This window comes from Leiobunum rupestre, chromosome 2, assembly GCF_980474605.1.
Source record: "Leiobunum rupestre chromosome 2, qqLeiRupe1.1.hap1, whole genome shotgun sequence".
Lineage (NCBI taxonomy): Eukaryota > Metazoa > Arthropoda > Arachnida > Opiliones > Sclerosomatidae > Leiobunum > Leiobunum rupestre.
Window position 1 is genome coordinate 87894947 of NC_143385.1, and position 72089 is coordinate 87967035.

Below are 72089 nucleotides of genomic sequence, written 5' to 3' on the forward strand. Positions count from 1 at the left end.
CAATTCAGAGTTATTTACTAAAAACGTAATCCCGGTTCAATCCCACCCGGTATAAAACTTTTAATTAAAATAATTGAGACGAAACAACCGAGTTTAATATATTCAGAATAATATAAATTAAGTAGTTACAACAGCGAGTTAGACGTTCTAAAACAATGCACAATTGAATTTAACCCTATTTACAGAACACGTTTATAAGTTAAATATAATACGAAGCAAATTTTAATGAAAGAAATATCTACAGAGGGTATTTGTATTTTTCTCGCTTACGAAATACTTGCCGCATCTTTAAAGCTCATTTTATTTCAACACTCGCCCTTGATGAAGATACCGTAGAATAGCTATATTTGACATCTGGTAGTGGACGACTCGTAGACTTCCTGTTGATGTTGTGACACATACCGCATGAAAAAGACCAATACCGTCCAATTTCCAATATCATATAATGACTCGTGCACCCAGGAAATCAATGACTGCATTAGGAATAGTAGATATCCACACCAATAAAAAATGTATTAACAAGAAGCGAAAAACTTATCATTCACAAAGCACAGAAAGCCACTTGACTAAACGACAGCTCATATATCAATAAATGACCGTAGACGGAATACTTAGGGCTGTGTATAAATAAAAACAAACGAACCCAATTGATGAACTGCATTAAACATCTTAATCAGTCGAGAAAACGTTTAAAATAAATAACGAAGTAATGATGACCCAGTTAAAAACCAGACCAACATAAGTATAAGAGCACGATGTATACAACTCTATATTTTCTTCATAAAGGAACTATTGCGCTTGAAAACTAATGCGCTAAACACACAATAGATAAAAATATACGACTGAAAAAACAAAATAAATTCCAAAAAAACTAACGGGTTCTACCCTTTAACCATCTTATCTGCTGACTGCGCTAAAACAAGATTTGACCTGTAAATTTTCATACGTAAAAAATTGACGTTAATAACTTTAAAACTGCTTAAAACACTTTCGCCAAAGCGGTTTTAGAAAAACACCCTAGCTTAACAGGCGTCGGTGGCTCAGTGGATAGAGTAAATCTCTTGCACGCAGCAGACCTGTGTTCGATTCCCGGCCGGCGCCAATAAATCGCAAATAGACACTAAAACGAATACCGTGAACAATTGATGGAAACCCTGCAATTGGAAGTTGAGAGGTTGCCATAACACTCAGCAATCGGTACGTCACAAAACTCAATATGAAGAAATTGAAGAGAAGCCGCCCGTACACACACAAACTCAACACCCACAACCGTCATAACACAGCAAAAACACAACACCTACAAACACAAACAGAACACACACAACACCCGCAACCGTCGTAACACAAACTAACATTACTATAACGAAATATCCAATCAAACGGATTTAAAACTGTAGCGACGGTGAGCGTTAACGAAAAAAAACCATCCAACCCAAAAGCAAATTAATCCGTTAACGCTCACCGGCGCGCGGTGGTTTTGCCAACCCTTCGACAGTCCTAGCAACTGTGAACGCAGAGATTTCAAGAAACTGCGTACGCAATGATTAACCTTTGCACGGAAAATGCAAACGCGTTCGCAGGACAGACAGACACACAGACACGGTGATTGTATAACCCCTCCTAGGCGACTTTTAAATTATTTTAAAACTTAAACCAAAAATATTTGGGCTGCGAACGTGTACGCAGTTTTTGGAAATCACTGCGTTCACAGTTACTTGGAAATAGGGAAAAGGTTTTTCCAAAAGAGCCCTCTTTTTGTTATTGGGTGTAGTACAATTTCCTTTGTGATTGTACGTGACGAATCTTTGACGTTTGGGACGGACCGAGTGCTTAGGGTTACGGTAAACGTCTCAACGTCCAAATGGCAAGGTTTCCACCAAATATTCACGGTACACGTCTTAGTATCATTTTGCGATCGCATCGGGCGGGTTTCGAACTCGAGCCCTCCTGCATGACTGGCGAATGTTCTACCACAGAACTACCGATACATGTTATGCTTCACTGAAAATTAGAAACTCAACTTAAGCGGAAGAGTATATTAATAGTTTTTAAAGTCTTACATTTTTTACGTATGAAATTATAAAGGTCAAATCTTGTTTTAGCCTAGTCAGCAGAGATAAGGGGGTTAAAGGGTAGGACCCGTGGGTGGTCCACTTAGCTAGTTCTTTGGTCTATCAGTACTTTTGAACCGTTAAGGGTCACTTATGAATACAATTTCAAGTGGTATACAACGCCGGGAGTAGTGGCGCCCAGGTGGCGTACTCCTGTAATGCCAAGCGTCTGGGAGGCAGAGTTTGTGGATGGCCGTGTGAGGACGACCACCAATACTTCCGCCATGGGTGTCCCCACGTATCCCCCCGTTGACATTTTCTGGATTTCTAAGTATTTGAATTACCTTGTTGTTTGATTGGGTTATTATTATATATTTTTATTGCATATTTCTGTTAATACAATGTTTATTACTGTGGGTATTTAGATTGACTTTTCTTGATTCCTAAGTATTTTAATTAACTTGGTACTTTTTGGGTTATTATTATATATTTTTCTATTAGATATCTTTCTTGTTTTATTTCGTCTGTCGAAAGTGTTGATAATGTGGGCAGTGGCGGCGGAAGGTTCATATTTTTTTGGGGGGGGGACAAACACGCGAGTATATATTTCCAAATGGATTAAAGCTGGTTGTATACTTTGAGGATTGTCTAATAAAAGTTTAAGCGTGATATGCATTTAATCTAATAATAATCCAATAGGCTAAAGTTCATTTGTAAAACCTATTACTTATAAATAAAAAAGCCTTATTGGGGGGGGCAGGGCCGTTTTAACCTTTCCTTAGGCCTTAGGCAAAATCTCTCATTTACCGACTTTTCGAACCTACGTAAGCCCTATTATATGGAATCGTAGGCCCTAATGTCTCCTAAATTTTAGCCTGGTCCACACCCGATTTTTTGGGAGGGGACCAAGTACCCCGGTCCCCCCCCCCCCCCGTTTCACCGCCACTGAATGTGGGGGGGAATTCATATCTACGATTTTTTATTTGCAAAGATTTTTATTGGCTTTGTTGGGTTGTCGTCATGAAGCCACGCAGTTTTTAGTTCCACCTCGAGATATATATATCGAAGTGGGACTTTTGCTATGGACGGAATGTCGTTAAGGGTTGTAGTTTTTGTGTATGTTTGTTTGTTTGTCCTGGAAAGCGACGACGCGGAAGATGGAGCTGCGAAAAATAATTTATATATTTTATATTATTGGCGGCTTCGGGATTCGAACCTAGATTTCTGGCCGCGTAGTTTCCAAAACCAACGCCTTTACCAAACCACGCCGTCCTCATCAAGTTTCATGCTTGAACTTTTAGCCTGGAACACTTTTATAGTTTGTATAGTTGGTCCAGAAATTTTCTGCCCCTTCACGCGTGCCGTTAATTTCCGCCCCCTACGACCAACCCCCTTAAAGGGAGAGTGACTTAAAAAACAAGTTGGTCTCATTCGATAGAACTCTTTGACGCGCATGCAGTGCCGATAATTTCCGCCCCCTCCGACCATCCCCCTTAAAGGGAGAGTGACCGAAAAACACAAGTTGATCTCATTCGATAGCACTCTTTGACGCTCACGCAGTGCCGTTAATTTCCGCCCCCTCCGTCCAACCCCCTTAAAGGGATAGTGACCGTAACAAAACAAGTTGGTCTCATTCGATAGAACAATAAAAGTAAAAGATTGGAATCGTCTACGTGAAAGAGTGAGACCAAAAAATCCAAAGCAGTTGAACTTAGGGCCTGTTGCAAAAGTCTGCTTTGCTAGAATCGCACATTTTAAATTCCATGGGCTAGCACTTTGGCTAGGGCTTTTGCAACAGGCCCTTAAGCTGCAAAGTATGCGACCATGGGGACAGAATCTCCGTCTTGCCATATTCTTAGTACATAAATACATTCTTGCAATAATATGATTTATGCAGATGTTAATAATCCATATTAAATATCTGCTCTAAGAAAATACCAATTTAATCACCAAGATATTTAAAATTCGAGAATGATATATTCTATTAATTTCTGTTCTGCAAAATTACATTAATGGGTATTTTTTTTATGAATTTGCGAATTTACATGACTTTTGGTGCCTAAACTACCCAAATGTTTGATATAAATTTCCTAAAATAATCACATTTGAATCCCAGTTTAAGAATTTCTATAAATAAAATTTCCACCGAGGGGTAAGACGGTCTCAGATAACCTGTGCACCCGAGTTCTTGCATTTAGCACTATTAAAGGTACATATTTTCTAGAGTTCGCGAGTTCCATTTAAAACTGTCAAAGGTACGGCAGTGTACACCGAGTTCGCAGAGTGTCTTACCCCACGATTTCCTCTAATTTCAATAATTTAAAAGAATTAGGTTCGTCGTGTTTTGCTTCCCTATTTCACCTTTGATACTTTCCGTCTATCAAACGACAGTGGCGTCGCTAGGGGGGCGGGGGGCGGTCCGTCCCAGGTGCCACCCGTTTGGGCGTGATTTAGGGGTGACACCCGACCGTGAAAACACAAACTATAGAGACTAGTAAGTAGCCCACCATGATATCCGCCCAGGGTGTCACCCATGCTAGCTACGCCACTGTCAAACGATAGGAAATCACCTGGCCTCAACAGCTTTTGTATTGGTTTGCCCACCCGCGTATCCTGAGGGTGGGCGGCATCCACTCTTTAACTTAGGATGGCAATTTATATATCAAACGACAGGAAATCACATGGTCTCAACAGCTTTTGTATTAGTTTACCTACCTGTGTCTACTAAGGGTGTATGGGTTGCCCACACGAATACACCGATGTGGAACTATTATTTCGGCCTGGGCCGACTTGTTATTAGTGCTTTCACTTATTTGTTTTCGCTTTAACTTTTGTTTTCCATATAAATTTGATTGTTTAAGACCTATAATACAATGGGTTGGTTTTGTCTATAAAATAGTTTCTCGCACGTATATTTTACGTTCTAATAATTTTAAATTTTGTATATTCTATTTCTCATTTTGTTGCTTTGTTAATTTAATAACGTTTTGGGTCTAAAGTTGGTTTCGTTGTTCTATTGATATTGAAAATTTGTTTAAGGCAATAACATTTGTAATATTTATTATAATTATAATAAAAAATATTCTACTGGTTGGGATAGCACCGGGATTATGTTTTTTTTTATTATGTCGAAATATCGTTGAGTGCCGTGTCCAGTAGTTAATACGCCCAAGGGCAAATTCTTCCGAGGAGAGGTATATTTTGGAAAGCTTGCCAACTTGTTTGTTATACATTTTCTTTACTAATTCCTATACTTGTATTTTATTTTCTATTAAAATAATAATCTACGAGTAAACCAAATTTCACCAATACCACAGCACCATTACACGCGGGGAAAGTGAGTAAGGGACTTCCGAGGGTGAGACCTCATTTCCAGTAACCTTTTCTCTCAAAAAGTAGAGATCACGCGCGCGCGAGGAACGTGTATATGGGCACCGATGAATTATTGCGAAAATATGGGTGTTGATTATGAAAAATGATTCGGTAAAATTCCCTCCTCGGAAATTATCAGAAGAGAATGGTTTAACGTACGAGGTCTCCCACCGTCTCCCCGTTGCTTCAATCACCATTTCATTGCCTTCTGAAATTCCATAGTTTCATTTCCAAATTAAACCTATTGGCGAGATATTAAACTAGTACAATATAACGCGCACGGAGAGTTTCACTTTCGGTTTCACTATTATGTCAATTTTTAACAGCTAATTCAAGAGCTAATTAAAAGAGCTTCGAACAACGTTGAGCGGATTATGTATGAAGTTCACAAAACCGCCGCAAACGAACTGGGCGCTGTGGGTAACTTCCAAAATATGACGGAGAGGAATCTCCTTCACCAGCTGATTTTCGTTTGAGCCCAGGGCTATTTCAGAAGTAAAAATAGCGCTTAAGTGGGCGAAATAATAAAAAAATATTGAATCGGAACGTAAAATTAACTAATATAAGCACTCGCTTTATTTCTTAAGGTAACTAGGGTGAGTGAGGGTAAGAATGGACACTTTTTGTAAAATTCCATTTAAAAACCCAAATTTAGAGTAGACCATTTTAAAAAGATTTGAAATACAAATAATGAATGTTCATTTTTAATTTACTCTGGTTTTTGGCATTTAAATTTGTGAATTTTTAAAACAATAATTATTTTAAGATATGAAGTGAGTAAGTCAAAACATTGGACAAAATAGTTTTGAATTGGACTAGGGGGGTGCTAACTAAAGACAATAAGGTTTAAAATTAGACACCAATTCGCTAACTTTGGACACTATAAGGAAACCTATGGACAAGAAGGTATATTTTTGGAAAATTTCGTCTATCGTTGGACATTTTAAAAAAACAAATAACTTCGTGGAAAATTTTGAAAAAAGATTTTTTTAAGATGAAGCCTAATTATACGATAAATTTGTTTTAAGAAGTAATTTAAGGCAAATAAATAATATGGAAACAAATATTTTAATAGGGTAGATATTGTAATATTACAATATTAATATATAAAGATATTAATATATTACATATTATACTTCTGGTGTGCAGTTATCACAGAAATAGTTTACAGTATCTTTGGAAATTTCTCCTTCGGGGATTTTTGTAAATTTGTAAATTTTGAAGATTTGTTAAATTTCCCGTAGAAATTTATTAATTTTCTCAAGATTTGCTAAAATTTCAATTCAAATTTACAAATTTTTGCAAGATTTCATAAAAATTTGCGGAAAATCATCAAATTTCATAAGATTTATTAAATTTGAGAAATTCGTCGGAATTGATAAAAAATTTAAAATTTGCCAAAACATTTGAGAAATTTGAAAAGATTTTCTAAAATTTAATAAGTAATTTGAAATTTGGAAATTTTCAAATTACTGGCGTGTACGAAATTTGAAAGAGTGTCGGACCCCTCGACTCTCCTTCACTAACAATGTAAGCGAGGCAGCCTCATAGAGGGAACTAGCTACGTGTTTCGTTGAGCTCCAAACTCACAGCCGTACGCAGTCAGCCGTCTGCTTTCCCGGGAAATTTGAATATGAAAACTTGTTTTCAAAGATTCCTTTCAAGCAAAGACCTTAAACTAAATCCTACCTCGTTTAAAATTGAATACAATCGACATGTTATTGATTACAAAGTAGGCTGTCCAATCTTAAACTTTGCACTAGTTAATTTAAATGCTTATAAAAAAGGCAAAACCTTCATTAAATTATAAATTTCGTGTACTAGAAAAACGCGAAATTGCTTAAAATGATACTTAAACAATTTATTTTTATCTCACCATTTCATGTTTGCATGCTATATCTTATTTCCTAAGCCACAAAACCAAATTTCCAATGAAATGTCAAGACATTTTTTTCGATAATTTTAGTTGTTTTATTTCAAGACTTGCTGTATAAATTGTCGCGGTGTAAATATTTAGTAATAAATTGCATGTTTTAGGGTATGTTTAAGGCTTCAAAATGAGACCAATTTTGCGCTTTGGCATCAAAGAATAAATTTTCCAATAAATATTTTTCAAAAGTGTCCAAACTTCGCCATGTCCATTCTTACCCTCACTCACCATATATGTTGAAATTTTCACCCTTTGGTTGTTATCTATCGCCATCAACGTTACCTGTAGTTGTTCTCCCGAGAGTCCCATAAAAAAGAAATAAATTTATTAGTTTCCCAGTAAACACATCATCCCCTGGATATCTTATTTTGATCCAAATGTCCCTGGTTGGTAACATCCAAATATCCAAATTAAGAATCGTCTCATGTATATCCAATATTCATCCAAATATCCTGTTGTCTTATATCTAAATATCCAAGAAATATAACGTTCCCACAACATCCAGAATAATTTTAAAGATTAATGTAAAAAATGTGTTTAACTTTCTCTTAGTGTTTGTGTATCATTTACGAAAATATTTTAATAATTAAGTTAAATTACTTCAATTTTATTTTTTTTTTTTCAGTTTTTAAAATGTTAATAATTTTGACTTTTTTGAAGTATACATGATAAATATTTTTACTCCTAAACTAAACTACTGCCGATTAGAGAGAAATGAAATGAAATTAATTAATTAATTAATATATTTATAACAACTAAAAAGAATGACTGGAAACGTTTTTACTAAAGATGAGCTGATAGAGGGCAGAGTGGCCAACTAGAACCGAAGCAACAAAACGAGAAGTCCAAGCGATTTTTGGTTGATCAAAACATTTGATAATTTTACATTTTACGAAATAATAATAATCAGTTAGGCTTATACCCAAGGCTAAGTCATCAAGCGACTTTTAAAACCATTAATTCAGATGGCCGGGTTACAATGCGTAGGAGGGTGGTGGCAAGCCCTGCATGCCACACGAGCCAAAAGCTCCCTACACTAACTATTACCGTTAACCTCTACAAGTTTTTATGGAAGAGGAAACCGAAGAGCTCGGGAGGGAAAACCCCTTAAAGAAGTAGGGAGAGAACTTGCAATTTTTAACATTAATTCATTTAATTTTTTTTAATTAGTTATTTAACGTTTTGTTTACGAAAATATACTTCTTATCCTCCCTTGCTTATTGTTTAAAGATTATTTCATCTTTTATATTATAATCTTAAATAAAGAAATCAATTTATATATGCATACAATAACAAAATGATTTTATAATATTTTCAAAAATATTCAAATCAAGAAAGAGCTTGCAGTATTCAAAATTGGTTTCAACCGCATAAAATACTTCTCATTCATTAGCTAGAAATATCCAAACCTGCGACATTTAAATGTCCCAACGATATCTAATAAACATCAACAATATCCAATATTACTTTGAACAGGCGCAAATAAGTAAGTTATCCAAAACGTAATATTTCTATTATTAAGTTGTTTTGAACACCATCTTGTGAATACTTAATGTTATTAAACTATACTTCTTTTGTGGCAATATATAATAAAAATCCTAGTTTGTTTTAGATTATTCCGTCAATTCATAGGTATAATGAGGTTTTCTCTTAAACTATATTGATATTTCATCTTAACTAATTATAAACTAACCACTATGGATAACTTATTATTTATCATATAAAAGTAGTTCCCGTGGACAGTCGGTACCTACAGTGAAGATCTACAATATCCCTATCTAATCATTGATCATAAAAATAAATTAATAGATACATCAGATATTTAATTTTGAATGAAAAGATTTGGTGATTATAATTCGTACTTAAGTCAAAGAAAATATTACAAATATAGAAAATAAACCTATTAATTAACAACGGTTTCCGAAAAAAAATCTGAATAATAATTAAATTTCACATTTAAAGTGAATTTTTTCCGAGGACGTTTCTTTAAGACGTTTCTTTAACGTCCAAATGTCATAATTTTGATATCGTGCAGACGAAATGGGGAAATAGAAATCGATGACATTTAGATATCTAGAATACGTGGAGATTTTGGGTTATCTCAGAGATAGATAAAAATATTAAAATATAATATCCCACAGATCTGTATTTGTGTTTGCTTAATCGTTCTCTCTAGCTGAACCTACAAAATTTTAAAGGCCACTTAAGGTTATTGGAAATAAATAGGACATTAAAAAACAAATATCCAGAAATTTGGTATCTCTACGCGTTCTTCATAAACCATATATTTTTTAGTAATATTTTAAATATACTAACCTTGAAAATCGTATAACAGACACAGCCCAAACCGAAGGCGATGTATGTGAAAAATACAAATAAAGTTTCCATGAAAATTAAAAATCTAAAAATGTATAGCAATGAAATCCGTCGGGTCATTAGATTTTCCCGAACGTTCCAGAATAGCCGTAGTGCTAAATATAAATCTATCGAGAACGTAATTATTGGTTTTGAAACGAGGTATTTCCTTTCGGATGTAGCGCGCAATAAAACTAACAATATCCATGGATTTACAACAGTAGAGCATTTTATGAATGAATATGGGTTTGATGCCCATAGAAATATAAAATAAAATAATGAAGGAACGCGACAATGACCCTAAAGGGGGGGAATCACTAAGGTATAAGGATTCCTAAAAAATACGTCAGAAACCAATAGCAAGGAAATTTAGAAAATTTAAGTTCACGAAACCTTTCAAATGACATAATTATGGTTATTTTAGATAAATATAACGTTAATGATGTTAAACGTACGAGCAACAAACACAGCACCCCACACAAGGAGAATGCAACCCATCAAAAGTCGTGCATTTTCTTGTGTACATTTTTCATTGGTTAGACGCTTTAGCGCCTGCTGCCGTCGGAAGGGGAAAATTCGGAAATTGTCTTCCCCCCTGCCCGTAAAACGTTCAGCGTAAAGTTTCGTCCAATGAAATTTGTACACAACACTGCTTTAGCTTGCTTAAAGGCTAGCAGCGTTCTCCTTGTGTTTGGTGCTCCTAGGTTAAACTAACCACCCTACCCAGTGCACTCTCGGAACTAACTGTAAATTTCACAGCGGCAGGGCTGTTTATGAAACAGTACCTAGTTGTTTTTTGCGTATGACAGCACCGTGCTTTTTCAATTACAAGTTGTTACTGTTATTAAGAAATATTTTTCATTGATGTTTTGTAAACAGGAAGTTATGGCTAGGTAAACAGTATTTACACGTTTTCTTTGGAAAACAATATTAATGTTATTAAAACGGTAAAAAAATATAAAATCGGCGGCAATCCTACTGTTTTAAACACAGTAATTTGAGGTTTTCCGAATACAACATCACCATGCCGTTAAATATAATATACTTTGCGTTGACGTCGTTTATGCATTACAAAAATGTAAATTCGAAAGCACCCTTACTGTTTAAAAATCATTAATATAAGCGTTCCCGATAAAAACATCACCATACCGTATAAGTTAAAGTACTTTAGGTTGCTGAAGGAAATTAAGTTACGATTACTTAAACAGCAGTGTTTAACAGAATTAGTCAAAAGATGCAAATAAGGATTATTTCTTATAATGGTTCTATCGCAAACGTTTTAAGTTTCATTTACCGGAAAAGTTACAGAACAGTGGTGTAGTGGGAGTGGGGCAAAGGGCACATGCCCCCACCCGAAATGTTTGGTTTTATGAACAAAATATATATTAGTTTTAGTCAAATATAAATGTCAATTCATTCGCTAAAAGTGTGAAAAGTGGAAGGAAATGGAACGTTAAAGAGGGGTAAGAAGGGAAGGTTGATCGCCTTACCCCCGTCGCATGCGGAGGGCTAGACAAAACGTTTGATTCCATCACGTTGAGTGACGTAAATATTACCGAGCCAATGCAATACCGGGAATTTTCGATATATTTTAATCGGCGGAGCGTACTGGGGGGACCAACGGGTGGATTGAGAGAAACGCTAAAAAAAAGTATCGACATAGACATTCTTCCTAGATATAAATCAATACATTCTTGGTTTGGGATACCAAAATCCACTCTCAACCACTTTTAAAAAGTGGCATATCATGAAATAGCCCTATTTTCACAACCACTTGATATTGTCTGCTAACAATTCAGATTTGTTGATGATTTTGTTACTAGTTTACATGTTTGAAATTTCATTAGAATCGGCCGAACCATGGTTGCATGATTCGATTTCACGTGGAATGACCCCATTAATTATGTGACGAATAGAGATCGGATGTATACCAAGAGCATGCAATCGGGATACTTAAGTATTTTCTGGTAATTCATTGTATATTCCATCGAAGATTGTTTTGGGGTTTATATTTTCTCAAAGGTTACCATGGGCGCCCGGAGGGAGAGGGCAAACGGAAAAGTATCCCTCCACCTTTCATGAGCTATGTCCTGAAGGAAATATTTCCGAGCGAGCGAAGCGGGCGAGTTTACCATAGCAACCATACAAATTTATAACATCCCCCCCCCTCCCGTTGATAAATGTGAGCGAGCGCCACTGTAGATTACAATTCTCATTTATACGGTAATTTAAAAAAATACTAATTTTCGAAATTTGACCTTTAGTAGCATCGACGGCGGAATAGAGGGTGGGTTCAGGGGTACAATGTATTCCCCCTCACACATACACTGATCGTGTTTTCAAGTCTAAACGAACGATTGTGATGTTTTTTCCACGATAGTTTGTAGCCCCTTGGAAGAGCGAACCTTACGCCATCACTGTTTAGTAGGTTTTTTGGTCAAGACAGCGGACCGGAAACTAGATAGTTTTAAAGAAAGTTTATATTTTTCTTTAATAAGTTTGTCTCTTAGGGAAATATTTTACTATAAGCCATTCAAAGATTGACGTCATCATGATTTAAGCACGTAAAGACAAATACTTTATGAGGCGCACTATCGGAAACCAAGCTCTTTTTCCACTAGCTCTCAGTAAACGTTTTGAATGTGAAGAATAAGAAGTGATACACTTTTGTATATATTATAAACTAACGAAAAGCTCGGTTTTCCATTGTAGTAGAGTCCGGTGGAGGCGGCGGCGGCGGCGGCGGCGGCGGCGTTACCCAGATTTGGAGTAGTCGGCGGGGGCGCTAGTGTTTTTCAAGTGGCGGCGGCGGCGTTTATCGGCGTTACCTAAAATTATATTACACCCCAACAGCTATTTTTTAAATATATTCAACAATTCAAAATATTCCCAATTAAAATACGAATAATTATAATAATAATTATAACTTTAGTATAAATTTTTATACTAAAATTATAATTATAACCCTCGGTCACACTTACACCTCGAAACCGCTTTAAAGCGCGTTCACATTGGCCAGAAACTGCTTCAAAGCGATTCGAAGCGCGTTTACGATAAATTTCAGGCTTTTCGCTTTTGCTTTTTTAACGCGCTTTTATTTCAAATCCATTTAGATATCAGCTTCTCGTGACAAAAAATCCGATAGAGAAACTTCTTGCGGTTGGTTTTGATGCAAAAGCGTGATTTTTGTTCGGAAAAATCATGATTGAAAATGGGGCTTTACGCAGAGCGAGCAGAGAGAACGCCGCGTATACGCGTTTATAGGGTTACCCACTATTCACCAGATCTCAGTCTTTATTTACTCTGCTTTGCTACTGTAGCGCCGCCGTTACGAGAACAGTACATTGATAAAATATATAATTGTTGAAACATTATTATTGTATTTTGTAAGTCATCAAGTTCAATAGAAATTTTAAAAGCAGTCACTTGAGTTTCTTGGGAAGTTGGTATTGGAGTAAAATCGGAAAATGAACGGCGACGCATCAAAAAACTTCGGCGGCGGCGGCGGCGCGGTGCACCGACAAAGAGTCATTTCGGCGGCGGCGCGTCGTAAAATAGTAAAAAAACCGGCACGGCGGCGTGTATAACGGCAGCGTCGGACTCTACATTGTAGTCAGTGATGCCAGATTGAGGGAAATTTTCCATCATCTAGGGAAAATTTTAAACCTTTAAACGGTAAAAAGGGAAAAGAGAAATCTGATCAAGAACTATCTAAATCTAGGGATGTTATTATATTCAAAGGTTACATGAAAAATGGCACACCTTCTTTAAATTGACGTATTATGAGAGATAAACTGTGATTTTTGTTAAAATAGAAAATATATTTGTGTATATTTGTCCGTCAACACTCATGTGCAATGAAAAATTAATGTATTTTCAAACTGTAATATTTATACTGGTAAAATTGTTCTTCGTTTTTATTCATTGCGAGATGAAAATAAAAGTATTATTTTCTTTAGGACATTTGTTATTTTTCTTTTCCAACGTCCCAAGTAATTGTTTTACGCAAATATCATTGATCTTTGTGTTTTGAAAACTAGGGAAACTTTAGTTCAAAAAGGGAAATTTAAAGGTTCGAAAATTAATTTCCATTTTCGCGACCTGGAATCACTGATTGTAGTACTGCGTGCGGAGAGGATACACACATCTTTATTCAACGGTATATTTTGGTAAATGTATTTTAATTGGTTTTCTTTTATAAATAAAATAAGGCTATTTTTATTAAGGATATACTGATAATAACTAGGAATAGATGTTTAGCAAACTAACTTAAGAGCAACAGGCAAGAAATAATAATTTATTAAAGTCTCGGCTATGTGTAAATATATTAGGCCTAGAGTCACTTAATTCGGTGATTTCTTTTCTTACTGATTTAGGTTTAAGACCAATATGGACTAGGCAGCATGACGTCACGCCGTTTCTTTGGCTATGTCCGCCATGCTGGTATATTTTTTCAATGGAAAAGCACCTACGTCATGTTGCCAATTCCCTGTTTTAATCAGATTTATTTAAAGTTTCAACAAAAACACCATAAAAACGTGTATTAAAAAAAATTTAGTTTATATCTTATTTAATATTGTTTATAATATAATACCGAACATCTGGCAAAAAAATATTAAATGTATAAATTTAAAAACTGCGCCCCGGGAGACTGCAAATTAGGAGCCCGCAATATAAGCGATACCTGCTTAAATCGCTTATCGAAAAAGGACATTTTTATTTTTTACACCCCCTGCCAAGCTACGGTCCTGTACATACTTAAAGGGAGGTAACAAAACAAGCTGATGGTTAAAACATACTTCCATTTACAATGCGAGGTTCAACAATAGGTGTTAAAATAAAAAAACGAAATTAATAAGTATTAATTAGTAAGTACTAATTAAAGTATACTTCCTATCTACTTTAATTAGTCCATGCGTCTAGCGTAAAAACTACCCTACCTGTGAGTTCAGGGAACTGCGTAAGGGACCCCGTGAAATTGACCAGAATAACGTTATATTTCCGATGATGGTTTCGGGTACCTATAGATCCGCTCTATTCAAATAATTCGAAACAGTGGCGTTGCTTTCTTTAAATACACCTCTATACTACATTTGAATGGTGGTAACTTTACCTGTTGATGGGCTCAAGTGTACTAACAATTCCTTGTGAATTGATTGGCGTGCTATACGGCGCCGTAACTCAATTCTAGCCTTTAGCTATATCTAAGCTACATAACACTAAATATTTAAATTACCAGTAGCGGTCTTAGCTGCCTAAGAGTCCTGTAGTCCAATCAGTGGCGTTGTAGTATTTTATGGCATTCGCAAAGAAATCCCGTACCTGGGTTCGAGCTGAGTTTGAGCTAAAATCTTGTAACTCGTTAGCGTTCATTAGTGCTAAAACCAATGTTTTGGTTAGTTCTAGCTTTATCAATATGAGTATTTAACACTATTTATGATAGCACTGTTTGTCTCTTTTCATCTCGAGTAAGCCTACTACGGCCGTCACGTTGTCTCCCGCCGCCGTCGCCGTACCAATTCCGTAACGGCACACGGCCAACTTCGATTACTTGTACGTTCGGCGTTGCGCGCTGGGCGTATTATGAAAGAGAGCCATTCTGACAGAGCTAATGCTCTCTGTTTCTGAAAAGACAGTCGGGCGGTGCAGTGATAATGGAGTTCTAATTTGTATGATAAGTTAGCCAACTCCTTTGGCTCTTTTTAACATCCCCGTTTTGTTACGTTTTATCATTTACAGCCAGGGACAGCTACTGAAGAAATCGTTCAGATATTTCCACCACATCCATGTCTTGCAGTAGCTGGTAAGATAAACAAGGCCGTGCAGGGGGGGGACTCTCCTGGACCCGGCTAAAAGAGCCCACGAGAGACAGAAGGGCCAGGAGCTCTAGACCAAGAAAGGTCAAAGGGGAGGGGGATGCATATCGAGAGGCCCACAAGTAACTTTTGCCCAGGCCCCCAGAAACCTTCTGCAATGCCCTGAAGAAAAGTGAAATCATTTAAGTGTTTTCTTTTCATAATCATGCTTTTTTATAGGTGAACTTAGAGATGGAAAATTATTCATGTTGTCCATGGATATTATAAACAATCATTTGTCAGGTGGTGACCTTATCGAAGCTGTTGGCGCGGTTCTTGGGCTTTACTATACAGGGTGTTACGGATAAGAGTACCGAAACTTTCTATATGCATTCTATGGGTCTCTTATGAGTAAAAAATTTCAAATAAACATGGGTCCTAAAGTGCTTCGTTTCAGAGATATGGGCTCCCAAAAAAACTACCCCAAACCCCGGACACAGCCTTAAATCTGGCAAACAATATTCTTCCTTGAACCATATTGTTTTCATTAAAATATCAATTGTTTTTTATCCGTGAGGTGAGAAACTTTAATAACAAGTGGCCAAAGTTCATTAATGTCCTTTTAGAAGTAAAATGAGTTTGAAGACCAATACAAGTCATTTTATTTTATTGATACGATTTTAATTATTTAATCTAAAGATACAAATGTCATAAAAATTCTAAAGGAATGTTTTAAAATTGTCAAATATTGTAGCTAATATGGCAAATTGGTCCAGGAACGCTTATTGCACGGACGGGCTCAAGAAAAATGGGTTAGAAGCTCAAAGGTTCAACCAGCAGTAGATTCCTAAAAGACTGGTGTCAGATCGACTGGCGTTTGAGTCTGTAGATAGACGGCTAAGAGAAATACAAGAAATTTGTATGTTTAAATTAAATTATTAAAATCGTATCAATAAATTAAAATGGCTTGTATTTGTCTCATTTTAACTTCTAAAATTACATTAATGAACTTTTGCCACTTGTTTTTAAAGTTTCTCGCCCTACGTATAAAAAACAATTGATAGTTTAATGATAACAATTTGGTTCAAGGAAGAATATTGGTTGCCAGATTTAAGGCTGTGTCCGGTTTATTGGGTTAGTTTTTTGGGAGCCCATATCTCTTTAGGACCCATGTTTATTAGACATTTTTTACTCATAGAGACCCATAGAATGCATGTAGAAAATTTCGGTACTCTTATCCGTAACACCCTGTATGGCCAATATTGAGTACCCTCAGGAATCCCGGTGTACACTAGAATTCTTTCAGATGTATTTTCCCCTCACTTTCAATTCATTTCATTTCACTGATGTATTTTTATTTCTTTAATGTTATATTAGGTTTGGAGCAAAAATTAATCTAAGAGAGTCGACAAGAGGTCGACGAATTGCGCCAATTAATCAAAAGGTTTTGGCCCTTGTCAATAAAATTTCTAAATACGATTGGTCAAATGAATGGTAACAATTTGTACTTTAAATTTGTTTCGTTTTATTTTAATCTGTATTTTTAATAGTGACGTGCAAGATGACGATCGTTTCGAATAAATATCCTGTTTCAATTTATGTTTCATTTTAAATTATAACATTTTTGGGTACACAACTCGTTTTTATTGTGAAACTTATGAGTATAGTCTAAGAAACAGTAATGAGAAGTAAGAATAACAGAATAATGTATTCGGACACAGTGCAGAATGATAAGATAACAGTAAAGGGTAGTTGGGAACCACAGTACAGGGTAGTGAGAACCACAGTGCAGGGTAGTGGGAACCACAGTGCAGGGTAGTGGGAACCACAGTGCAGGGTAGTGGGAACCACAGTACAGGGTAGTGGGAACCACAGTACAGGGTAGTGGGAACCACAGTACAGGGTAGTGGGAACCACAGTACAGGGTAGTGGGAACCACAGTACAGGGTAGTGGGAACCACAGTACAGGGTAGTGGGAACCACAGTACAGGGTAGTGGGAACCACAGTACAGGGTAGTGGGAACCACAGTACAGGGTAGTGGGAACCACAGTACAGGGTAGTGGGAACCACAGTACAGGGTAGTGGGAACCACAGTACAGGGTAGTGGGAACCACAGTACAGGGTAGTGGGAACCACAGTACAGGGTAGTGGGAACCACAGTACAGGGTAGTGGGAACCACAGTACAGTGTAGTGGGAACCACAGTACAGGGTAGTGGGAACCACAGTACAGGGTAGTGGGAACCACAGTACAGGGTAGTGGGAACCACAGTACAGGGTAGTGGGAACCACAGTACAGGGTAGTGGGAACCACAGTACAGGGTAGTGGGAACCACAGTACAGGGTAGTGGGAACCACAGTACAGGGTAGTGGGAACCACAGTACAGGGTAGTGGGAACAACAGTACAGGGTAGTGGAAACAACAGTACAGGGTAGTGGGAACAACAGTACCGGGTAGTGGGAACAACAGTACCGGGTAGTGGGAACAACAGTACCGGGTAGTTGGAACAACAGTACAGGGTAGTGGGAACCACAGTACAGGGTAGTGGGAACCACAGTACAGGGTAGTGGGAACCACAGTACAGGGTAGTGGGAACCACAGTACAGGGTAATGGGAACCACAGTACAGGGTAGTGGGAACCACAGTACAGGGTAGTGGGAACCACAGTACAGGGTAGTGGGAACCACAGTACAGGGTAGTGGGAACCACAGTACAGGGTAGTGGGAACCACAGTACAGGGTAGTGGGAACCACAGTACAGGGTAGTGGGAACAACAGTACAGGGTAGTGGAAACAACAGTACAGGGTAGTGGGAACTACAGTACAGGGTAGTGGGAACTACAGTACCGAGTAGTTGGAACAACAGTACCGGGTAGTGGGAACAACAGTACAGGGTAGTGCGAACAACAATACATGGTAGTGAGAACAACAGCAAAGGGTCGTTGAAAAACAGCAAGGAAATGTGTTAAGCACAGTAAAGATTATTGTAAAAACAGTAAAAAGTAGTCGAAAAACCAGTAAAGTAAGTTTTACAAACAGTAAAAAGTTATAGGAAAAACAGTAAGGAGCGAGGGAAATAACAGTGCGAAGTGGTTTAGCTCACATTAAAAAACAGCAAAGTAGCAATGAGAAGCAGTAGTTAAAAAGGTGCCCAAACGCTACAAAAACAGCTATACTCTTGTTAAATTAACAGTGCGCAATTACTGTTTTTTTAACAGTGAGCTATTAATGTTTTTTTTAACAGTGAGCTATTACTGTTTTTTTAACAGTGAGCTATTACTGTATTTTTAACAGTGAGCTATTACTGTTTTTTTAACAGTGCGCTATTACTTTTTTTTAACAGTGCGCTATTACTGTGTTTTTAACAGTGCGCTATTACTGTGTTTTTAACAGTGCGCTATTACTGTGTTTTTAACAGTGCGCTATTACTGTTTCTTTAACAGTATCTCGCTGGCGTCTACTGCTGCCAGCATGTTACTGTTTTTTTAACAGCAAATTTTTTCTCCGTGTGGCGTAACCTCACCAATGCACCCGATAAGATGGATTGAGGCCCGTGATATTTATAGGAGCCCCCACAAGCCAAAGGGGCACCGTTGGATCGTCCCCCCCCCCCAAACGTACATTTTGTAGCATTTTTTTGTAATTTCCCGACATAGCCGAGGAAATTTTGTCTTTACGCTACCGGCATCGTTTCTGCACCATTATTGAGTTCGGAAAGCTTCTCTAATGAATAGTTCTTTGGATTGCGCCACGTTTGGGGCTGACAAGGTAGGATTGGCTCATTGAAATGGCCCCCTTTTAACCCCCACGGGGACTTTCCGCAAAGGCACAAACGTAAAATTGAAGTCAAGAAGTATCGAAGGAGAGATAATTGACTTTCGGTTGTTTATCCGAGTGACACACATTTTCCGCTTTCGAGTTTGTAGGTGATTTGTTTCATCTCGACGATTTGAGCAGCACCGCGACTTCGACGGGAAAACACCTTCCCCTCTCGCCGTTTTCGAGTTGGGCCACCCGTTAACCGAGCCGTTTCAGTTCATAATAAACGCTTATGGATGGTTTTCGTTGGAATATTTCTGACCTATCCAGCGGAAGACGCAAAATCGTCTAAATTAGCTCATATAATTGAAGAAATAACGGTGATTTGATTGAATGCCAACGGGTTCATGGCACAATCGTTTCGATGAAGGCCCGCTGGCTCGATTTCATTGTTTTATTAAATAATGATTTAATTCGCAACGATAAAATGTCCGCCTATTTCCGGAAAACTCTATTCTCATTGTTAATTATCATCATAATAGTCTATAAAAATTTGTAAAGACTCTAAGGCGGGTTTTGTTGGTGTTTAGCTCTAAGGGTGATCATGAAGTTCCCTATACTTACAACGCTAGTCAAGTTTCTTACATCAAATTTATCGTCTTAATGTAAATAATAATGAACAAATATTTCCTTAGGTGGTTTTTAAAATGACAATGGACTATTTGGAATTTATTTATTTTAAGATGTGAAACGTTCTAGCTTTCAAGAGCGCAAATGGATGAATTCTAAATGTGCCCCGCCCCTGTGTTACAGCTATTTTAATCAAATAAATCATAACACGTAAATAAACCAATCGCGAATGAATAATCAATCTTTTTTACCTCAGTGGCGTAGCCAGGATTTTGTTACCTCCCTGGCTATGCCTATGTCGTACCTCATAATATTATCCTCCAAAGATCGCTATCCAGAGAAAAGGATAACCCATCATCAAACCTGGATGCACGTATTATGAACAACTCATAATTATCATCATAATCAGATAGGCTAATACCCAAGGCACCACCTTAGGCCTAAGTCATCAAGCGACTTTTGAAGCCTTTTAATTCAGGTGACCGGGTTACAACGCGTAGGAGGGTGGTGGCAAGCCCTGCATGCCACGCGAGCTAACAGCTCCTTACACTAACTATTACCGTTAACCTCTACAAGTTTTTATTTCGAAGAATCAATTGTATTACTCATTACAAGGGGCAGTCCCGGATGCCCAGTTCCATTTCTATTAACGCAATTAGATCAATGGGTTTCGACATTTTACAGTAATTCCCAGAGAGCGATTGAAAATCACAACCGCAAGATCTCGAGATCAGCTCTTCGAACCTTCAAAATAAACGATTACGCTAGAAATCCCAAAATACATTTATAAGTTTTCAAATAAAAATTCTACATTTAAATTCCACTTGTCATTCAAAATCACGTTGTATAAAATATAGAAATGTAGAGTAGGTTTCGCTATTTGAAAAAGCGTCGATGGCCTCGTGTTACGTCATACCGAAATTACTCAATTCGTGTATATCTGCGGTTATATTACGCCAGTATCGATAAATTTAGAATGCTAAAACCAAAAATGTAATTCGTTCAACATATAATATATATCTGTTTAGCACCGTGTTAGGCTAGTAAAACCCGGAAGAAATACCACACCCCTTTCTTAGGCTACGGTCATACTTGAGCTTAAAACCTAGTTTAAGTCAGTTTGTATACTACTTTTGAAATTGAAAGAAGCTCGCGATGGAAACTGGTTTCAAGCTTAAGTGTTAACTTCCCCTTTTCACGATCGTGTGGGCGGAGAATATCTTCAAGGAATCATGAAATCAGAGTCTGTAATTGTTAAAGTCTGGTTTTCACCAGGGCACACAACGATGAGCGTCGACCTAAAAATATTGTAACGGGGATTTTCGCGTCGACGTTCACCGTCGTGGCGTTTTTGCCCTTGTGAAAACCAGACTTTAAGGGTGCTCTTCGAAACGGAGGAGTCTCAATGTTACTTAAAGATATTTGACGGGAAGTGAACTCAACAGATCGGATTACGTCATTAATAAATTATGGGTACCAGCGTGCGTAACGTTCATAGTATAGACATTCGAGTCGTTTAAACTGGTTTATTAACCGCAGAAAGTTAGAGGAAAGCGAACGCCGAATACAATGATCTTGTCTTTGAAACAGGCCGATCGAGCGGGATTAACAAATCAAAGTATCTTTCCATGATATTAAAATAGAATAAAAAATCATATTTTATATAAGTACGTATAATAGAGTTTTTGACATCCGACAGCCACGATAAGAATATAAAGAAACAAAACAAATCGCTAATAATAATAAAAAAAACTTTCCCCTTCATATCAAAAATGTATTGTTCCGTACTAATTTTAATGCAAAACCTTTATTACCCCGGAAAAGAAATAAGAACTATAAATTTAAATGCTCATTATCTATTTATTTTTAAATCACCACGAGATAAATCAACAATTTATCATCTCGCGAGGCAGATATCTCCAACCAATAGCAAATACGTTATTGATGCGTTTCAACAAGCTACGTCACGGAAATTTGGGTATTTATTAGTTGACTTGAAACCTCACACCCCAGATCAGTATTTACTACGAACAGGTTTAATACCGGGTGATGAATCGGCTGTCTTTATTCCAATATGAAGTGTATTATAGAAGGGATTTTTTTAGGGTTAATCGATAGTGGATTATTAAAGAATTAGCTTACGTAGTATTAGAAACTGAAGAATCGGAAGTGTTTACTTTCAAATCTCCATGCCCTTTCAAAGAGCTTTCAAACGAAGATAAAAGACAATGCAGATGGATATCTCATAACATTTGTCATCTTCGATGGAATGACGGCGAACGTCCTTACAGAACGAGACGTGACATTTGCAATCAGATAGCGGAAAAAGCGACTTCGTTTTTCACCAAAGGTTTAGAAAAAGCTGCAGTATTATCGACACTCCTCGGTGTTCCAGTAACTAACATCGAAGATACCGGTTGTCATAAATTATCAGAACTAGAAGACGTTGAATTAGACTGTCCTTTTCATTCCGAAACTGTTCATTGCGCTTTAAGAAAGGCTAAGAAAATCTCTAAATGGATGTCTCAAAACGAGTTAAGAAAAACATAGACTTTCTACGTTTCCTAACATCCTGTAATCTAAATCAAAGAAAAACAGCTATTAAATACGCTAGCAAGGAAGCTATATTGGCTCTCGTTGAATGTTGTATAAATGTATTGCACGGAACAATTGAACTGTCAGAACGTCATCGTAAGCGGTTAAAGAAACATAGCGCGGTTATACGAAACGTGTCCAAGAAGAACCCTTTATCAAAACGACGAAAGATTCTGGTACAAAAGGGTGGTTTTCTTCCATTTTTATTAGCACCACTGCTATCTATCGTTAGCTCAGTCGCCGGAAGTGCAATAAGCCGAGCTATAAACCGATGATGGCTCGAAAAATGCTTCTAGTACCTGAAGATGTAATGGAGAGATTAAAAAACACTACACCTTCCAAAACAGAAGAAACACCTGAACTTCAAAAAGAGAAGACACTCGATGATGAAATGAAATCTATTCTAGATAATCCAGATTTAAACGAATCAGAGAAATTAGCATTATACAATCAAACTCTCCAACGACGGTTAACTTACGTACGTAAAGAGCAAATCTCTCCCGTTATTGAAAACTCTGAACGACCTAAAACTTGGTTCGCGCAAATATCTTATTCTCGACCTGCAACTTATGTTAGTGATGCAATTTCATTATACCGAGCGACTACGGAAGATCCGAGATATATTAGATGGACTAACTCAGGAGAGCTTTCTATTCAAGGACAAGTGATTGGAGGATCTAATATAATCGATCTTTTGTATGACGCTGTGAGAAAAACACCTGGAACAGCGATTGATCCTATAGGAGTTACAGAGTTTTACGAGGGCATTCATAAGTCAAATATTTCAAAACGTTTAATTAAAAATCCTGTAAGATTGACACTGTTAAAAACATTAGCTGTATTTCATACACCGCCAAGTAGTTCAATGTTATCATCATCTTCACCTAGTCCTCTAAGACCTTGGATACATACTAAATAAAATATATTAACCTGATAATGTTGTTCTCATTTCATAGTATAAGCCTACAATGGAAGGTTGTACAGAAACGGTCTCTTTAGGACTTTTAGCCTATTTATCACAATCATTTTCAAAATCACCGAAAATTATCACAGCTGTATTAATTATCATAGTTATTATAATATTAGAATTATTTAATTTCCTTTTTTGGCGTTACATGCCATTACATCAAAATATTACCCGATATGGAGAAAGAACTTGAGAAAATCTATACTAATCCCGCCGACCCGGGGTCATTCGCCGGAGTTCGAACGCTCTATAATTCAGCTCGACATAAAGGTTTAAAGGTTTCATTGGAAAAAGTAAAACAATTTCTAATAAAGCAGGATACATATACGCTGCATAAACCTGCTAGAAGACGATTCAAACGAAATCGAACTATGGTTTATGGAATTGACGAACAGTGGCAAGCGGACTTGGCAGATTTTCAGAAGCTGTCTAAATATAATTCAGGATCTCGCTACGTATTATGTATTATTGACATATTTAGCAAATACGCTATGGCTGTAGCGGTTAAAAATAAGAAAGGTGTAACAATTTTAGAAGCGTTACGTAACGTTTTTGAAAAAGGTCGTCAACCGAAAAGAATTCAAAGTGATCATGGAAACGAATTTGTCTGTCAAGAAGTGCAGAGTGAGTTACAGCGAAGGGGTATTAACTTTTTCGCTACTCGATCAGAAATGAAAGCGTCCATTATTGAAAGATTCATTAGAAGTTTTAAATCTCGTTTATATCGCGATTTCACGCAGAATAACACCCTTAAATATATTGACGTTTTAGTTGATATTATAAACGCTTATAACAATAGTTATCACAGATCAATTAAATGTAAACCCGCGGAAGTTACTCTAGATAACTCTGCTAAAATATGGAAAAATCTTTACGGTTCGGTAGATTTTTCTCCTCCGTTAACATACGCATTTGAAATTGGAGATATTTGTAGAATAAGTAGAAATTTATCAATTTTCGATAAGAAATATACCCCGAATTTTACTACAGAATTGTGTAAAATAGCTGAGAGACTACCACGTGACCCACCTGTATATAAGCTGATGGATTTAAATTCTAACCCCATTTTAGGAGTATTCTATCGAGAGGAGGTTCAGATTGTTGGTCGAGATTTAAAAGACTGTTACTTCATAATCGAAAAAGTAATTAAAAAGAGGAAAAAATCGGACGGCCGCGTAGAACTGTATGTCAAGTGGCAAGATTACGACCCTACATTTAATTCTTGGATACAAGAAGTGTATTTAAAATGAGTTTTTACGTCACGCTACCTTCAGATTCCTCGTCATTATATTACCAAGATAATAGCGTTGGTAAATTTCGAACGTATTTAGCTGAACCGTTAAGATTTGAGGAACAGTACGAAGTTGGGTTAGCGGAAATAAGCTATCCTCGGACATGGCATAACGTTCGAAAACCTAATCTATTGGTTATTAAAGACCCTCTCGAATATGATAAAATGACTGATAACCCTCTAGTTAAAGACCCTCTCGAATATGATAAAATAATTGAAGTTCCCGCGGGTTTTTATAAAACTCCGGAAGAACTATTACATGTTATGAACGTCCACAACCAAGAAGAACAAGTTACATTCGCTTATTTAAATTATTCTAATTGAATTAAAGTTAAATTGCAACCGAAAAGCAGAGCTGTAACTGGCCCCGATCTATCGATTTTACTAGGTTTTAAGGATAGAAGAGATAATTATTTCACCATTTTAAATTCAATGATAACCCCCTACCCAGTTGATATGAACGCTGGGTTACATTCCTTATTCGTTTATTCTGATCTGGTTGAAAATAGCGTTGTTGGGGATAGTTTAGCACCTCTATTAAGAATCATAAGCGTCGAAGAGAAAGCCGAGTCTAATGGGAAAACAGCTACAAAAATATTTTCACAACCTCATTACCTACCAGTCGTGTGTAATAATATTAAGACTATAGAGATTAATATAACAGATGATTTAGGTGAGCCAATACAGTTTCATAGTGGAAAAGCTCACGTTGTATTACATTTTAAACCCCGTAAAATGTGGACTTCACTATAAACCTATAATAATTCAGGACACACCCTCATTCTAGCTTAAGAGAGCGAACAGTTAACATCATGAGGTCTGAATATTCACCCTCAAGAACTGATTATGAAAGTTACTATTTAAATCAGGTTGGTTTCGGTGGAATACCTGTATATAGAGGTTTAGCTGTGCAAAGAGGACATGGACTAGGAAATATATTATCTTCAGCGTTTAGATTCGCGATACCTTTACTGAAGAAAGGCGCTTCTTACTTGGGAAAAAACTTTTAAGTACCGGAGCGAAAGTAGCGACCGATGTTGTTAGCGGAGTGCCAATTAAAACAGCGCTTAAATCGCATTCTATTAACGCTGGAAGGGAAACTTTAGCTTCACCAGCTGATGAAGCCATGAGACTAACATCTTCAGCTACGGATCATATTAAAAGAATGACCGGTTCCGGAAATAAAAGGAAACGAACTCAGTCGAAAAGCGCCATTTCAACAGCAGGCAGGATAGCGAAAGGACGGTTCCCTAAACGTTCCGATATATTCTCATAATGTCCCTTTTACACCCGCACTCAGTTGAGTGTATAAATTCCGAGCTAGATTTGTTTCAAGTACCTATGACACAATCTTCGATTATTGGTGGTGAATGGGTTGAGTATAATCCAATATCAAATATAGTTGATAACGCATCAATTACATTTTCTATCAACGGTAACTCTGAAACGTATATAGACCTTTCACAAACTTTGTTGCACGTTCGAGTTAAGGTAACTAAAGATAATGGCCAACTACCGCAACCCGCGGTTCCAGGTGTTGCGGGTGGGGCCGCCGGAACTCCAGCCGACAATATCGCCCCCGAGAATTTGTTTCTTCATTCGCTTTTTAGCGACGTCCACGTATTTCTTAATGAAAGATCAGTAACACCTTCCAGTCAAAATTACGCTTATAAAAGTATGATACAAACTTTATTAACGTTCGGAGATTCTGCAAAAAAAAGTTATTTAACGAGTTCACTTTTTTATCGGGATACACCTGGGAAGTTCGATTCATTTTTCGATAACGATGGTTTCTCTAAACGAGCGAGTTTAGCGTAAAAAGGGGCGATTGACTTGTTAGGCGTAGTCCATACTGATTTATGTCAACAACCACGCTTTTTATTAAATATGGTTGATTTGAAATTTAAATTCGATAAAAATAGAGCAGCTTTTTGCGTTCACTCCGACGTAAAATGTAAAGTGGAGATTTTATCAGCTTCCCTTTATCTGAGGAAAGTTAAAGTGATACCGGAACTATCGCTCGCTCAAGCCAAGGCGCTACAATATGGAACCGCTAAATATCCTGTAACTCGTTCGGAGTGCACCTCATTTTCTATACCCGCTGGTCTTATGACTAGTGTGCAAGATCATTTATTTACCGGACAAGCACCCAAGAAAGTTGTTATCGGGTTTGTGGAGCAAAAAGCGTTTCTAGGAGATTTGAAAAAATCACCGTACAACTTTCAACATTTCGATTTATCAAGCATTGGATTGTACATTGACGGTAGCAGCGTCCCTCATAAGGCATTATCTCTAAACTTTGAGGAAAATCAATATATTCAAGCGTATTGCAATCTTTTCATTCAAACTAATCAGTGGAACGTAGATGAAGGGAATCAGATAAGTCGGGAAGATTACCCTAACGGAAATTGTTTATTCGCGTACAATTTAACCTCGGATCTTAATAACAACGCTAATCACTTGCATCTTGTAAAAAACAGTAACCTGAGATTAGAATTAAAATTTGCAAAACCGTTACCGGAGACGATTTCCATTCTAATTTACGCTGAGTTTCAAAATTTGATTGAAATTAATAAAAACCGAACCGTGATTTTCGATTACAGTAATTAATGGATTCGCTACAGATAACTAAAATTCTTGAAAAAGATTTAAGTACTAAAAGTATATTTCGAGGCGTGTACCCGGCTGACAAGCTACCTAAATATGTAAAAATATTCCCTTCTCTATTTATTGTAAACACCGATACGAGTGCTGAACCTGGAGAACACTGGGTTCTAATATATTTTTCTAAACATAAAAATTGTGAATTCATGGATTCCTTTGGAAACCCCCCAGATTATTTTAAATTTAATGACTTTATTGAACGAAACAGTAAAACTGTTACTTTTAATTCTAATCAATTACAGAGTAATTCTAGTAATACGTGTGGATCATTCTGTATTTATTTTGCTATAAACAGGTGTAAAGGAATAGAAATGTATAACATTGTGTCTAGGTTTAAGAAAGATAAATATGTAAACGATAAAATGATTAAAGAGTTTATGTGCAAAATGTATTCAATAAAATAATTTTTTACAATTTATAGCAATAGCAGTTTTTTATATATACATAAATACAAGCATTCATTATAATTTTTCAATATCTTTATGACCGTGCGCTAATGTACGAACCCCGCAGGGTAGAATATATCTCTTATCATCATTTGGTGATAAACAAAGTTTTCTAGTATTTAAAGTAAATAGCTCATGCTTGAAACTAGCTATACGCATCATCTCGGCTGACATGGTTTCTTGATTAAAAAGACAACGTTCATAGTCTTCGTGGCGGATGACGTTTCTAATAACGTTCATGGCAACGCCCTTACAAACCTTTTTATGGTTTAAAATTGACTCTAAAGATTTCCCCAATCGCAACTCCTTTTCTATCTCTTAAGCGGTCTTAGACTCCCCGTACAATTTAATAGAATAAAGCTTTGGACGAAGTCCTACAAAGCTTTGAATTAACTGCGAATTTGTCTCGTCTTTAAAATAACCGAGAGCTTTTTTATTCTGATTAGAATGAAGGAAATGCGAAGGTGGATAATCAGAGAAGTCAAAGCGGTTTTTATGAACTCCAAAGTCTTTATAAACATCATCCGTCTTAATGTTGTACGTTAAACTGTCGGTAAATATTTTATATATTAGTACTATTTAAATAAAAAATGCATATCAAATTAAATTACCAGTGTCTGTAAATAATAGTGATGCTTTGTTCCCGTACGTATTTTTTATGAATCCATAATGGAACCGATACATGAGCTCCTTGGATAAATCTAGAATGGTGAATCCGGTAAATATAGGCCGGTTAAGAACAATTTTAGCTCTCTTCTTATGAGCGCCGGCTAACTCTTCATTAAAGATGGTAAAGTGTTCAAACTGCGGGGAGCTTGTAACTTTTAACATTCTTTCAGGTTTATGAATCAACTCGAAATTTATATGCTTCCGTAGATTTTCCATCGTTTTTCTAAAGAATTAAATGAAGTAAGGGGAAAAAAACAGCAATAAATATTTTAAATTGATTTACCCGAAAACAGAGTTAACCATAAGTTTCCAGAAATTCTTTTCAAGTGAGCTCTTGGATAATTTTCTCTGTTCAGTGTTGAATTTAACATATTTTTCCAACCATTTTCCTTGAGTGAAGGTTAGAGCTCGGTGAACCTTGGTTATTTTCAAACCTAATTCTACATAATATTTTAAATTGCGGTAATGTACTATGTATTTCTCTTTATTATTTAAATTAGGAAGAAGTTTTGGTAGACTTTGATTCTCCTTAATATTTAATTTTCCTAAGAGATCTTTGGAGTATGGAGATAGCATATCATGTGTAATAACTTTAGATTCCGCCGCTACTGGGAGATCGTTATGTAAGTCATGCAACTCTGGAGGATATTCAAGATCCACCTGCAAAGGAAACAATTCTTTAAAAATATAATTTAATAATTATAACACTTGCTATTTACCTCTAAAATGTATCCGTTTTCAACGTTATTGGGAATACTCAGAATATTTTCACAGAGTGTTTGCAAATAATCCTCCTGAACCCACTGGAAGTCGCCTAGCGGTAGTGGTTCACACATAACAGCACCGTACAAATTATTCGCATCTTCAATTAAGTTAATTAAAATAATTAAAATAAAAAAAAATTAAAATAAAAAAAAATTAATTTTTAAAAAAAATTTAAATTACCTAAATAGCATATATAACTGCTCTCTTTAGACGAATCATATGTGTCGGGCATATACTTGTTATTCGCTTCAGAATAACGAGTTGCGATCATTGAAACACCGCCTCGAATACCTAAAAATTCAATGTAAATACAATAATATTTAAAATATCAAAAAGCGTTACCCTTTTCAATAAATAAGTGTTGATCTATATCAAGTATGAGATCGAGGCGAACATCGGTCATCTTCAAAGCTGCTTGCCAGGCTAAACCTGGTGCGGTGTAAGCGTGAGCGGGATCTAGTTTATAATGAGTTATAGATAATGTTCTAAAATTTTCCAAAACGTCGGCTAAGAGCAAAGCATCGCTTTTCACATAGAGGTCGGTGTATTCCCCTACGAAAACCGAGGTTAAGAGATTTGAAATATTTATACTATAGTAATTTTACCTAATGTTTGAATATTAAACGCTGTCCAAACATTTTGGGCGTGTAAATAATCAGATTCTAAAATATTTTGATTTTTCAATGAACTGAAAAACGCTTCTCTAGATGGCAGCATCGTCTCGTCAAATTTCTTTCATCGTCCATATACTCGCACGGGTAGACTCCCTTCCGCAAAAGCAGTTGAACTTTATCACTTTCAAAATATTTCTTAACAATCTGAAATTTACTGGCTCCTTCCAAAACGAGATTAGATACTAGAGCATCGAGGCTATCGCTTAGAAATCGATAAGAGTCTAAAAACCGAAATCTCCCTAAAAATAATAATAAAATTACTGTTAAGGTTAAATTCATAATTAAATATATTTTACCTAGTTTGAGTGAAATATAATTTTCGCTAGTGGAATGAATACAGTCAAGTGTCTGTTCCTTAAAATGACCAATCTCCTGACATATAAGATGTAAATCGTATCTATGAAGATTTATTATTATTAGGTTTTTTCCTGGTTAATTAACTTAATAAATTCACCTGCTAAGGTTATGAAGGAAAATAGGGATAAATTCTGGAACTTTCTTTTGAAGATTACAGAGGTTATGCGCTGGCCCCCTATATTTACCGCTGAAATGGCCATGATATCGAACAGCGGGCATATTTCCCTGATTTAGCTGTTTCTGACAAATGTAGCAATGCGTAGCAGCATGAAACTATTCCTCCTCCTCCAGGGTAATAATCATGGGTACATTGGTGTCAATGAGTTCCATCAACTCCTTCTCTAATTCCAGAATAGACTCCAGAAATCTTCGATTTGCATCAATTCCTCGATAGCAATCGGTTCGAACAGGTAGACCTAAAAGTATTCTCTTATAATATATCTAAAAGGAAATTTTGCCGAATAACTTACCGTTAGGTCCAACAAGCACCCACGAATACGCGCAGCTGATGTGCATGTTTACTTTGCTGGTATTTATATCGGGATCTAGATCACATCCTTGAACTCTCGGTAGGATTGCTTCAAAATCGGCGTAAAATACATACTGCACCTAATAATTTCATTTCATTAAGAGTTAAATTAAATAATTTTTATTTTTACTTTTTCCGTCCACTCATATTTATCAAAATAAAGCGTCTTCTTCTTGGTAGGGAAAACTGTTTTTTGGACGCCGTGGGTGGCGCATTCTTCGATATGCGCATCACGTCGCTGTTCCGCGTTATTACCGCTGAATCGATGAAGACACATTCTAATACATAAAATAATGAGTATATTACAAGCAATGAACTATTGGAAACTATATTACCTGCAGTAATAACTTGTGCTTCGGTTTTTTGTTAGATGCTGTAACAGTTTTCCTAGGTCTCGTATAAGACAGTAATGTCTATTCCCATCGTCAATATCTTTAGTTTCGTCGGTGATGTATAGCAAATCAACCTCCCTTTCCTTACCACACTTGTTAGCGCTTACGTAAAGGGGGAATATGTCTCCCGAGAAGCCAAATACAGATATTGATAAATTATTCATTAATTCAAATTTTTTAAGTTCCGTAGCGTTTAATTTGAAAGGGAAAGATAAATCACTGGTATCAAGTTCATTTTCATAAGGTGTATATTTGGAAACCCTGTTAGGGTTATGAAGCTTAGGAACTGGGTGAAGTTTAGCTAGAATTGACCAGAGAAAACATTTCTCCTCATTTTCGTTTCTAATATTAAGAATCGCGTGACGTTGAGGGTAGTTCCATATACGATGATCCGCGTAATGGTTGAAAAGATGCTACATTTAATTCTACATACAAAATACGATCAATTACCCAACCCGATCCTATCAAAAATATAATGTTTTATATATTAAACTTATTATTTACCATGGTGAATATTAGTAGAAATTATGTTTAATTCAGAGAAAACGGCATGGTATTAGAAGATAAAACTTATTTTATACAAGACGTTTCGAGCCGAGGCTCTTCTTCAGTCGTTCGTTAGTTTTAATTTGATTTAAAATTTTACCATTGTATTTTAGGATTGTATATTCGTAAACTAGGTAATTTAAATTTAGATAAAGGATGTCAAGAAGTAACTAATTGGGGTAATATTGTGATTTAAAATTTTATTTTATTTTATATTTATATTTTAATAATTCACACTGACTTACATATACTTTGGATTTATCGGTTACATTGATTCTATTACACACGTAAATTGTTAAAATCAGTAAAACTTTTGTTTATTTTTTAACACGCTGACCTTCTGCTCGCGTGATATTAGAACTTGAATATGGCGCGTGGTAAAATTTTAAATCAAATTAAAACTAACGAACGACTGAAGAAGAACCTCGGCTCGAAACGTCTTGTATAAAATAAGTTTTATCTTCTAATACCATGCCGTTTTCTCTGAATTAAACATAATTTCTACTTATAATGTTTTAGTTCTGTATAAAACTTATCAATTTTAGTACATACCTGTCGTTTCAAAGTTTTCCGCTGCGAACTGTATTGTTTCAATGCAGTCATTCAGCTGGTTTTCAATGACGTCGAGCGTTAATGTTGTTTGCATAGTGCTCCGGAAATAGGGTCGTACTTCCGCACTTTGCTCTTCACCCCCTAAAGGTCTCATATAAACAGATCTTGCAAGTAGGAACCATTTTATTCCACGTTTACTAGCCAGTCTTTCTACTAAAAATTTACGGAAAGCAGCTTGGTAACGTCCAATAAACATCCCTACATCAATATCATAGTCCTCGGCATTGTAACGAATAGACGCTAGCGTATCATTCAAGGCATGGACCATATTTGGGGATGCTGGTGGGGTTTCATCAAGTATTGGTGAGGCGGGAACAGGTGATGGTGTTGGGTTGTCAGGTAAATCTGATGCCGATGGTTAGATAGATTCCAGTTGATTGTCTTGAAGCAGACTATGTGAAGGTGGACGGAAAGATGCTAGCGAACGTTGCATTGGTGACGGTGTGCGAGACAGGTCCATGGGTTCGGAAGGGCCGGGTGCGTTCAAGTCATGAGTTCGTTGATGGATCTTAAAATGCTCTAACCTAGCAACAGTCTTACCACATACTTCACAGACAAACTTATGTCTATCACCGTGTACTTCTCTAACATGCCGATTTAAATTTGATTTAATAGAAAAACTTTTCACGCACGTAGGACACGTATACTGAGGTTTAGGCATCTTGAATATAGCTGCCGCAGTTAACCGTGGAATGACCTCCCAAAACGTTCTACAACCCCTTTTGTAGCTTGTTCAAGTATCTTTTGAGAACGATACGTTTTTCATACTTGAAATATTCGTTTTAAGAAATACTCGTGAGATAGGTTCAAGTGTCAAGCGTACTACAATGATATTAAAATGAAGTTTAAAAATATTTCCATTCTACGTCATTTTAACAACGAATATTCCATGACGTCAAAATACTCAAATCCATGTTTTAAATTCAAATTAACCGCGCCCCAATCCACGCACGTTAACCGCGTCCCATATTCCATGACGTCAAAACACTCCGTGTTTTAAATTAACCGCGCCTTCCGGGTAATCCGCGCGCTATCTCCTAGGTTATCACTTTTTACATCATTTCAACTTATTCCGTACGATAAAACGCGATAAGATATACATCAAGTGTCACTCGCGATAAGCGGAGATATATGAACAAGTTGGCCTGAACATAGTATGTTGATATACGAAAAAACAAATCGTCGCGAGAAATATCTTAAATACATTGACTTTTCGACGATTTTACCCCCATTTAACCCCTTAAATCATGGATCCCGACGATCCCGACGATCCCGATCCTGGGACTGACGCCACACCCTTACTTTCCTTCTACTTTACTTAGTACATTAATTAAGTATTTTTAATTTTCTGAACATATGTTTTACACTTTGTTCTACAACGTTTTAACATACACCATTTCAATACATTATTAACTTATTCCATACGCTATTTAAAACACATGAGATAACGAGGAAACAAGTAGACTCTGAACAAATATGTTTAAATCTACGGGAAGGATGTTGAAAGATTAAATTCATTATGGTTAATGTTAAGTATTTTTCTACCTTTTTAAATTTTGTAGTATTTCTTTATCTATATATGTATATCGGAAATGTATATTAACGAATCGAACGTAGAGTAAATAGTTTTTTATTAGTATTTTCTGTCTATATTTGCGTATCGGAGTTGTGTTATGCCCTATTAAAAGTAGAATAAGGAATTTTTATATTATTATTATACCTATTAACATATCGGAAATTTATTTTATCAAATTTAAAAAGTGATTTTAGTAGTATTTTTCTATCTATATTTTCATATTTGAAATGTATTTTAACGTATTAAAAGCAGAATAAAGATGCATAAGAATTCATCTTTCTGACAAGAGTCTTACAAGTTACCAATCATACATACATCATCTAATCTGGAATTTATGTTTAACCATTGGATGAATTCGTGTTTACAAAAGGTTCTTTTAAACGTAACTTAGTGCATTAATTAATATTAAATTTGAATATCGGAATTGTATTTTGTTGTAATAAAAGTAGAGTTCAGTCTTAGCTTGTATATGAGTTAGTTTACAATTCCTCGCCGCGGAGAAATATTCTGTCTATAGCCAATTGAAGATAATTTCTGTACAAATTTATAATATTTAAAATTTTTCCGAATGCACTTCTTCTAGGGCAGCGGTTCCCATTTCATATTGGAATATTTATCGCAATAAAAGTACAATATTTACAAATTTTTATTTTGTTTAACGTCTTTCATTTTTAAAAATGTAATTGCTTGACTTAAATAAAGCGTGAAAATTATTAGTTTCAAAATGATATATACAAATCTTATCCATACTAATTTTATTTTAATTTTTTGTGATTTTTTAGTATCTTTCTGACTATATTTGTGTATAAGAATTGTATTTTACCGTATTTTACCGAATTTAAAATATAGGTAAGTGGTTTATATTGTATTTTTATACCTATATTTACATATTGAAAATGTTACAAATGGTTCTTTTAAACGTAACTTAGTACATTAATTAAGTATTTTTATATATTTGAATATCGGAATTGTATTTTGTTGCATTAAAAGTCTAGTTTAGATGTTTTGTAGTATTGTTCTATGTATTTGCATATCTGAATTATATTATAGTATCTTTCCGACTATATTTGTGTATAAGAATTGTTTTTTACCGTATTTAAAATAAAGGTAAGTTGTTTTTATCGTATTTTTATACCTATATTTACATATTGAAATTGTTACGCATACGCGGTTCCCATTTAATATTGGAATATTTATAGTAATAAAGGGTAACTATTGTAGAAAATAAAAGATATTTTAATTAAAACATTTCTTAATTTCTTTATAGTCTAAAAATATGTGTTTAACCTCTTTCATTTTTAAATATGTAATTGCTTGACTTAAATAAAGGGTGAAAATTATTAGTTACAAAATGATATTTACAAATCTTATCCACACAAATTTTATTTTATTTTAATTTTTGTATTTTTATAGTATCTTTCTGACTATATTTGTGTATAAGAATTGTTTTTTTTCGTATTTAAAATATAGGTAAGTTGTTTTTATCGTATTTTTATACCTATATTTACATATTGGAATTGTTACAAAATGTTCTTTTAAACGTAACTTAGTACATTAATTAAGTATTTTTAAATATTTGAATATCGGAATTGTATTTTGTTGCATTAAAAGTAGAATTTAGATGTGTTTGTACTATTTTTCTATGTATTTGAATATCTGAAAAATATTATAGTATCTATCCGACTATATTTGTGTATAAGAGTTTTATTTTACCGTATTTAAAATATAGGTAAGTTGTTTTTATCGTATTTTTATACCTATATTTACATATTGAAATTGTTACAATAGGTTCTTTTAAACGTAACTTATTACATTAATTAAATATTTTTAATTTACCGTATTTAAAATAAAGGCAAGTTGTTTTAATCGTATTTTTTATACCTATATTTACATATTGGAATTATTACAAAAGGTTCCTTTAAACGTAACTTAGTACATTAAGTATTATTAAATATTTGAATATCGAAATGGTATTTTGTTGCATTAAACGTATTGAACGTAGAGTATATACATATATATTTGTACATCGGAATGTAATTTAACGTATTCATATAGCCCAGGTTATCAAGAAATCTACGTTGCTTTAACAGTCACTTTAGTATATAGGCACTTTATGATACTAAAATGAAGTTTAAAAATAATTCCATTCTACAAACACGTGACATATGACGAATATTCCTTGACATCGCTATTTAAGGAGTTAAACACTCGAGATGAAGATAAGCAGAGATAAAGATAACGCAAAAACAAGCCAGTTCTGAACATAATATGTTGATATGAGAAAAAAACAAATCGTCGCGAGAAATATCCTAAATACATTGACTTTTCAACGATTTTACCCCCATTTCACCCCTCTACTTCGAATATTCCTTGACGTCAAAACTAGAGGTCGGCGATGGTTAACTTTTATGCAATAGATAAAGCTCTCAAAATTATTCGTAAAACGTTTTTATCAAGTAATTTATATTTCTGTATTATCCGATTAATTTGTTTGATAAATTTGTAAAATTAATCGGAAAAACGACGTTTTTTCGATAAAAAGCTCAAATTGAAATACTCGTGAGATAGGTTCAAATGCCAATCATATTTAAGTACTACAATGATATTAAAATGAATTTTAAAAATATTTCCATTCTACGTTACTTTAACAACGAATATTCCATGACGTCAAAACACTCAAATCCGTGTTTTAAATTCAAATTAACCGCGCCTCCCGGGTAATCCGCGTGATCTCCACCCAGGTTTTCACTTTTTACATCATTTCAACTTATTCCGTACGATAAAAAGCGATAATAAATACGTTCAAGTGTCACTCGAGATAAGCGGAGATAAATAAACAAGTCGGCCTGAACACAATATGTTGATATACGAAAAAACAAATCGTCGCGAGAAATATCATAAATACATTGACTTTTCGACGATTTTACCCCCATTTCATCCCGTAAATCCCGGATTTGGATCCCGAACCTGAACCTGAACCTAGGTTCGGAGCCTCGCCCTTACTTTCCTTCTACTCACCACCCTCCTACATGATTAAACCTGACCACCTGTTGTAATGGCATTTTAAGTCCTTAGGTGACTTGGGCCTGTGGTATTAATTTAATTAGGTACCGCGTTATTAAAGTAGTACTATAGTTAATTAAGTATGACTATAGTTAATTAAGTATGACTATAGTTAATTAAGTATGACTATAGTTAATTAAGTATTACTATAGTTAATTAAGTAGTACTATGGTTAATTAAATTTTACTATGGTTAATTAAGTATTACTATAGTTAATTAAGTATTACTATAGTTAAGTTTTACTATAGTTAATTAAGTATTACTATAGTTAAGTTTGACTATAGTTAAGTGTGACTATAGTTAATTAAGTATTACTATAGTTAATTAAGTAGAATTGTAGTTAATTAGGTAGTACTGTAGTTAATTAGGTAGTACTGTAGTTAATTAGGTAGTACTGTAGTTAATTAGGTAGTACTGTAGTTAATTAGGTAGTACTGTAGTTAATTAGGTAGTACTGTAGTTAATTAGGTAGTACTGTAGTTAATTAGGTAGTACTGTAGTTAATTAGGTAGTATTGTAGTTAATTAGGTAGTACTGTAGTTAATTAGGTAGTATTGTAGATAATTAGGTAGTACTGTAGTTAATTAGGTAGTACTGTAGTTAATTAGGTAGTACTGTAGTTAATTATGTAGCACTGTAGTACGGCATTCAATTAAGTTGATACGCCATTTATTGAAAGTCTACACTTCTTTTGGAGTCTACGCACTTCCACAAGCCACTATCGAGTTTTTCTCAACCAAATGACAATTTTATATTTAATTCTTTATTTTTTTATTTACCCAGTGCAAACGCATATAAAGCTAGTGATGGCTTTTATGCAAGCGTCAATACAAGAATAATGGTAATTAACAATCATTTATCCGAATTCTAACAAACTCAATATTGTTATACTTTATATAACTCCACAACATTTTAATTAGGGTCTAACGGTGGAACTTTGGAGATAAATAGATAGCCTACTTTGAAACGCTAATACTTAATTGATTCTTATGAGTGGCACAAATTGTAATCTCTCTGCAAACCCTTAAGCAATAAAAAATAAACTATTAAGGGAACGATTCTAGATTTTAAACAACTTACTACTAGTATTGATTTGATAGCCATCTCTCAAAAAGAAGTCATCCTAACAAGGCTACTTTAAACTTCAAAGCAAGTCTCGGCTCCGACACGTTTCGAATGTCGCTTGATAGATGACGCCCCAAATAAAATCCAGACAAGTTAGTCAAGCCACAATGGGTCTTGAATCGGTCCCTCATTTAGTGTTACGCTATAGCAGCTTTTAATTAGTTTATATAGATACCAAAAGATCGAAGCACATGCTAGGAGAATTTTTTTCACGTGTTTTCCTTTTTCTACTTAGAATGCTTGGAAGAAACCGCAAAAAGCTCAGCTTTTTCAATTTACGTAGTGTCACAAAGCGGCCAACTCTAAAAACACTTAAATTGCTGGATTTTGGTCTGTTAAAGTACAAAGGTACTTTAAAAAATTCAAATACAGCTTCGCGCGTTGGCCGCTATGTAATTTTAAAAAGCTAATGATTTTCTCGCAAAATGTGGGTGCTGAACGTAAGTGACTTTTAGTTCAAAAAGGAGTTAGACAGTTTAAACCCCACTCAAGATGAAATCATAGACACGCCCTAGTCACAAGAACTCATTAAATTCCTCCGAAAGAAAAGATAAATCAATCTTTATATTACAGGACGAAACATCACGTACAAAGAATTTCATCAAACTAGAGCAGTCACAATTTAATGGATGCCCAAATGAGCCATCCTTGGTAAATGGCAATTGAGACCGTGAAAATGTGGATATCGATAACTATTAAAATTTGGTCAGAAACAACTACTGTAAACCGGGCAATCTTGACCTTAAAAATAGTAATCTCGACCTTAAAAATAACGATCTTTTCAATTGGACATTTTGACACCTCGTGCTTTAAATAACCTTTACAAAAACATAACATATGTCGTAAGCAAATAGCTCGAATCATTTTGGCCATTGGGAAATAGGAGTGCCCAAATTGGCAATCTTAAGAAAATGGCTATATCGACCTTCAAAATGATGATTTTGACCCCTAAAATGTTTATTTCGAAAATATTGTAAATATTGTTATAAAAATAACTAGTATTCACATGACGATCTCGACCTTGGGAACGGTTACCCCGACCTTCAAAAAAGCGATCTTTTGGATAGTAAACATGGTCACCAATGGTGTGAGCGGTTAATTGATTTTAACAGAAGGTATTCTTATCAATAATTATGGTATATTTGGTTATTATTGGCTATCTTCGAATTACATTCTAATTCAATTTGAATCCCATTGACAATGTTGTACTATTTTATAACGATAATTTAACTTCCGCCGAGATATTAAATGAGCAGACTCATCCAGATTGAAGGTTCCCGCTGTAGGTTAAAGGTTCATCGATATCTGGAGGGTGGGGCACGGTTGCTGCAAACATTTTACTCTCGATATTAAAGCAACTCTCGGCTCTATCAAACCATTGGCCTTTCAATAAAGTAACATTGGCCTTGTTGTTTTAATGTTGCTACTTCGTCATGGGTGACGTATCGATGAAGTTTTACTACGAAATCCCTGGACATAAGAGAAAATACGATAATGAACCCTGTTTTTAGCACAAACTAAACTGAACTTCTACGTATTTCGTGACGAATGAGCTACATAAAAACAAGTTCAGCAAACGTAGCTTATTTTATAGAAAGGCCTATCATGGACAATAAATTAAGAGGACAGGTTTTCGATACCCTTCCACAGTGCATTTGATTTCTCCCCGCGTATCAATCAGCTCGAGAGACTCCGAGGGAGTATATCAAGGTCGTATGTACCACGTGATCTTAAAATTTCAAAATGGCAATCTAATGCGGTTGATATTGTTATGTAATCTTTTGCGCTTTATATTTTAGTAATTTTTAATTTTAGTTTTTAATTCAATAAAACCTATCAACTGATATTTAGTACATCATATTTAATCTATACAAACGTGAAAAAATACCTTTAGGCGTAAAAATGTACTTCGTGTTTATCCTTTTTCTTTTTTCGAACAGTGTCGTGACTGTCGTCCACTCTTAGCGATACTTTTTTTTTTTCAAAAACCTTGTGATTGGTTTACGGGGGCTAAAAACCAGGCTTTTTACCGATCCTCTAAAATCTACTATCCATATGGGCCTATTACCATATTATATTTTATTAAATTAATTAAAAGCAGTTTTTATATTGTGTAAAGAAAATATACAAGAAGGTCATTATTTCAACTTGGGGAGAATGATACTGTGTTGAGACGACTAATAGCGTTGATCCCAATCCCCACCACGCTCAATGAGTAAGCTCCTAACTCCCCAAAAAACACATCAGCCCAGTATCAAGATCGATGGTGTTGTTTTTACATTTTTAGAGTATAAACTTACTTTTTATCCAGATCACGCCTCGAAAACAAGACGTTGCGTACGAAAAGTGTTCACAATTAAGTTTTGCTTATAGCCTTCTACTCTATCTGAGTGGTTCACTCTATGGCCGGCACTGCATAGAGAATTTCCCTACTTAAAAATAATTACATTCTCGGTAATAATGTAATTTCAAGAAATTGAAAAGCTCTAATTATTCGTCGTTGTGTTTGTGTAATTCTTTGTAGTTTTCTAGAAATTTGTGCACTGCAATTGCACGAAGGATATATTTTCTCACCGTGATTCACAACATTACGGTGCAAAAACTATTTAAATTGTAAAGATTTCTTGGAATATTCACATTGATTACTAACCAATAAAATTATTATTATTATTATTATTATTATTATTATTATTATTATTACGTATATTTATTTATCTGCCATATTTTTCGCGAAAAGCCTTGAAAAATGGAAATGTATTTTAATAACATGCGCATTAAAGAAAGGTTAATAATTATTTCTAAGATATACAGGGTCTTTTTGCTCGGAAAAATGATTTTTTCCAAAAACTATTTATACTACTGATTTCTGATTTAGGTCAATTAACTTTTTTGGTAATGTTTTTCACCAATTTTGAAAAATTATATTTTTACCACTAGGTGCGAGATAGATTCTGTTATAAAGTTGTAGTCCGTCATCGAAAATTATTAAAAATTGTTGACTCGGCGAAAAAAAGACTTATTTTTCAGTGAAAATTCGAACTTGAAAAATTTAAAGTTGGTCAAGCCAAATTTCAATTGTTTGAAACGATAATTAAAAAGCGAACTAGTCTAATACCGACGTATTAGAGTTTTTACACTTGAAAAAATGTAAACGGTTGGCTTTTAAATGCAGATATTTTAATCAGATCAATTTTTACAAAACATGTTCAATAATACACCATTGGCTGCTGCAACGCAGGTTTGTGCGCGGACAATTAAGTTCGCAAACGCTTTCTCAGTCATTTCTGATGAGTTCATCCCTAGTTCCAATCGGCGTCGCGTGTACTTTTGCTTTAATGGATCCCCAGTTAAAAAAATCCAGCGGTGTTAGGTCAGGTGACCTTCCTGGCCAATGCACTGGACCATTTCTTCCTATCCACCTTTCAGGAAACTCGTTGTCGAGGTGCGCAGTTACTTTCCGGGCGAAATGGGAAGGGGCGCCATCTTGTTGAAACCCCAACAGTTTTTTTTTCAGCCAATGGAAGGTCGTCAATTGCGTTACTCAGTTCTTTCGGTAAAAAATGTAAATACCTTGGGCCATTGAGGTTCGGCGGCAGAAAAAAGGGACAATCAAACGGTTTCCAAGAAGTCCAGCCCAAACATCGATACGTTCAAATTGAACCTGATGATGATATTCAAAACCCCAATGATGGTCATTATGATGATTAAAGGGCCCATCTCATAGACAGCATTTAGTAACCAGGTGCTAAATATATAACGTCTTTGATGGTCCTTGGTGAAGCGTAGCTCTGTGTGGGTAATAGTGATTCTTACAAAGAATTTTCCACACACAATATGCCGAACAACCTAAATCCGGTTGACCTAATCCGCGAAACCTGGGTTGCGAGTTACCAAATTGATTGAAATCCTGAGGTGCTCGTCTAACTGCATTTACCGAAGGTGCTCCATTTCGATGTCTTTCTACGAAGATCCCGGTCACTCGTTTAAGGTTTTGCCTAGCTTCTCCATAGTAAATGGAAACTATCTCGGTACGCTCAGCTTCTAAATAACGAGACATCGTTCGAAATGTTATCAAACACGGATAATAATCTCCCAAAGCTTTCCTTTAAACACCCAATGCATGTTTTGAATTGACCTTTACCCTCATATCTTTGAAATCCGGTCGTTGTTTTAACATGTTTTGTAATAATTAATGTGATTAAAATATCTGCATTTAAAAACAAACCGTGTACATTTTTTCAAGCAAAATAAGTCTTTTTTCGCCGAATCAATTTTTAATGGTTTTCGATGATGGACTACAACTTTATAATAGAAATTGTTTATCTCGCACCTAGTGGGGAAAAACATTACCAAAAACGCTGAAATCTCTCAAACTAATGTCCCCCGGTAAAGTAAATTGACCTTCCAAATTTGAAATCAGTAGTATAAATTGTTTTTGAAAAAAAAAACTTTTCCGAGCAAAACAAAAGATCATGTATATTACATACTTCTAATAGCACTTAACGCCTAATTATGATTGGTAATTTTAAACTATTTGAAACAAAAGTAACATAAAGACAATAAGTATGACACTTCCAATTGTTTGAATGCTAATTTTCTTACTGAATCTTACTTTCGCACTGACACCTTGGATTAATAATAAAAGGTAACTCTTACTGGATATTTCACACGTACCTTCGTCAACGCATTCGCGGGAGTCTCTCAAACTTTGGAGAAGACGGTGGGGTAGCGAGGGGGGGGAGAAAATTTAGTGGGACAAGCTTTGCGGCGCGCGAGATTTAAAAAATTAGTTAAATAACGGCAGTTTGAAATTTTAGTCCTGTTTTCGGCTTAGTGTGGAATCATTGTAAGCTATTAATAGTTAAGTCGTTATTACTTATTAATAAAACGGTATAAACCGGTACAATAATGTTATTAAATTGGAAGAGTCAAACATTGTTTATACCCAAAATGCAATAGCGATTCCAGATATGGATATAAACCCCATTTGTTAGGAGTATCTTTTGTACCTTTCCCTAAAGCCAAAAGGAAGCATGAAGTTGGTAAAAAATGGTTTAATTGGATAAGGGAAGTAAGAAAAGACTTTAAAATAATAACCATAATATGTGGTACTTACTTAAAAACTCCAAACCATAATAATTTCTATACAAGAGAGAATAACATTTGGTAATAATCCTACACGTGCCAAAACACGTACGCCCTCCTTAAAAAGCTTGTCCCACCAAAACGCAAAAATCGACAGATGGCGCTGAAAGCAATCCCAAAGTTTGGTGGACGCGGAAAACCGAGAGTGAAATATCCAGTAAGCGTTAGCTTTTACTATTAATCCAAACTGACACTATCGCCCAGCCCTATATGAGATATGAAATTATCCAAAAGAAGACGTTGCACTACCTATTCGATTTGCCATGGCAACTAAAAATGTTTCTGACCTCTTAAAACAAAAATAAGATTTTTTCCTTATTTTACCCAAAAATGCTTACATTTATACACCAAAAATTTCCAATTTACCCAAACTGGATGAAAACCTAAATGTGGTACAAATTACCCATTTCGTGATATTTAAATTTTTTAAAATTTTTCGTAAAACCGCGAAAATCCCATGTTTTTTTTAATTTAGATTTTTAGTTTTATGTGTTCAAAAACCTTTTCGATTGCCATGGCAAATTGAATGGGTCTCCTTTTGGGAAATTTCATATCTCCCGAGTCCCGACTTAGAACAAAATCGGCAATAAACACCTCGGGTACTCTCCTTGTGAGTAGTATTTTATCGTCCTCGGTAGTAGTATTTTCGTCTTGGGAATATTTAGACACTATGGTGCTTTGTGTTGAATTTAACCTTGACAGCGCAACATCTGTGAAAATTAGATACGTTTTGTTAGTTGTCTTACTTATATTATGTTACTTAGGTTTTAACCCACAAATTTTAAGGTCTGACGTTAAGCGTGTAATTCGAAGCGTTATAATAAACGAGTTTCAAAAATAACTGACACACGCGCAGTTTTTCGGTGCTTGCTCGTAGCGTCGTGGGCATACGTCGTAGCTAAGCCACGCCTTGAAAAGGCCACCATGACGCTATTTTGACGTCACAGTCTACGAGGTAAAACGCCACAAGATGCTGCGAAATTATCACGTGACCGCCATAGCCGTCTTATTGTCGTGGCTGACAATATACGTGCGTTATCTGAACTAAGAGAGTAATTGTGATAAATCAGATACCAGACATAGATATATGAAATAGCCGTGGCAATAACACGGAAGAAGGTCCTTATTTTCGTTATGCGCTACGTAATAGCGCCATCTATCGGTGACCAAAATTAGTATATGGAAAATATTTTCTGTGTGCGCTACGTAATAGTGCCAACTATCGGTGTTCAAAATTAGTATTTGGAAAAAATAACGCGGTAGCTTAGGCCTAATAATGTTGATAGCCCTAGAGTAACGTGGAAGTGAATTCACGTGTCATTTTTTTGGCTTTGGGTGGGTAGTGCATCCAGAAAATATGCGTTGTCTGCTAGCTGTCCCTTCCGTATCAGTCCCTCGTAGAATTGTGGATCTATACTATTTCATATATCTATGATATCATATTAGCCGCATTTACGTTCGGTTATTGTCAGATCAATTGATGTTAGTTAAAATTCAAACCAGATAGTTTAAGCCGAAACTAATCTGAATAAGTGAATTCAATAATATCTGACTCATGGGCAGTTAGATGAAAAAGCAGACAAGGATGATACTATGACGTCATACCTCAGCATGACCTCGTTGACCTATGGCTTCTCTTTGTTATGAAAGCTGCCATCCTAAAAGTTATTATTTAAAGGCGATAAACGGTGTAGCGGCTTTTGAAACATGATTTTTCCCAAAACAAATTAAAGCAAGTGGCGCTGGGAGTAGTGGCTCACTCCTGTAATCCCAAGGCCCAGCGTCACGCTGTGCGGGGCCCTAGGCAGAAAGATATGAAATAGGGGCCCAAAAATAGTTTCACATTGAAATCGGGGCCCTCAGAAAGCACTGTGAATCGCAGGGCCCTAGGCAGTTGCCTCGCTCACCTTGCCCTAAGACTACCCGTTGGGTGGTCAGAGTACTTCCGCCACGGGTGTCCTCACCCCTGTTCCCACGTATCTCCCCCCCCCCCCGTCGGCGTGACCGTTATACATATCCCGCCCTGATTAATCTGATGGACGAGAGGACTAAACTGTCCTATCATTGCCACCTGTATCATGAAAAGGCCCCTGTTATAAGAGATGGCTATGGACCTATCGGGTTTTGCCGTCTATTTATGGCAAAGGAAGCTAAACTTCAAAATAGCCAAATGATAACGTCGTCATAGAGCCATTTTAGAGTATTATAGTGGCACAACTTATACTCTATTTGGTGTACTTTAACCTAAATTCTATATCCCGTGTTAATATATTGTTTATAATTGCTGTAATTTATGTTATTGAACAATAAACAAACGATCCAATTATCGAGTAACCCATTCGCATGGAGTGGAAGGCCCTATGAAAGCGCTTGAAACATAATCCTAACCTGCCAATAAATAAATATAGTCCGCAGAGCGATGGTGTTTTTTTTTAATATAAACTTACTTTTTTATCGAGATATTGTATATTACCAAAATAAACATAATACCTTTAGGCCAACTTGATTATTTCACGCGTACGAAAAGTGTGTACAGACGTGGCTGATAGCCTTCCACTCTATGTGAGTGGTTTACTCTATGATCTAAATTTACAATGTGATCTGAACAGACTTAAATTATTACCTATTCAACAAAATTAAACAAACCTTATCGATTTATTTTACGGCATTCTCATAAATATTTAAATAACGTCAAAATGTATGACTTTCATTTGGTTCTTCAAGTTTAAAATTTATTAAAACAATAACTAGAGGGTTTAATAAAAACAATTGTTCTGACACCATTTTCATAAAAAACTGGATATAAAATTGTCAAAATGTAACCCAAAATAACTCAACGGCTAATAAAAAATACTCAAAATCGGTAATACATATATCTATCTCCAAGAACAACTAATCATACCAGAAACCAAAAAGATGCAGGATAACCGATCCATCGTCACATACACAGGGTTTTCTTGAATTTAAGGTTACTAAAATTTAAATTAACTGGTTTTGTGAAAAGTATTGTATTGCCATGGATCTTTTTAATAAAAAAATACCTTTTTTTCCGTACTGTAAAAGATTTATTTATTTGTAAAATTACATAGTTTTCTATTTTAAATTTATCACGAGATCGTTGTAAATATAAATTTGTCTATTTATCGAAAGAGCTTTAGTACGGATATTATGTAACTTAAAGCTAAAGCCGAAATATATTTCCATTATTTCAAAATTAGTACTCTATCGGTGTAAGTTTTTTCGTGAATTTTTCGAAAGAGGTTAGTTTTGATATAATATATTTTTGCTCTAGCTAGGAGTTACAAAATTTTAAATTATGTCTTATTTAATACTAAATCTGTAAATATAAATTCGTGTATTTATCCAAAGAGTTAGGTATTTTGGCTATAGCTATACATAATATATTTTGTATTTAAATTTAGCCCAAGATTTCTGTTTATCGAATCAGGTTAATTCGGATATGTAATGTGGCTCTAGTTATCAGCCCTATAATCCTATTTCTCCATTCCTTGGTCTAGAACGAACATCGAACTATCGGTGGCCCTAATAGCACGCTCGGTTAAAACGATTCCCGCAGTTACGGAAGTCATATCTCGAAAACTTTCGAACACTTTTTCGAGATATTTTCTAGTTGTGTAGTGATCCACTCGCATCATTTCGAAGGATTCAATCGACTTGTTTAACATCATGGCTTCGACACTTTCGACGTCGAATGTATCCGCGTATTGTTGAGCGATGTCGATCACGCCCAACGCGTCTTCGAGATTTTCGCAAACGGTTCGAAAACATTTTTCAGCGTTTCGCAAATTGTCTCTCGTAGTTTGACCATAGTGGTTCACCGTTTGCCAGGATTGACGTAAAGCCACGAAATTGTTCCGAATTTTCCGCAGATTATGGCGGGTCGTTGCGCGGACGAAGTCCAGTTTCTCTACACTTCGCAGCGACGTGATCAAATATCGTTTCGCGTCTTCCGTAACTTTCCCAGTAATGTCGATATTATCTTCGATTGAGGCGAATATGAGGTCTACCATCTCTAGATGATGTAACGCCGACTTAACCTTTTGACCGACTGTTTGAATCTTGGTTTGAACGCTGAGAACGTATCGGTCCAGGTGTTCGCTAAATTGAAGAACTGCCGACGCTTCTAAAAAAATTTAATTTAAAATATCGTTAGAAAAAAAACGTTAATAAAGAACTCCGTTCCTTAGATTAGAATTAAGTTATATTATTTTAAGCGTTTAGGGGCCGTTCATAAATTACGCCATGCATTAAGGATCCGGGGGTATTCGACAAATTGTGACGTTTTGTGATAGGGGGAGGGTGGGTTTAAAAACTGTGACGTCAGTCATCACACTTCATTTTTCCCCATTATTTTTAAGTTTCTATATTAAACCGATTACTTTTTAGAAACTTGTATTATATATTAGGACTAAAAAGGAGAGTAGATGTAGTCCGAATTGCGAGAGAAACGGATGTCATCTTTTTTTTGGTAGATCAGATGAATTTTAATACTTGTACAATACAAAAATTACGGCGGCTTTTTATAATAGTAAAGCAACATTTAAAAAATCTAGTCTACTTAAACGTAGGTAGTTCCGATAAGGGTGAAGGCCAGTCGAGGTCAAAGGCCACTCGATAACGTATGATTAACTAATTTTATTTTTAAGTCTATTAGGTCTGCGAAATTATTTAGTGTCTTAAAGAGAATATAACCTGCAAAGCCCTCTTTATGGAAAACCCCTCCAATTTTCCAAATTTCCCTGTATAGTGGCGCCAAACATTTCTAAAGCCAAAGGCAAGAGCGACCAGACCTGCAAACGTTGGTGTTCCACACCAAATGCCTGAGGTTATATTCCATTTAAAGTTGACCGACAGGGGAAACCTAGTCTATAATATAGACTAGATTTCCCCGTCTAGAGAGGGGGAAGGAAAAACATCACCCGCATCAGCGCGTCGAAAGATGTCAGTTTTAAGGAACCAAGCTCACCAACGAGATAGCGGGCTGATCTGCTATACTGTCAAGAGGATGATCGTACTCGTCAATTAGAAGTTATGAACCACCCAAAATGTTAGAGCGGCAATTACATTCGCGCCTACCAGCATATTATTTAGGAGGGCATTACCCCCGTTATACCCTCTCACCGGTTACTAAAGAGGGACTGAACACCGGTTACGTAATTAGGGTACGCCAAGAGTATGTGGAGTATGTGGAGTATGTGTAGTAAGCTAAGTGATCAGCTCCTCGGTTCCTATGACTCTGCCAAGATGGGAAAATAAGAGTATTTAACACCAAAAAGAAGACGGCGCTATTTCATCTGACAGTCGCCGCCATTCGCAATCACCTGACTGAGATACATTTTAGCGCCATCTACGGCAGATTTCTGAAAGTAGATACTTGAGTTACTAAACTCGTATATTTCTTACCGGGTTTTTTAACTAGGGTTTATCTCCTTTGAAATTGGATCTCTGGAGGTAAAAAGTATCCCGCCTACTAAACAAACAACCAGTGCCGGCCCGATACAAGTTTTAGGACGGAGCGAGATCGGATTATGGCGTCCCACTTACTTTCCCCTAATAATTTTTTTTTCTTTATGTTTCTTTACCACTGAGACTTGGCGCCTGAAGCGGCCGTTCCGTTCACTCTATGGTAGAGCCCAGTGGTGAAGTCCTAAATTAAAAAGAACCGGGGCGCTACCTGGGTACGGCCAACTTCGATTTTTAGCGTGATCGAAGCTGGCCGTATCTAGGTAACGATTTGAAATTGTTATGGTTCTTTTCTGCTGGCAAAATTGTTAATAAATTCATGCACCCTTTATTGGAGAAAAATGATTTGCGAAATAGAAACAAGGTGCACCTTGGAAAGTTGCTAAAAAGAGGCTGGACGCGCCCTGGCAAAATGAAAAAAAAAAACAATTATATGAACCAACTCGAATTTCAAACATTTTGACAATATTTAATTCAATAATGGGGTTGGTTTTATTTTGTTAATTATTTTAATAAAATTATTTTCAATTGGCGTTTAGCGGCGCCATCGTTCTCGATACTGATAGTGCCTCATATATTTGGTATTTAAATTATTCATAGCAGTTAAACACTTCGAAACACGGGTTGAAATGAACGAGTTAAAAGACAATACTTAGAAGCGTGCAGACTTACTCGCCTCTGGTTACAGACAATTTATTTGAGCCTTACGCTTACAATGCAAAGCGATGCTGCTAGAGTCCTTACCAATCTAGCGGCCGAAAAGTTACTAAACATTCACATGGTTTTCCCGTAAAATAAGAAGGGATATTCTTAGTAATCTCATCGGGTTGTGGTGACCTTATAGCTGAAGTAGTTCTGTCTATCGCCCTGATTATCGCTAAACTAAATTAAGGATAATCATTATTTTACGAAGCCTAAAAGACCACAGAAAACCAAATTTTACATATGCATTTTAATTTTTTTATTTATTTACTTACCTCTTCAAGTAATTTTGTCGAAAAGGGGTTTAAGCTGCGAAATTTTAGATGGGGTCAAAAAAGAGCGTATATATTTAATACGGTTAAAGTAAAGCCGTGGGGGTGTTTCCAACTTGCCGACATTATTGCGGAAGTATTTAGACACAGAGAGCCCCCTCCCCCTTTTTCCACGCCACTGCTGTAGAAATTACGTGAAAAATTTGTTCTCACCTTCGTCCATCTTAGCCTCTTTCAAGTTGCTTAAAACATAAGCATTGTAACGACTCACGAAAAATGACTTCTGACCACTGACTAGCAGGTGTAAGCCACGTTAGCCAGGCCATTGCAGAGTATATACAAACCGAAGAACGACACTTCAAGAAAAGTAACTGGGGAAACCCGAGCTCCGTCATAGCAAGTTTACCAACACTTCTTTTATTTTTCAATTGGTCTTCAGAGTTATTTTATTCCGAAGAGATACACCTATATCAGATTTAAGTTAGTTTCTTTTTCCAACGTCATAAGTTTAATTCCGGAGATAAGGTGAGAAGGTAGTATTGATCGCCTATTCCACCAGATGGATTCTTCAATACCCCAAAGCTGCATACCTGATGGCAATGGCAGTAAATGCAGAGCCCTTTTCTCTGTGTTTCAAAAACATACTTTTCGTCAAAAAATAATAGAAAGACAAATCAGCTAATTTTAGATGGTGATTGTAATTACCATATGACTACTAATTTTTGGAAGTACTAACTTCGCTAGGAGATAATATACTACGCTGCCAAAGAAAACTCTGTGTTGCTAAACTCAAGCTAAATTATTCGCTATGAAGCTTTATAATCTTTGAACTACGTTAATGTAATGTTAAATATTCAATAAGTTGTATTATAATAGAGCAGGTATTAAAAGATGGTGCCACCTCTGAGATAGAAGGTAAAACCCACATGATGATAAAGTCCTTACCATAGGTCAACGGGCTCGGGCTCAAGCTGTAGGCCCGAACTAAATGTAAGACCGAGCTCAGATTTTTTAAATAAATATTGTGAGCCTGGGACGGGACCGACAAGTTTTAACGTTGATATCGAGCCCAAGCTGAGGTTTTGAAGATCGAATATTGTAACTAGTGAGCCCGAGCTTGAGCCCCTGTTAAAATACAAATTACTTCGAGGTCGAGCTTGAACCCATTTCCTGATTCACATTACTTGGAGCTTGAGCCCGAGCCCGTATTAAAAATTAACGTACTAAGAGCCCAACCTTGAACCCGACAGAATACTTGAGCCAGAGCTCGAGAGTGATTTTGGTAGTTTTCATATCGGCGATATTGTTTAGCCCTAAGCCCACGTCCAAAATTTATTTTGGCAAAAAAAGCGATAGAAGCTAGCGTGGCCTAGTGCCGTCTGGATCCCTGGGCTCAGGGCTGCCTGACCACTTCTGACTGTCTTCCAGGTGTGCCAGTGATGCCGGAATGGAGCTCGAAAAGACTAATTGGGCTATTTGATAAGTAAATTGTGCGATGAAAAATCGGGTTTAGCAACTTGAGCAACACCCAGAGCTGTCGAAAGGGTTTAATTATATCACGTTGAGCAGAGCTACAATATATTGATCCCGAGCTTATGCTTGTCTGAGTATTTTGAAACATCAAGCTCGAGCTTGAGCCTTTAGTAGTTTTAAAACATAGTGACACCGAGCTCGAGGCCGCCATTATATTTGTATGTAAATATAGTTCGCCTGAGCCCAAGACCACCCGTCGATTTGTAAATATAGTGAACGCGAAATGCCAAATATGATCAGATTGTTGCAATGTGTCAGGTTGAAGAGGCCTCCTTTGAACATGCAAAGACTATAGCCACCAAAAAAATGCCCACACATTTGGAGGTGCCTCCAGATCTCTCACTGGATGCTCTACGTCCTCATTATCTCGTTATCATCGGGAATATCCTTCTGTGGGGCCACGTTCCTCTGGTCATCCCTCACCATTTCATAAACCCCAATATCCATCTTTACAGCGCTATTCGCAGCCACGGTTTTCAAAACAACAGCTAACCCAATCTTCACATTTCACAACGCTTCCTGGTTTCCTGGCTCTTTTTCACCTCGCCCACCATACACCACATCTTCATGTCGCAATTGTGTTATCTCACATCATACACAGATCTGTCCTGCATCACAAGCCACCTGCTATCATTGGGCTGCTTTCTGTCGTAGCCCTGCTGCACATACACATTCGGTGGAAACCCATCACACGCCAGAATACTTTGAGCCATCTGACTCCGTAGCTATGACTGCTGCTTGTAGTACTTTGGAACCAACGAATTTACCTGGGTTGATGAACCTATGCTCACTGACTGCCACACTGTGTGATACCACCATCAACAATTTACGAATCCGCTAAACACATAATAGCCGTTTTTCACGATTGTTTTGATACAACTAGCAAATTACCGGGTCAACATAATATTTATCTCAGATCTAATGCCGTACTGGGTTCTGACAAATGGAATTTGACGAGGACTGTTCATATTTGTGCACTTTTGCCGATTTTTCAGAAAACCATACATGGCATCTTAAAACTTAAACGGATAATTTTCTACTCCTGGCTCGCAACCTTCTCACCATGATCAACTCCTACGGGATGTAATCACACAAACTTGCCAGCATGGACTAAAGTTTTCAACGATAACCTGGCCTGAATAATTACCTTGCTAAATTTCTACCCAGTGGTTCCCAAGCAAATGCTCCTCTTCCATTTTTCAATGGGATGAGTATGCCAAAATTGCTCTCCAGAGAGTAAAATCTATGATCACCCCAGGGCCTATTCGACCCAAAAACTCACTCCACTATCTCCGTGGATTCCAGTCCGATAGGTGTTGGGGCGGTTTTTTTACAAAATAGGAAACCAATCGAGTACACTTTAACGACTTTCAACAGCACTCAACAACGCTATCCACAGATTGAGAAAGAGTTTCTGGCCACCGTCCACGTGTACGAGCACTAAGATTTCTACATTGCCGGCACCCGATATATCGTGCAGACGGATCACAAACCGTTGACGTCTATAATACACAAGCCACTCCATCTGCTGTCTCCACGGCTCCAAAGGATGGTGCTCCGCCTGGTTCGATATAACATATACATGGTCTATGTTCCTGGAATTTACCTTCCAGTGGCTGAAATTCTGTCCTGAGCTCTACAGCCAAACCAATCTATTGTCACTCACGAATTGGAAGGGCCTTGTGCCGCAGTGTACTCAACAACAGTTATTTCATCCGCCAAACACACTACTTTTCGTCAAGACATCGCTCAAGACAATACATTACAAGAATTGATATCCTACATTAACAATGGGTGGCCTTCACCATAGACAGGCTACATCTAGCTTTACGCCCGTTCTGGTCATTCAAAGAAGAAGAACATGAAGCGCATGGCCTCTTGTATAAGAGCGATTGTTTATTCGTACCAACGACTACTCCTGAAGATGTAATGAACCAGATACATGTAGCACATCAAGGCGTCAATGCCTGTATCACCAGGGCCAAATACCATGTTTTCTGTTTTTCAATGATCACAGGCATTACTACTTTCATCAAATGATGTACCATATGCCGCACTCGGGACCCATCGAACTTACCATTACCACTCCCCTCACACGATTCCAACAATACCATGACACAAGAAAAATCTTATAATACTGGTGGATTATTACTCTAAATATGTAGAGGTTGCAGAATTACGGTCACCATTGTTAAATCCACATTTTTCGCGATATGGTGCCCCACAACGATTGGTGTCTGCTAATGGACTGCCGATTAATTCGCCACTTCCTTCTTCAATGGGATGTGGAACACACCACATCGAGTCCACATTATCCGCGCTCCAATGGAATGGTGGAACGTACGGTTCAAACGATAAAAAATATGATGTTGAAGGCGAACCGAGACAAGCACGATCTCGAATATCTTCTCATGGAATATCAATCCACTCCCATCGGCAAATTACCTTCATCCGCCGAAATGTTAATGGGCCGTCGGATTAGAACCCCGTGGACAGCTACCGGCACCGTTCTCCAACCACACTATCCAACTGACCAAATAGAACAGGAACTAAGCAACCGTTGCCAATCCATGTATTAGAAGGATCAATCCTGCCGACCATTTAAATTTAGGGACCTCTGACTTGTGAGTGAGATCGTAAGCATTGAGCCTTAACTCGCCACTGGTTTTAAATTATATTATCTTTCGTTTAGAGTGTGTATCTTCTTTTATTAGGTTTTTAAAGATGCCTTCACCAAGTTCACCTTCACGGGAAACCAGTCACAATGTCTTAAAATAAGTGGTAGGAGAAAATTATAGTGCTTTCGTTTGATACGTTTTTGAAAACGTGTGACGTCACAGCTGTAGTGTTCACCTTGGTCACCATGAGAATTACCGGTTTTTCTCAATAGGCGAATTAAATTGGTGACGTCATGAGTTTTAAATTGAAAGCACTTTATACATACACTTGGAATGTTTAAGGAACACTATGATGCCACTGACCATAGAGTATACCACTCACATAGAGTGGAAGGCTATCATGGAAAAACTTGTTCACACTTTTCGTACGCAACGTCTTGTTTTCGAGGCGTGAAAAAAACAAGTTCGCCTAAGTTAATGTGCAATATCTAAATAAAAATTAGGTTCATACTCTAAGAAATGTAAAAACAACAGCATCGCTCTTCGGACTATATTTATTCACTAGGGCTGTGCGAGTACTCGAACATCATCGAGTACTCAGCCTTTTTTGAGGTCGAGTACTCGAACTGGACCTCGAATAAGAAATTGGAGAATACTCGTCGATTACCGAGTACCAAAAAATTGCATATTCGGGTACCCGATTACTCGAATAAACTGCTCTCGTTGCTTCAAAGTTTAAAGAGGGGTTTTTACAACTTTTTGGGGGCAATAAACGGTACCTACAAAGTTATAGAAACTGTGGTCCATTTAAATTAAAGGAATATTTTTCAGCATTGAAAGTTACTTTATACTCCTTTTAAATTTAATTTCATAATTTCTTGAATAAAACCAGCTTCTAATCAAGTACTCGATAACCCGACTCGTTATAAATATTACTCGATGGTTTTTTTTAGTTACTCGACTCGAATAAGGGAAATTTTCCCCTTAATCAAGTACTCGATTACTCGACTCGACTTCAATATTACTCGACTCGAATACTCGATGATAAAGAATTTAGTACTTGATACCCGACTCGATTGCCTGAAACCACTAGTCGCACAGCCCTATTATTCATGCCTCGAAAACAAGTTAGCCTGTTAGGATACGTTTCATGCGCTTCCATACAGGGCCTTCCACTCTATGCGAGTGGGTTAGGGTTACTCTATGCCCCGATGACTCTCATAGAAACGGGAGTGATTTTTACTAGGCAGCCACTGATTTTCAAAATACGTTTCTCCAGGTGCATTCACAGCATGGTGCCAACATTTCCTTCGACATTCCAAGTGTATACATGTATAGTTTCCCTGTGCTAGGAAAAGTTCTTAAGCCACGCCAAATCTGTTGGAATTCCTGCGAAGCTCAAATTTAATTGAAAATCCACACTTTACCATAGCGCCACCTATCGTGCGAAATTAAATGAGAATAGGAAACAGTATGACCACCATTGAAAATTTAGCTAAATTTAAAAAAATTAGGCTATAAATACTTTGTTTGTACCCTTAAAAGTTTACCCATAAACAACCGGAATAGAAACGAAGTAATATATATATTTTTAATTTTTAAAGATGATGTGTCGTGTAGACAGCGCTCAAATTTGAATACTCTTATATTGACCACCTCCTGGTGCTATTAGACATGATATTAGAGGAAAATAAACAAATTGAGTAATGAGTATGGTGATTCAATGGTAGAGGTACCAGCGGTTAAGGGAAACATTGATTTCAATGATCAAAATTGAAATAAATTTGAAGAGTCAAATGAAAATTGAAATAAATTTGAAGGATAAAATGAAAATTGAAATAAATTTGAAGGATCAAATGAAAATTGAAATAAATTTGAAGGATCAAATGAAAATTTAAATAAATTTGAAGGATCAAATGAAAATTGAAATAAATTTGAAGGATCAAATGAAAATTTAAATAAATTTGAAGGATCAAATGAAAATTTAAAATTAATTAATAACATTGCCCGTGTAGAGATAAATTTTCCTTGTTAGTGTAATGATTAAGTGGTTTGTTTTCGTTCGTTAAAAGTGCAATGTTTTACAACATCATTATTTCCTCCAAGAATTGGAGAAATAAATAATAGTTAGCGCCAGACAAGTGCGATAAGTTGCAGGCGACTGCGCCGTTTTAAGCAACACCATTTTTATTCCATGTAAGGTTTATCTTCAGATTCATTTAGTTATCTACTTTATAACGCAAACGAACGGTGTACCACTTTGTAAGTAAGTATTGTCAGCTTTTTTCTACTTATATCAAATTACGTTTGATCAGACTCGGATTCAAGTAATATTCACATATTTCTATCAAAGAGAGGACTAGGCCGATTTACTGAAATTTTTCTAGTAAACATTAGAAAATGTCTTGATATCCACTTCCTTTTTATGACATGCTTGTGCTCAACAATTATCTTTATGGACCGTTAAAGTACTTTTAGACAGTGCTTAAAGAAACTTATGATTGGGAATTCCATCAACAATCCCTAGCTGAGCTTAAGGGATTCTATTTTCTCCGTGCAGATTTAAAATATTTGTGCTTGATCTGAAAATTGGTTGGGGATGCCAGGTACTACAATAAGAGTTTGTTTTCAGAACGAACAAAACTTAAATAACCCACGTTGAACCTTATACACTTGGTTTGAGTTAAAACTATCAGTCAGAGTGTTCCCAGGTAGCACGAGCACTTGTCTATTAGGTTGATATTTAGCATTTATTGTTTATACTCCGTGTTGCGAAAGATTAATACGTTGTTTCAACTTGCAAATTTGGTATTAAAAACACTTTTTCAATGAAGGGTTCCACTACACTTGTTTTCTACGTATATATATATATATATATATATATATATATATTTCTGAGTAATTGGTCTCCAAAACGTCGAAAAACGCGCAAATGTGCAGTTTCTATTATTCCTTGGATCCAATTGTTTCCTTTGGCTAAGCATTGGTTTCTTATCTTTTTCGATAACAAACAAAACTAGTATCAAAAGTGCGTTATTAAAATGAAAGAAATAAGCTACGTGTAGAAATACGCCTATTAATTAAATTAAACTATTGAATTTCGTTTTTTTTTTACTCTACTAATGCCATAAGTAAGTACAAATTTAACAGCTTGTGGGGCGTTTTGGAACGTATCTAGCTCATCTCCGTGTTTTTTTCCGAATGCTAATACACTGAATGTAATGAGTAATTAATGGTCTCATTAAATAGTCACCCACAAAAAAATATTTTTAGTCTGTAGGTTTAGTCTACAATACATGCTCTAATAGTTTTTTGGACGGGAACGAAGCTTGCAATAAATTGAGGGGCCTCAATAATTAAATTCAAATTTCGTATCTTAAACCTGCTATTTTTATGGCGTACGTCACGAATGCAGAATATGCCGATTTACATCTTATAAATTCGGTGGAAGCGCGGCACTTGTATCAGGAGCACGAGTAGTTCCGCCCTCAGCCGTTAGGCAACGCAACCATAGTTCTCGGTCGCAAATTCGTAACACGCCTCGTATCTTCGATCATTTTGTAAATGTTTTGTAATTCAGTTAAATTTGTACTTATGGTATTTGAAGAAAAAACAAGTTCACCAAGAAAGCAATCATATTATTTCGTGCCCGTATTCCATTTAAGCAGGTAGCATAAAATCATAAACCTTAAATTTGAGCGAAATAATACTTCTGGCCATACACGGCCGGAAATAAAATATTTCCGAGTTCTCCCATTCGTCAACTCAACTCTCTCTTCTCTCTCGTTCCGTGCCGTCTTATTCAAGTTAACCGATACTGCTCTGCGTTATTTGAACCTGGCAGAGTAGGAAGTGTGCCTTTGTCAGCACTACTAGGTAACTGTTTTCAATTATCTTTTTCTCTGCGCCTTTTCATTAAGAGAGGCTACTACGATTTCACCTTCGTCGCGCCTTTGTGACCCCACTGGGTAAATGTTTCCCATTTTATTTTTATCTTTCCTTATGCCATTTCAAGAACAAAAAAAACGAAATTCAATAAGTAACTTTCTTTAAATTGACGTGGTGACCTTGTTATCGTTAATTTCTAATAAGGAACTTTTGTTACTAGTGATCGTTTTCTTACATTTTTCGTTAAAAAAACCAAATGGTTAGTAAAAGGAAACAATTGGGTCCAAGGAATAATAGAAATAGCACATTTGCGCGTTTTTCGACGTTTTGGAGGCCGATTTGCTTACGTTTATATTTGGTAAAGATATCACTAGATTGGGAAAAAGATAGATATTTCATGTATAAATTTATAGTAAATTGTAAATAAATTACTAGGTTGGAGTTGTGTTTAGCATAGTACACGAATTAATGCGTGCAAAATAAACTTTAAATTCATGAAACAAAATGATTAATACACGAAAAATAACCAATTAATTGACGAAAAATACCGCTTAATGAACGCAAAATAATATTTTAATGCACGAAAATTAACCGCTAAATACACGAAATATATCCGCTTAATACACAAAAAATAAACGTTTAATACGCGATCAATAAAAGCTTAATTTCAGAAATATAAGCGCTTAATACATATGAACAAGAACCACTTAACTCATTAACAATAACTTAATACACAAACAATAACCCCTTCGTACACGAGAAATAAGAAGTTAACACACCCAAAAATAACCACTTAGAACACGCGATAGCCGCTATGTACACGTACTATAAGCGCTTAATACTGTATATTTCAAATAAATTAACACCGCAGTGGTTTCTAAAGTCAATACGACTGTAACTTTATAAGTTCATAACTTACGAAGTAAACGTAAATTAAGCTTTAAAAACACGTGGTGAGTGGTGACATGATCAACGTTTAGGGACATCGATAAAACACGAAGTATCTACCTAATGAAAGTTGCCTAACTAATTAACCTTTAGAAATTAGTTTGCTAGAACATAGACCACAACAGGTCATAAGTTTTTGGAGGCTGTCTGCTGAAGTACGAAAATCGTAAAAACAAAACATAAACTGTACTCATTGTAGTTTAATTAATAATTAATTTTTCAGGAATCACCTGAGGTTATATATAGAGCAATTCATAAATATCAGACATGCCGATAGTGGATGGAAAACGCATTCCTGATTACAAGCTCGTTAACGGCTTACGAGTTCAGAGCGCTTTCTCGGATCAAGCGGTGAAGGATACGATGAGCCACAAACCGAGACCAGGAGACATCTTCGTAGCTACCTTCCCTAAATCGGGGACCACATTCACTCAACAAATTGCCTTACTACTTCTCAACGACTGCAAACCCTCAGGCAACGTGGAAGAATTTATGTCCAAGTGTCCCTATTTGGAGATGACGGGCGTAGATATCCTCAGCTCCTCGGAGGAGCCTCGACTGGCGAAGACGCATTTACCGTTCCACCTCGTTCCCTATTCGCGCGAAGCCAGGTACATAGTTGTTGTCCGAAACCCAAAGGACTGTCTAGTGTCCTTCTTCCACCATTCACGAACGGCCATGTACGATTTCGTCGACGGCTCTTTCGACATTTATTTCGAGTTGTTTTTGAACGGGGAGAACGATTACGGGGACTACTTCGATCATCTGCTCTCCTGGTACGAACACCGCAACGATCCTAACGTCTTGTTTATCTATTACGAAAAAATGAGGAATGACGTCGCAAAGGCCATCACTGAAATAGCCGCTTTCCTCGGTCCGAAATGTAAAGCTCAACTGGAAGACGCCAACAAATTGAACGACGTGATTCGATATTCCAGTTTCGAGTATATGAAGAAAAGCGTGGACAGCAATCACTGGGTCTTTTGGGACATGTGCTTAAATCCGTCGACGGATGTTGACAGTTTGCCGTTATCCAGCGGACTTAAGTTCACCATTGGTTACATGCGGCGAAAACAGATAAAGAGTATGGGTGACTTCAAGTTGGTCAGGAAAGGACTCGTTGGTGATTGGAAGGAGAGTTTTTCCGAGGACCAAAAGAAGAAGATGGACCAGAAAATAGAGAAACATTTGAAGGGCACCGAGATGTACGCTTTTTGGAAGAGTATCGGTTGTCTTTGAAAAAGTAAAATATGTCAAAACAAAATGTAAACGCATTGGTTCAGATTGAAGAACAATATTTCTATTTCAGCACATAGTACATAAAAAATGCACATTTCACGGGACCTTTTGGTGTCCAGTCTACCACCAACTCTTCAAAAATACGCGGCTGAATGGCTGATCATCACGGAAAAGATTCAGTGCGATTCACACTTTTTCTCCGTTATTAGAGTAACTAAATGGCCATCTTACGATATCGTCAAAACGATGTTTAACAAATTAAGACGAAATACTGCAAATATCGTTTTCTGTCATTTTAAAGACGGTTTTAACTTGTCAAAGGAGTGTTTTAGGAGCCACCTTAAATATTTCTGAAGCCCCTCTTGATAGTGACGAAATAGATGGAAGTAAAAATGATAAATAATAAAATACTATGATATCGGGTACTTTAAGGATAGTTAATAAGTTCACATCATGTTTTCAAAAAGATTTAAGTAAAACAGGTTTTCAGTACATAAAATATTTCGTTATATGCCTTTATTTCTTACTGCTCTGCAAACTATCCTTCTACGACTAAGAAAATGATAAACCTTTTGGGATAGCTGGGATGACCCATGGCTTATTTCGTGTAATCAACTATTAGGCTAGAATCTCTTTTGTTAGGGCTGTGCGAGTACTAGAACATCATCGAGTACTCGGCCTTTTTTGAGGTCGAGTACTCGAACTGGACCTCGAATAAGAAATTGGAGAATACTCGTCGATTACCGAGTACCAAAAAATTGCATATTCGGGTACCCGATTACTCGAATAAGCTGCTCTCTAAACTCGCCGAGTATTAGTTTTTTCTATCATCGTTGCCATGCTTCAAAGTTCAAAGAGGGGTTTTTACAACATTTTGGGGGACAATAAACGGTAAATACAAAGTTGTAGAAACTGTGGATCATTTAAATGAAAGGAATAATTTTCAGCATTGAAAGTTACTTTATACTCCATTTAAATTTAATTTCATAATTACTTGAATAAAACTAGCTCCTAATCAAGTACTCGATAACCCGACTCGTTAAAAATATTACTTGAGGTTCTTTTAGTTACTCGACTCGAATAAATGAAAGTTTCCCCTTAATCAAGTACTCGATTACTCGAATCGATATCAATATTACTTGACCCGAATACTCGATGAAAAAATGTTTGATACTCGATAACCGACTCGATTGCCAAAAACCATTACTCGCACAGCCCTAATTTTTATTATTTTTTAATACATTTTATATGAACAAAAATGTATTTATAGATAATTAGTGAGACCATTTTTTGCTCCAATTCCCCCAAGCTCAAAGCTAAAACCATCATTGTAAAAAATTATTTAAATTGACTATTTTCCGGTCAATTTCGCTTAGTCACTTACTCAGATTGCGTTATTCGAATTAGTAACGGGACTCACGCAGTGTGCGTACATCGTGGGGTTATATTAAAAGAGTCCAACCTCCCCCCTTAGTTAGGTTAAGTTGATGGGAATTTTATAGCAGACAGAGGGGAGACAGAGGGGAGACAGATGAGTAATATGGGTGCGTAAATGTTCACCGAAATTTCGAAAAAGGGGGCCAAATCCCCCTAATTAGTTTAAAATGACGAGACTGTGTTTGAACGGTTGATACGATCCAGATAAATGTCATTAAAAACGAACGACATTGATTGAAAATATTTATTAGAGTGCTTAAAAAATCACTGAAACTTCAGAAGGGTAACATTAAAAGCTTCGTTAAATGTAGTTAAATAGTTTAAGCTGACAAATCTTGGCTCTGCAGGTAGCGAGAAACCTAATAAGCATTTTGAAAATAGATTGAGGTTGATACGAAACCCTGATGAAATGTTATGAAAGGAGTTGCATAGTAGCACCACCACTACTACTGCCACTGCTCATTCCACCAGTGAACCCCGCCAGCAGTAGGCACAAGTAGGCACGTGCCTACGTTGAAATATTTCAGACCTACTTTGGGGGCCTCCAAATTTGGAAATGTGCCTTAAGGGGCTTCTAATATTTGAAGCATCTACATGCAAATTAATGTATTACACGGTTTTTGTATTTAAAAAGATGATAAACCTTTAGAAAATACATTATTTGTTAAAAATTCTCCCTCGTGGGCGCTAAGACTTTATTCAGGTTTATAACATTAAAAATTTTAAAGCCATGAAGTATCAGTCGTGTTATTTTAATTTTATTATAAAAAAATTTTAACCATGGATACAAAATTCAATTTATATGACTAGGCTATAGAAGGTTTTGGGGGGCCCCCATAAATAGTTCAGGGACGAGCGATTCTACACTAATTGAAATTGTCTTTTTAGTTTCGTAAAAATTTTAACGATAAGAGTAGAATCACACCCCAGATGAAATTAATTCAAACAAAGATTCAAAAAACTTTTTATTTTAAAAGTTATTATAATTAGGCTAGAAAAGTTTAGAAAATATATAGGCGCTATTTATTTTACAGCTTAAATTGAAGCCTGCGATTGAGGGGCCAGATAATATTTATAATTGTAAAGTATCCTGAGAATCATTTTTGGGCCCCCTTTATAGGCTACATAGGCTACAAAAAATTTGGCATAGGCTATAGCCTACTTAGCCTGAGTGTAGCGCCGCCATTACCACCCCTTCCTTGACGCGTTCCTTAAAATCCTTTGAAGTCCCGTATTTCAAACTTGGTCACTCCTTAGGAGCGCCAACGTATCTACAACTTTCAAAGCAATTCAGTTATTAGATGCGAATGTTTTGAAGAGTCCCAGAAAGATCAGGGTTATGATATAATTCTGAAAATGCACCAAAGCCGGGACACTAGATGGTGGAGCGAGAGAAAAGGTCCTTTAAATAGGTTTGATTCCATAATTATAGCATTGCAGAATATGGTTAAAAACGGATAACCCGAGGAAGACGCTGAGACTTGTCGCGTGTATGTTTCCCAATTAAATAGCTTCAGCAACTTGACTTAAATTTTGGCTTTAGATGAAGTGTTAGGTAATACAAATTATCTAAAGTCATATTAACGTTGCTATTTGTGAAGCTACAGTAGCTAGCTTAGGTGTAAGAAGATCTGAACGGTTTGACTTAATTTGGAATGAAGCTGAAAGTTGGCAGAATCCTGCCATTTTCAGGCCCCGGCAGTGCCGTATTAACCCATGCCAGGGTGCCTAGGCTTCGAGCTTCTTTGGGCCCCTAAACCCTTCAACATCCCCCTTTCCCTCGTGACGCGTGGGCCCCTACTCTTAGTGGGCCCTAGGTTTTAGCTTATTCAGTCTTATGGGGAATTCGGCACTGTGTACCGGTTCTTAGTTTACGCAAACGGAAGAAAATACCTAACAGGAGACTAAAACATTGCATCAATACTTCCACTACTGAAAGCGCAGCAATAGAAGCAAATACCTTAATTGAGTTGATGAGAACCACTTACTTCGAAATAATTGATAAATAATGGAAACTGCACTATAAGAAAACAATGGCCTTTTCAAAGCATTCATGGCATCTGACCCAAACCCGGAAACTTTTCTTCTAAAAAACGATGTCCTAGGGACCTAGCTTGTTTTCAAATATACAACCGGTTCCAATCCGATCTACATTGGTTAAAGGGACAGATAATAATAGCCAAAAATTAAATAAAAAAACTTGAGAAACGTCACTGATTGACTGCTTTAATTATTTATTAGCAATACAAGATGGCTTTGAGGATCTTGTCAAATACTACATAATTATTTTACGCATTCCAGTGGCAAATACTTTATCCGAAAGGAGTGTCAATTATTCCAACAGAATTAAAACAATGGGGGAGGAAAGCCACTTTTTCGATTAAGCGTGATCTATCAAACTACTTAGGATACAAGCCTCAATTATTAGTTGGCAAATTTGAGAAAAGAGCCTTCGATTAAAAATAAAGTCGATAATATTTAATTGTAAATAATTTATTTAATAATTAAATGTTTATAAAATTATTTAACAATCATTATATTATTTAAATTATAAAATAAAATAAAATATTTTGATTAATAAAGCAAGTGTCGGCTCTAGGTAAAGTAGCTCTTTTTTCAACAGATGTCGCTAGCGTCGAAATCAAAACAAGATGCTGAAGCTACATTTTGACCCAAAAGGCGGGACTTCAAAGTATGCTTCGCGTTTGTAAATTTGTCAATAACTTCAATTATAGTAATTGTTTACACTATATTTTATATGGGATATATAATTTAGGTTAAAGTTCACTAAGTAGAGTAAAGTGGTTTAAATATAATACTCTATAATGGCTCTCTGGCGACGTTATTGTTTCGCTATTTTGAATTTAAGCTTCCGTTCCCATTAATAGATGGCTCCACGCTCTCCACGAAAGTCATTTTTTTCGAAGATTCAGATAGATTCATGGCCATCTTTAATAACAGGGGCCTTTTCATAATACATGTGGCAATGATAGAGCCGACAGTTGCTTTAAATATCAACGAAATGGGGGGGGCCTTTTAATCGTGCAGTGCCTACTCGCGAAAAAATCCTGGCGGAGCTTCTGACTTCCACTTCTACACTTCAAAGAAATCAATAGTTCCACTTACATCTAAATGTGGAACTAAAAGCTCTAGAAACCATGTGAGATTTTGAAAACATTAAATATGCGGCATAGTCGCGAGCATTGGTGTCCTACACCGCAGTTATTGAGAGATATCGCTACAATTTTCCAATTTAATTTATAGAGTTTCATTTTCTGATTCAGAAAAAGTATATATATCCACAGTTCAATTTAATTATTAATACGAAAATTAACAATAAAATTTGCATTAACCTACAGTAGCGCCATCTTCAGTTGGGTGAGTAAAATACGGACGAAGAAATGAATTTCACACATCCTCTCGTTTAGAATTTCCGTACCGATTTGATGCTTTATAAAATTTAAACCATGGAACACCTGGCGCCATCTAACAGACTGACCTAATTGACACCGTTAAACGAACAAGTTTAGATTTTTCTTAATATTACTTAATTATATCAACTAAAATCTTAAGAAATAATAAACAATTATATATTCAAAATCTTTCTTGGTTCAGTATTATCGGATTGAAGTGGAATTATTCCTTTAAAGGTAACCCAAGTGTCTTGAGAAAACTATGTAGAAAATCTACTGAAACTGTACCATTAGAGTAAAACTCATATATTTGGCGTAGGTAACTAGTGACACAGGCGGATTCACATTGAACTATTAACTGCCGCTGTTTCCTCTTAGAAGCCGACGCTATGGACAGGACTGTCGCGCGACGTTTCCAGGATTGAAATTTTATTTAGTCACCGTTAATACACGTTAGGTCTAAGTTGCGGTCTGAATGCACTGGGAAATCGCTTAAATCCGTCTTAAAATGAACCTCTGTTTTACCATTTACAAATTGAATTTATAAACTCATTTTGTGGTTTGATTAATTTGATGTTTGAAAGTTACCGTGGTCGCAAGCACCAATGACACGCGTACTTTCCAAATTGAATTATTTAAATTTGACAAAAAATTTCGTAAAAAGCATCAATTTATTTTCTCAGAAAGATGTCACATTTAATATAATATACATAGTTACATATTTACAAAAGTTAACAAATCATTTTAAGACCTATTAGTAAACCTTCGCTAAACGGCGAATTGTTGTTAAATATAGTTCCGTAGAGTTAGTGACGCGCATTCGCTTCTTGTCGCCGTACTTACGAGGAATGGCCTTGTTCTTACTGGTATCGATGGCCAATAGGGAAACGCAAAGCCTTCGAACCACCGGCATTAAATCAGCTTCTTGATACCCGGAGTAATGAACGAGTTGATCGTTCCAAATGCCATCCTGCCCAATCACTTTATTGGCCAAGTAGAAAGACGCCGCCGCGATGATGGACGGGTTCTGGCAGACAAGGTCTTTGTCGATTAAGGAGAGCTCCATGTAGTACTTGGCCGTGGCGTGGGTCCTCAGGTCGGTGTTGGCCGCCCTCGAGATCCGTCGTAAGAAGTGAATGGGTAGAGGTCGTCCAACCGTGAAGTCCATAGCAACCAGGAGGTTGATCTCCATTTCCAGTACTTGTTTCTTGGTATACGCCTTGTCAGTGACGTACACCAGTTCCTCAATCTGTGGATAGTACATCTCCTCGTACTTCGCCGCCACGAGCAAGGCCGTGATACCGAGCAACTGAAACTGATCCTTGGCGATCACCTCCTTTTGAAGAAACCGGTCGATAATAGCCACGCTCAAATACAGAGTCTCAATTGTTAAATCAAATCGATCGTGCACCTGTGAACGATAAATAAGTGTTAGGTAAGTAATGGGGTTGAACATACGAATAAATGACTTAGAATTCTTACCTGCACTATCCAGTCGATCAATATATTCCTCATACGCATAGTCACGTGCTTCTGGTTATCCATGAAGGACTCGTGAATTGGAAAATTGCTTTCTATTTCTCTCAAGTACTCGTATATTTCGGACGCGTACGGCGTGCATAACATAATATTGGTACCATCACTGTCTATATTTTCGATATTGTCTGGCAGATCTCTAGAGGAGAAGGCACGGATTACTGGTTCTGGCTCTTCAAGAACGGTAGAGACCCCGGAATTCTCCTCATGAATGGTCGTGGCAGAAATGGTCTTCGAAATGTCGGTGGTAGCTCCTAATGTCGTCGTCGTCGTCTTTTTCGGAATACGCGACGCTTTTGATGCTTCTTTCACCAACACTTGAGAACGAAGGCTGTTTGACCTTTTTAGTCCATTTTTCGGTGACGTTTTGTTCGCGATAATTAGTGACAAGGCTGGCCTCTTCTGGACTTCAATACCTTTGCCTATGACGACAAAGCCGGTCTTGCCGGACACATTTTCCTTGTTGTTGAGCGGACGCGCTGTTAGAGCCATTTCACCCGATTTTGAATCTAGAGTACTCCCTAGCATGAAAAGAATTAAACCGCAAAAGTCTGTTACGAAAAAAATCTCCTATATGATTTAAGTTTATATACTTACGGATATCAACGTAAACGATGAAAGATCAGCTTGATAGCCAACAGAAGACTGATTTTCGTCAGCGGAATCACTGCCTTTTAATACGCTTCGATCTTGAGGCATCAAAATTTCATCATAAAAATATCTGGTTTGGAATTTTTTGTTAAAAAAATAAATTATTGCCTTCAGTTTATTTAGGTCTAAAATCAACGACAATTCGGCTAAATAAATATTTTTGTTACCTGGAATTTCTTAAGATCGGAGTATCAAATTATCGACTTGTGGTTGCCACTGTTTGTTTATTTTTGGCCTCGTATGTTTGTGCAGTGAATTTTAGGAGGTAAGGCTAATATATTTTTAAAAAGTAGGCCCCTTTTTATAATTTTTAAAATTTTATAGTAACTAGTAAATCACTTGCTAAATTCCAAAACCTAGTAAATCGACTTACTCATATTTCCTTTTTAGGAGTTTCGACAGTGTCTTTCAACCTTTATTTCCATTAGAAATAATTATAAGTTTTCGATTTTTTACCAGTATTGAAATTATTACTGAAAACCTTTTTTAATATTTAAATATTTTTATTCTCAAATAATCTGCGTTTGAAACTAATTGGGCAGAACGGACGACGTTGGCGATCCCAAAAATCGCCTTTTGACGTACGAGATTACTATTCTCAAGGTCGAGATTACTATTCTCAAGGTCCAGATTACTATTATCAAGGTCGAGATTACTATTCTCAAGGTCCAGATTACTATTCTCAAGGTCGAGATTACTATTCTCAAGGTCAAGATTACGATTCTCAAGGTCGAGATTACTATTCTCAAGGTCCAGATTACTATTCTCAAGGTCGAGATTACTATCCTCAAGGTCGAGATTACGATTCTCAAGGTCGAGATTACTATTCTCAAGGTCCAGAATACTATTCTCAAGGTCGAGATTACTATTCCCAAGGTCGAGATTACTATTCTCAAGGTCGAGATTACTATTCTCAAGGTCGAGATTACTATTCTCAAGGTCGAGATAACTATTCTTAAGGTCGATATCACCATATTCATTATAGTTATTTCTTATTATAAGAATTCAGTATATTTTCTAGATCAACATTTTGAAGGTCAAGATCGACCATTTAAGCACCCTTGAGAGAGGAATGAGTAGCATGCAGCGGCGCCCTTAAAGGTAGGCTGAAGCCAAAGTGAAGATTTTCAGAACTCAAAATTATCTTCAAAAGGGTCTCAAAATATCATAAGTATAACCTTGAATATCCAAAATGTTTTTAAAATGATAATGAGCGCCAAATATCCTGAAAATAACCTCAAAATATCATAAAAATAAATTCGAAAATGACCTCCAAAAACCCAAAATATTACTTCTTTTTCAAATTGAAAAGTAAGAAACTGAACATTTCTTAAATCCGAAGACCCTTTCTAAAATATCTATAGGAGAAACTCCCTCGGGAAAGCCGAATGCGCGGTGGAAACTATCAGGCGAGGGGGGTAGTAATCAGGTGTACAAATCCTAGGTTATCACGGGAAATTGCTTAAGAATAACTCGGAAACTAGTGGAAATCACCGAATGTTGTTCGGAAATCAGTAATCAGGGTACAAAGTCTGTGGGGTAACGAGGATATTTGGCGCCCATGGTCAAACACCCAAATTTGCGCCCCCCCCCCCTCCTCACCTGCCCCATCGCGCAGTTATATACCTTGTATCCGAACGAAACCTAAACATTAATTCTCATTAAAAGATTCATGTTATTTTCATTTCACAAATTGAAATGACACATCGATTACGACCACACGTGGCGTAGACACGGATAATTTCCGGATCTGAACCTCTTTGACCAATAGGCGATATAATAAAGTTTTTATGGGAGAGGCCACCTTCCACTATGCTTCCATTAGCTTTCCCACCAAAGAGCCTATGAATTCATCCGTAGGCTTTAACTGTACTATTTCGTTATCCCATTTTAACAAGTTGAGCAAGCATATCTGACTTTATAATATCGCCTATTTTGTAGCTTTGATTGCAGTCGTGGCCCAGCCCCCTTTTGACGCCTTCTGTAGTTCCATTGCCGTGCTTAGAGGTCTCGCGGCCCCGGGCGAAATGCATGGGTTAAACTGAGTGTAGCGGCCCTCCGGTATAGAGCTCGGCGTTTGGATAAAAATTAATAACTTTATTTATTTTTATCCAAAACACACATTTATCCACAAATTACCCGAAAAAATCTATTATTTTTACATGTTAAATTGCTTTTTAGTCTGGATAATACCCACGAATAAACAGTTAATCGTAATTTTAGCGGTTAATTTATCTGTTTCGCCGAGCTCTAGGGAAGACTATACATCCCTATGGTAAATTTTAGCGGCTCTGGGCGACGGCCCGGCTCGCCCCCCCCCCCCCCTAAGCACGGCCCTGTGTAGTTCTTCAACAATCTGATTCACCTGCAAAAATGTTTAACACCAAATTCTGTTTTGTGAAGTAACAGGAATTCCGTCACTATTTGAATATCTGTTCCTTCCTAGCCGTACAAGTTCAAGTCTAGAGAACTGGTTTTTGTATAATATACGCCCCTTTTTTAAATCAGTGCTAGCGTTACAAGCGAGGAGTCGGTCATTTGGCCAAATCCCATACAAAATTTTAGAAAAAAATCCACAAATCCAAAATCCAAGAATTTCGCTCCTATGACAAATCCATAATAAAAAATCCAAAATCCCGTACACCAAAGAAGGAAATGTCTGACCCCTCGATTGCACGTCTGTAGAAATAAGAGATTAAATGAAAATAAAAACTTAATAAACAATTATATAAAAACTAAAAAAACATTGAAATTTATTCATGAATTTTTAAAAACCAAATGAGAGCTAAAAATATTTAAAGCAAGTGGCGGCTCTATCATTGCCAACTGTATTATAAAAAGGCCCCTGTAATAGAGTAATGGCACTGTGACGTTCTAGTACGTCACCCATGCTCTTTCCTATAGATAAAAAATTTGCGACCAAAATGGCGGCCATGGCTAAAGCTACGGAGTGCTACTACTCTATTAGAGACGGCCAGGAATCTATCCGATCCTTCGAAAAACGCGACTTTACTGGAGAACGTGGTGCCATCTATTTATGACAAAAGAAGCTAAAATTCGAAATAGCCAAATGATACTGTCGTCAGAAAGCCATTGTAAAGTATTATAGTTGTTCAAATTAAACTCTATTTTGTGAACTTCAATCTAAATTATATATCCCATGTAACAATTTTGTTTATAATTGCTGTAATTTATGTTATTGACCAATTTACAAAAGATCCAATCAACGAGAGGGGTACTTATCAGTACCACCTTTTTAATTTCGACGCTAGCGACATCTACTTAAAAAAGAGCTACTTCACGACAAGCCGCCACTTGCTTTAAGTTTGATAATATAAATTTTTGTTTGTCTAATATTGCTTCGGTTTCTCAAAGCAGCACCCGACAGTGAACAAGTCACTCGAAAATAATAACTTTACTCACTTCTTTTAAAATATCAAAATCGGTTTACTTAAATAAATTTATCACTATTATTGTCAAAACAACAATATTTATCTTATTGCGTCCTGCTTTACCTCGTTTCGTAATTTCTCGTAACACAAAAATATTTACTGAGAGCTAGTCTTACTATAGACTACATAACCTACTAGTTGGAATAGTACTAGCAAAAATATATTTGGTCTATGGTCTGGCGCGATTTTCTCTCTTCGATTAAAGGTGGATGCACACATACGGTCGCGAGCGAATTTCGCTCGCAAATGTCGCGCGAACGCATGCGCCGTGGAAAAATATCGGTCTCGCCAGCGAACATGCGAAGCGTCGCCGGGAATAGGATTTATTTCTATTTTCACGCGCGACCCTCGCTCGTCTCACCCGAGCTAGCCAATAGAATGGTCGCGTTCATGATGCAATCTTTTCTCTTGTTGTTTCATGATTGTTTGGAGCTAAGCACGTGTAGTGGTTATGTCGGTTTTTATCGAAAACAAATGTAAAAAGAAATTAAATTAATAGAAAATGTAAAAATAAATTAAATTAATAGAAAATGTACATATAAATTAAATTAATAGAAAATGTAAAAAGAAATTAAATTAATAGAAAATGTAAAAAGAAATTAAATTAATAGAAAATGTAAAAATAACTTAAATTACTAGAAAATGTAAAAATAACTTAAATTACTAGAAAACGTTTATATAACATAAATCATAAATTATTCTACCATCAAGATGTCAAAAGCGAACTCATGGAATTCCATTGGTGTAGAAATGAATTTGTTCGGTATGAAATATATGAATCCAGATTTCTGTTAAGCGCACGCGACGGACGAAGCCACGTGTGTATGGTTTTCGCGCGAATTGTGCGCGAATATTTCGCGAGTAACTCGCTCACAACCGTATGTGTGCATCCGCCTTTACTCGCCCGTAGACATACGTTCTAAAACGCCTCACACGGCGGCGCTGGAGTGGAGAAAATATCAACTTTTATATGACGTAGCTAGTACGCCACTCTTACAGCCCGATCCCAGTTCATTCCCCTTAGTTCAAGAAGCCCCCACTGAACTATTTACCTTTCGGACACACTTTTGGGTCTTATGTCGCTTTTGCCCGCCAAAGTCCTTAAGTTAAACGGAAATTTAACCGGCGATATGACGAGCTACGTGTAAATTAGCTAACCTATTTACCGATTTGGGTTTTAAAATAATTAGGACTTAATTATAGTTGTAATGATCGATATAAATAAATGTTTGAAATCCCAGGAATCCAATGTGGTTTTCAGATTTTTTTCTTCTTTGAATAGTTTTTCCTCTAGACCCATTAATGTGTAAAGCTTGTTTTCCACTGGCGCGCGCAACGACGCGTTTCTCAGCTTTGATACGTTCAAACGTTTTAACGCGCGTAAAGAAAATAACATTATGACGCGCGCTAGTGGAAAACAAGCTTTAGAGGGCATAATCTCGTTTTTACTTTCACATTCCATAAATATTCGAAGTTACTTTATTGCTATGGACGGAATGTCGTTAAGCGACGACACGGTAGATGGAGCTACGAAAAAAATTTATAATATTGACGACACCGGGATTCGAACCGAGATTTCTGACCGCGTAGTCTCCAAAACCGAGCTTTA

General features: G+C 36.4%; 4 protein-coding genes and 1 long non-coding RNA gene across 6 annotated transcripts; 1 reads left to right on the forward strand and 4 right to left on the reverse strand.

Annotated features, from left to right (window-relative positions):
* Positions 1–27813: 27813 nt before the first annotated feature.
* LOC149960250 (uncharacterized) lies at positions 27814–34819 on the reverse strand. 2 transcript variants are annotated; one of them, XM_090165206.1, is made up of 9 exons: positions 30417–30596; positions 30259–30359; positions 29894–30201; positions 29631–29840; positions 29469–29579; positions 29243–29385; positions 28807–29183; positions 28466–28746; positions 27814–28401 (listed from the first exon to the last, which is right to left on the reverse strand). In XM_090165206.1, the coding sequence occupies exons 3-9, from the start codon at positions 30003–30005 to the stop codon at positions 28397–28399; spliced, it is 1239 nt and encodes a 412-aa protein (XP_090021332.1). In that variant the 5' UTR covers positions 30006–30201; positions 30259–30359; positions 30417–30596; the 3' UTR covers positions 27814–28396. The 2 variants fall into 2 exon arrangements, 1 of the variants encoding a protein (XP_090021332.1); XR_016478410.1 differs by lacking the exons at positions 27814–28401; positions 28466–28746; positions 28807–29183; ... (1 more) ...; positions 29469–29579; positions 29631–29840 and adding exons at positions 30790–30928; positions 30979–31126; positions 31184–31364; positions 32339–34819 and having other exon boundaries at positions 30010–30201; positions 30417–30735.
* A 3855-nt stretch (positions 34820–38674) lies between these two features.
* Positions 38675–46649, reverse strand: LOC149960251 (uncharacterized). The gene is made up of 3 exons (XR_016478411.1): positions 45798–46649; positions 43902–44017; positions 38675–40594 (listed from the first exon to the last, which is right to left on the reverse strand). It is a non-coding gene; the product is annotated as an uncharacterized LOC149960251 (long non-coding RNA).
* Positions 46650–46688: 39 nt separating this feature from the next.
* On the reverse strand, positions 46689–50137 carry LOC149960252 (uncharacterized). The gene is made up of 2 exons (XM_090165209.1): positions 49979–50137; positions 46689–47451 (listed from the first exon to the last, which is right to left on the reverse strand). Exons 1-2 carry the CDS (start codon positions 49986–49988, stop codon positions 46802–46804), a joined length of 660 nt encoding a protein of 219 aa, XP_090021335.1. The 5' UTR covers positions 49989–50137; the 3' UTR covers positions 46689–46801.
* Positions 50138–59019: 8882 nt separating this feature from the next.
* LOC149960253 (sulfotransferase 1B1-like) lies at positions 59020–59991 on the forward strand. The gene has a single exon (XM_090167425.1). The coding sequence runs from the start codon at positions 59020–59022 to the stop codon at positions 59989–59991; it is 972 nt and encodes a 323-aa protein (XP_090023551.1).
* A 5502-nt stretch (positions 59992–65493) lies between these two features.
* Positions 65494–66916, reverse strand: LOC149960254 (G2/mitotic-specific cyclin-B-like). The gene is made up of 2 exons (XM_090166610.1): positions 66324–66916; positions 65494–66252 (listed from the first exon to the last, which is right to left on the reverse strand). Exons 1-2 carry the CDS (start codon positions 66903–66905, stop codon positions 65596–65598), a joined length of 1239 nt encoding a protein of 412 aa, XP_090022736.1. The 5' UTR covers positions 66906–66916; the 3' UTR covers positions 65494–65595.
* Between the last annotated feature and the right edge of the window lie 5173 nt (positions 66917–72089).

Coding starts and splice junctions, on each gene's coding strand:
- LOC149960253 (XM_090167425.1), top strand. CDS start 59,020: ATGCCGATAGTGGATGGAAAACGCATTCCTGATTACAAGCTCGTTAAC.
- LOC149960254 (XM_090166610.1), bottom strand. CDS start 66,905: ATGCTAGGGAGTACTCTAGATTCAAAATCGGGTGAAATGGCTCTAACA. Junction 66,253..66,323: donor TGATCGACTGGATAGTGCAG/GTAAGAATTCTA, acceptor TATCGTTCACAG/GTGCACGATCGATTTGATTT.
- LOC149960250 (XM_090165206.1), bottom strand. CDS start 30,005: ATGCTGCCATCTAGAGAAGCGTTTTTCAGTTCATTGAAAAATCAAAAT. Junction 29,580..29,630: donor ACACTTATTTATTGAAAAGG/GTAACGCTTTTT, acceptor TTGAATTTTTAG/GTATTCGAGGCGGTGTTTCA. Junction 28,747..28,806: donor ATGGTTAACTCTGTTTTCGG/GTAAATCAATTT, acceptor TTAATTCTTTAG/AAAAACGATGGAAAATCTAC.